The sequence below is a fragment of the Staurois parvus genome, unplaced genomic scaffold (genome assembly GCF_062004578.1).
Source record: "Staurois parvus isolate SC_StPar_1 unplaced genomic scaffold, SC_StPar_1.0 ptg000196l, whole genome shotgun sequence".
Classification (NCBI taxonomy): Eukaryota; Metazoa; Chordata; class Amphibia; order Anura; family Ranidae; genus Staurois; species Staurois parvus.
In genome coordinates, this window is record NW_028317992.1 from 235,507 (window position 1) to 307,595 (window position 72,089).

General features: G+C 43.1%; 1 non-coding gene across 1 annotated transcript; it reads right to left on the reverse strand.

Annotated features, from left to right (window-relative positions):
- Positions 1-39,907: 39,907 nt before the first annotated feature.
- On the reverse strand, positions 39,908-39,979 carry TRNAP-AGG (transfer RNA proline (anticodon AGG)). Its single transcript has one exon. It is a non-coding gene; the product is annotated as a tRNA-Pro (tRNA).
- Between the last annotated feature and the right edge of the window lie 32,110 nt (positions 39,980-72,089).

Genomic DNA, 72,089 nt, shown 5'->3' on the forward strand with positions numbered 1-72,089 from the left:
TCAATCTCCTTCCTTTGTGAGTAGCTATAGGCTATTATTTTGCTTCACTCTATGGGAAGCTGCCACCACTAGTGCCTCCAATATGGACTTAATGGACTTTATGGACTTCATGTGATAATTTCACAATCTTACATTTGTACAGTCGTATATGGTTTATAGTTGCCGAATTGTCGCTATAATTGCTTATCCAGTTTATTTTATCACTACAGTTTCCTCTCAGCACCAATCATCCTACTGGTTTCATTAGTACCTGAGAATGAGATATGTAGAGAAATGGTAGTATTGTGGAATATATGCTTGTGCTCAGCTCTGCTTACTGTCCTGGTGATGAGGGAGATTATAGGGGTTGATTTACTAAAACTGGAGAGTGCAAAATCTCACAAAATATGTATCAAACTTGCACCAAGGAAATAAGTGAAATATTAAATGAAAAATTAAATGCTGCTGTTCAAGGATTGACTAAACATCAAAATATAATAATAAAAATAATACAGCGCAAATAATACAAATAATCAAAACTGTGACAAAGTATATGTGAAAGTAAAAAAAAAAGTCCCAAATTAAAGTCCAATGTCCCAAAAAATGTGAAAAAATTATTATTTACTCAGACTTTATACATTTTCCAGCTTGCTCACATCTTCTGTGAAAAGCATTTTATAGATCCACACTCACCAAATGCTGTGAATTCCCAAACTGGTATGGCTTTAAGATGCAAAAAAGACAAGCCTGCAGGTGGGGTGTGGTGTCCTCAGAGATGATATAACTCTTTATGCGATCTCACACTGACTCTCCTTCCCAGAGTGCAAAATCTGGTGATGCTCTGCATAGAAACCAATCAGCTTCCAGGGTTCAATGTCAACACTTAATTGTACAAGCTGATTGCCATGCACAGCTGCACCAGATTCTGAGTGCTCCGGTTTTAGTAAATCTCCCCCTTTGTGTTTGTGGGGAAGTCATTGGTAGGGGTAAGGCGTGGGGAGGGTGCTAGGGAGTGAATCCTTGCCAGCCAGCAATACCATGGGGTCAAGTCATGGGAATGGTACACTTCAAAGGGCCAGAAGGGACCAATAAATGTCTTTAAGTAGGTAACATTCTACCCATTGGGTCCATATTCACCCAAATTTACATATTGTATTTGTAAAAATTGCTGTCATTTTTCCATGGATCAAGAGCCATGTTTTTTTATGCTTTACATAGGTACATAGTTATGATGGCTGAAAAAAGACAAAAGTCCATTCAGTTCAACCATTAAAAAAAAAAGGTATAGTCCTATACCCACAGTTGATCCAGAGGAAGGCAAAAAACCCAGCAAAACAGGGAAAAAATTCCTTCCTGATCCCCCGAGAGGCAATCAGATATTCCCTGGATCAACTTTACCTATAAATGTTATATCCAGTTATATTCTGTGTATCCAAGAAAGAATCCAGGACTTTTTTAAAGCAATCCACTGAACTGGCCAGAACCAGCTCTTGAGGGAGTCTATTCCACATTTTCACAGCTCTCACTGTGAAGAAACCTTTCCGTGTTTGGAGATTAAATTTATTTTCCTCCAGACGTAAAGAGTGCCCCCTTGTCCTCTGTGATGACCTCAGGGTGAATAACTCTACACCGAGTTCACTATATGGACCACTGATGTATTCATACATGGAGATCATATCCCCCCTTATGTATTATACATTGAGATCATATCCCTCCTTATGTATTATACATGGTGATCATATCCCCCCTTATGTATTATACATGGTGATCATATCCCCCTTATGTATTATACATGGTGATCATATCCCCCCTTATGTATTATACATGGAGATCATATCCCCCCTTATGTATTATACATGGGGATCATATCCCCCCTTATGTATTGTACATGGAGATCATATCCCCTCTTATGTATTATACATGGAGATCATATCCCCCCTTATGTATTATACATGGTGATCATATCCCCCTTATGTATTATACATGGTGATCATATCCCCCCTTATGTATTATACATGGAGATCATATGACCCTTATGTATTATACATGGAGATCATATCCCCCTTATGTATTATACATGGAGATCATATCCCCCCTTATGTATTATACATGGTGATCATATCCCCCCCTTATGTATTATACATGGTGATCTTATCCCCCCTTATGTATTATACATGGAGATCATATCCCCCCTTATGTATTATACATGGAGATCATACTCCCCCTTATGTATTATACATAGAGATCATATCCCCCTTATGTATTATACATGGAGATCATATCCCCCCTTATGTATTATACATGGTGATCATATCCCCCTTATGTATTATACATGGTGATCATATCCCCCCTTATGTATTATACATGGAGATCATATCCCCCTTATGTATTATACATGGAGATCATATCCCCCCTTATGTATTATACATGGTGATCATATCCCTCCTTAGGTATTATACATGGTGATCATATCCCCCCTTATGTATTATACATGGAGATCATATCCCCCCTTATGTATTTATACATGGTGATCAAATCCCCCCTTATGTATTATACATGGAGATCATATCCCCCTTATGTATTATACATGGAGATCATATCCTCCATTATGTATTATACATGGAGATCATATCCCCTGTAATGTATTTATACATGGTGATCATATCCCCCCCTTATGTATTATACATGGAGATCATATCCCCCCTTATGTATTTATACATGGTGATCATATCCCCCCTTATGTATTATACATGGAGATTATATCCCCCTTATGTATTATACATGGAAATCATATCCCCCCTTATGTATTTATACATGGAGATCATATCCCTCCTTATGTATTATACATGGTGATCATATCCCCCCTTAGGATTATAAATGGTGATCATATCCCCCCTTATGTATTAAACATGAGATCATATCCCCCCTTATGTATTATACATGGAGATCATATCCCCCCTTATGTATTATACATGGTGATCATATCCCCCCTTATGTATTATACATGGAGATCATATCTCCCCCTTATGTATTATACATGGAGATCATATCCCCCCTTATGTATTATACATGGAGATCATATCCCCCTTATGTATTATACATGGTGATCGTATCCCCCCTTATGTATTATACATGGAGATCATATCCCCCCTTATGTATTATACATGGAGATCATATCCCCCTTATGTATTATACATGGAGATCATATCCCCCTTATGTATTATACATGGTGATCATATCCCCCCTTATGTATTATACATGGAGATCATATCCCCCCTTATGTATTATACATGGAGATCATATCCCCCTTATGTATTATACATGGAGATCATATCCCCCCTTAATCTCCTCTTCTCAAGAGAGAATAAATTCAAACCTTTCAAGTTTACCTGAGTCCTAGGGATGGAACACCACTATGACTTTTTCTTTTGCAGAAGTGAACAGAAACATCAGAAGGGGAAATTGGGAGTTTATGCATTCTGATTGCTCCAGGTTCAAAAATGCTTTTCGTAAACCCTTGCCCAGCTGATGTCACTTTTAAAGGGATACATCATGCTGTTCCACAACTTCACATGCAGGTTTAGAGCATTCCCAATGCATGTTACTTAAAGGCTTTGCGCATGTTTAATGATTCCCTTTCAGCCGCATTAAAAGACCCTCTCCAGAGTGTCCAGCTTTCTGTGCCATTTTTTTAACCCCTTCTGTTTGCTGTGGCCCTTTAACTGGTTCTGAAAAGGGGGTTGGTGTCAGGAGCATCTAGCGCTCCTGCTCCATCACAGCTGCTGGTCTCATTCCAGCATCCTGGTTTTGGGTGTGATACATTCTTATTGTCTATCTGTCCACCTCCAAGGTAATTGATGTGGCCAGTCTCTGGGTGGAGACCAAAACTGATTTAAGCCAGCCAAGCCTGCAGTCCCATGCTTGAGATAGTGCTGGATACACGTGCTCGAGCTCCCTGTTTGCCTGTCCTGTTCTGACAACCTCTGATTGAATATCAACTATTCTCTGAACTCTGCCTGCTTTTTGACTGTGGATTGAACCCTGACTGTTCTGTACCTTGTCTGCCTTGTACCTGGACTGTCACTGAACTATTCTGCCTGTCAGCCACCACAAGTACCTGCTTGCTGTGGTCAGTTATCGCCTGCCCCATCATCTTCTTGGAACTCACACCGGCTTCAGCATCGGCGATTTAAGTGGGAATAGGCTGTGTGTATTGGTGCTGAAAAACTGGGCACCACCCAATGAGAGTTTATATTGTTTTTAAGCATTTTTTATATAATAAATACTGCACAATGATAGCATTATTCTTCTGGTGCATATTGTATATATTCTGAGAGAGAGCTGAAAGCTGCACTGGGGAAGAATTGCCCAGAGAGAGGGAGATCTATCTGCCAACCAAAAATTTCATCCAAGTCTTTGAAAAAAACACTTATGAGCCTCCTTTTAGTTAAGGGGTCATAAACTTGCGGTGAGTGCATTGGAGTGTAACATGTGGTGCAGCACTGCTGTGATAGAAAGAAGAGGAAAGATAATTAATATAGAGCACCTTTTTTCTGCACAGTATGGTGTGGGACTTTACTGTAATAGGACATTTGGTTAATATGTTATGTTATTAGTTTGGATTTGAGCACCTTTTTTAATTTATAGAGTGTAAGCGCTGGACCTTTTTTGAATATTTGTTTGCTTAATAAATTCATTATTACATTAACTAAATTAATGAATACATTAATGTTGATCTTAATAAATTCATTAATAGTTTAAATAAATTAAATTAACTAAATGATTTAATGCATTAATGTTGATTTTAGTATATTTACTATTATTAAATTAAAATAAGTAAATAAACAAATTAGATTAAATGAATGACATCAATTAAATTAATTAATACATTAATGTTGATCCTAATAACTTCATTATTATTTAAATTAATACATACATTAGATTAAATAAATGCCAATAACTAAATTAATTATTACATCAACATTGATCTCAATAAATTATTTATTAATTTACATAACTAAAGCAGGATAACTCAAGCAGCAGGAAGATACAACAACAACAAGAAACTCTACTGCACGCTGGACAGACTGCAAGCAAACACCCCGGGAAACATCTCTTACAAGTCTGAGTCCCACTCCGTGTACCTTTGTAATATGTCCCCTCTACTCCTCCTTTTCATGTTACTTTCCTGCATTCCAAAAATCTCACTTCTTTACCCCTCTGCTCCACCCCAAAACTTGCACATCTCACCCTCACTGCTACCATCTCCCTACTACTGCTCTCATCACCTCCTGCTGATACTTCACTCCCCTGCTGACCCTAGCACCAGGACTGGAAGGCATGTGCACTCGAGTACATCCCACTCCCATGTTACTTTCCTCACCCTTCTTCTTCTCCTAACCTCTGGGGATATCTCCCCAAACCCTGGTCCTCCAGTATCTCACCCCCACACCAGGCATCCTCTTTCTTCCGGGAATAGCCGCAATCCCCTCAATTTAACATAGGTCCCCGTGCTCCCAAAAACCACCCGCCCTTTTTCATGTGCGCTCTGGAATGCCCGCTCTGTCTGTAATAAGCTCTCCTCTGTCCATGACCTTTTTGTCTCCCGCTCCCCCCTAGCCTACTAGCAATTAAAGAAACTTGGCTCCAAGCAGCAGATTCTGCTTCTCCTGCAGCACTTTCCTATGGAGGCCTCATCTGGACCCACTCGCCTAGACCCCAGTGGTCGGAAAGGTGGTGGGGTTGGTTTGCTTCTATCCCCACTGAGCACCTTTCAAGTCCTCCATAACCCTCCCTCTCTATCCTTCTTTTCTTTCGAGACTCACTGCATCTGACTGTTTTCTCCCATTTCTCTGAGGATTGCAGCGATCTATCAGCCTCCTGGACCGGTGTCCCGATTTCTTGATGATTTCTCCGCCTGGCTACCCTACTCTCTCCTCTGAACTACCCCTTCTCTTCTCCATCTACACCTCCTCCCTTGATCACTTGATAAACTCCCATGGCTTTAAGTACCATCTCTATGCTGATGATACACAAATCTATCTTTCTACCTCTCACCTCACCCCTTCAGTCTCCTCCTCACCTCACCCCTTCAGTCTCCTCCTCACCTCACCCCTTCAGTCTCCACTCGCATTACTAACCTACTAAGCGACATATCGGCATGGATGTCACTCCACTTCCTCAAACTCAATCTTTTCAAAACAGCTCTTAGTATTCCCCCCAGCCCGTGCCCCCTCCCCTGACTTCTCCATCAAGATCAATTACACAATCATCATTTCCTCCCCTCATGCCAGGGTACTAAGTGTAATCCTAGACTCCCATCTGTCCTTTCACCCCCAGATCCAATCACTGTCCAAATCTTGTAGACTTCACCTCCGCAACATCTCCAAGATACGCCCGTTCCTAACCTCAGAAACTACTAAGCAACTTATTCACTCACTTGTTATCTCTCGCCTCGACTATTGTAACTCCCTCCTCATTGGCCAACCTCATCGCAGGCTATCCCCTCTTCAGTCTATCATGAATGCTGCTGCCAGACTCATTCACCTTACTAACCGTTCTGTATCTGCTACCCCTCTCTGCCAATCCCTCCACTGGCTTCTCATTGCCCAACGGATAAAATTCAAAACATTAACAATGATGTATAAAGCCATTTATAACTCTGCCCCAAATTACATCAACAATCTTGTCTCTAAATATCACCCAAACCGTCCTCTGCGCTCCTCGCAAGACCTCCTGCTCTCTAGCTCCCTTGTCTCCTCCCATGCTCGTCTCCAGGACTTCTCCAGAGCTTCCCCCATCCTCTGGAACTCTGTACCCCAATTTATCAGACTATCGCCTACTCTGCTCACGTTTAGGCGATCTCTGAAAACCTATCTCTTCAGGGAAGCCTATCCTGCCTTCAGCTAATAATGGAATCTTCTACTCTTCCAACCAGTCCACCCCCCACAGTTACTACCTTTTGTACCACTAGCCCCTCCCTCCTAGATTGTAAGCTCCAAGGAGCAGGGCCCTCCTAACCCTCTTGTATTGAACTGTATTGCTGCTGTATTGTCTCTCGTTATATTGTAAAGCGCTGAGCAAACTGTTAGCGCTATATAAATCCTGTATAATAATAATATAATAATAATAACATAAAAAAAACAGATTTAATAAATTACATTAACTACATTAAAATATTAATGTTGACCTTAATAAATTCATTTTTATTTAAATAAAAAAAATTAATGTTGATCCTAATATTATTTATTATTATTTAAATTAAATAAATAAATACATAAATTAGATTATCATAATTCATTAATACATTATTATTGTTTTTAATATACTAATTAAAAAACTAACATTAATTACCCACAGGACACCAGAGGGTAAATATAAGGAAAACCTCTATGCAGCAGCTGTGCAGACATATGATTCATGGGTGGGCTTTATGACTGCACCAGTAGGGGTGACCTACAATGCATGGGAAAATGGCTCTGTAAGATGCCTATCTTTACAAAGACCACTTAAATAAAAGTCATCAGCCCTAAATAGAAGGAAAATTTGCTCAATAAATCACAGTAAAGAATTCGATCCAATATGCTATTGCGTCGCGGCTTTTTGCAACTCTTTCCCCTCGTGTTGAGTAACAATAAGCCTCGCTTCGCTTTTAATAGTTCTCCTGGAAACAAGTTTGGAATTTAAAGGCATTATCTGGTGTCCTGGTGACAGATGCAGTCCAGTCCACACAGCCTTCTGCTTTCCTCAACATGTGCCTGCAAAACAAGCCGCGAGAATCCTAAAGGACTTGTTTGGTCGTGCATCGGAGACATTTTTTTTCTTTTTGGAAGAGGGCGGGGTGGCGCAAGGACTGAAATGTACTTTTTTTTTTTTTTTTACGCCGAACATCAGGTTGAAATAAAACACTTTGATAGACTTCATCTTTCTGGCTGCGCGTTCCACGGGGTCGGTTATTGGTAACCGCAAATTCCATCGGGAAAGCAAGCCAGGCATGATTAATAAATTGACTGTGTGTTCCAGACAATTAATCAGCCCTTATATAAAGAGCCCCTTTATTATCTGGATTGGAAAGACCTCAAAAATGTTTGGGAAACTTTTTTTTTTTTAATAGAGTCATAAGATGTAATATGCATAGCTAAAGAAGATAGGGAACAATTACATTTTAATGTCTTAAAGGCTTCCTGACGCAAGCACGTATAGACTTACAAAGCAGTCTATGGTGACATTCCTCCGGGGGGATGAGTTTGGAGGAAGCTCATGAATATAGGAATGCAGCAAAACCAGATCACTGAATTAAGGGGTTTTCTACATTAACCATCCATGGATCTAATCCTCTTATAAAATTCTCCATGGTTGGAAGTATAGATAGTATAACTTCAGGGAAAACTGTTATTTTACTTTTGGGTAGAGTAAGGAATTCACACAAGTGCATTGTGGCAACGAGTGCCAAATTGCATGTGTTAATGTACGTTACCAAAATGCATGGCAATGCATCTGCTCTATATGTGGTCTGTTGTAGTGTACTCTAGGATTATGATTTTCATATGATCTGTTCTTCTTTTCAGTACAAGTTTCAGTAGAAGTTCAATTCTAATGGTGATAGAGTGTTGATAAAGGCATAGATGGTCCTGATGAAGCTGCAAGCCTGACGAAACGCGTAGACCATTTATTTAGCTGCAACCGCCTTATGTTATATCTGTTTACTTGCTTTTAATGACATTATTTGATATATTTTAGAACTTTTTTTGTAATAAAAATTGGTGGATTTTAGCTATATCGTACTGTTTTTCATATATTCAATCTTCATTAATCTACCCCGTTTTCTGCCTACAGTACTATGGGATGATACCTGCAGGAATGAACATCTGATTACTTGACGTAGCACATTTGACTCATTGGCCCTCAATACGGTGTGTTATAGCGCCATTCTTTGTGACTGGAAACCCAATGCAGCATTCAGTAGATCCTAAAGCAACACAGCAAGAACCTGCATTCTGTGCAGAAAATACACATATACCCGTGTTAATGAGTCTTTAACGACTTGCTGCCTGGCCTATGGTCAAATGTCAGCCGGGTGAACACTTTGTCCCTTCGGGAGAGCGCCATATGGCATCCTTCACAGATTGCGCTTTGTGAGTGCCCGCAGGGCTGCGCTGTGGCGAGATCTGTCACCTGCCGTGTACCTTGGACACGGCCAATGACAGATCTGTGTACCGGCCCTGTTGCCAGTACCATGTGACCTGCTGTGACCAATCACAGCAGGTTACATGACAGTTGTATAAATTGGATGGTTTCCTTTCATGCCATCCATTGTATACAAGCAGGGGCAGACTGGCAACTCATGGGGCCCCTGGGCAGTAGTTGATCATGGGGCCCCTGTGTCCTTGCCCAAACTCAAAAAAGCCTATGAAAAAGATACCAGGGGCATCTCATGGGGCCCCCTACTGACCCCAGGCCCTCAGGCAGTACCCAAGTCTCCAAATGGTCAGTCCACCCCTGTATACAAGTGTGTCTAGCTGTGCATGGTCACAGCGATCACATGCACAGGCTGGGCTAATCACAGCCCATCTGTGTCATGTGATTAGCCGTGACCAATCACAGCTACTCACAATAAAAAAAACCTGAATGAATCGATTTCATTCAGTTCAATGCTTGCTTATAGCAAAAAAAATTCTTTGCTATCATTAATCAAATAGTTTAAAAAAAATACTGATCACTTCCCCAAAGTAGTACAATGTTAATATGGTAACATTATACTACTTTGGTCATAGTGCAATCTATATAAAAAAAAATCTTAAAAAAAGAGAAAAAAATTAATAATAAATAAAAAATAAATACTAAAACACATTTTTTAAAAAAAATTATCATTTTTTTGTCATACTGTCACCAGTCAGTGTCCCTGATCACCGCCACACCAGTTATATGATGACGCTGTACTGCACTGGTAACAGTATGTAAATAAAAATTGTGAAAATAATTGTTTTAATTTCTTAATCTTCTGAACAATTATGACAAAAAATTATTACTTCTAAAAACTCGCCATGCCTCTTATGAAGTACGTCGGACTGTCTACTTTGCAAAAAGGGGTCATTTGGGGGATATCTGTACTATTCTGACATTTTTGGGCCTCAAGAAATCAGATTGGCTGTCAGTACTTCAGGATTGATCCATTTTCAGATCTATACCATAGTTTGTGAACTCTATAACTATAACAGACTAAATAATAAATACTAATTTGGGTTATTTTCACCAAAGACATGTAGCAGAATACATCTCGGCCTAAATTTATGAAGAACAATTTTTTATTTGTAAACTTTTATAACAGAAACAAAGAAAAACTTTTTTTTTCTCAAATTTTTGGTCTCTTTTTGTTAATTTAGCAAAAAATAAAAACCCCAGCGGTGATTAAATGCCACCAAAAGAAAGCTCTAGTTGTGTGAACAAAATTATAACATTTTAGTTTGGGTACAGTGTTGCATGACTGCGCAATTGTCATGCAAAGTGTGAGAGCGCTGAAACTTGAAAATGGCCTGGGAGGGAAGGGGGTAAAAGTGCCCGGTATTGAAGTGGTTAAGGCCCCATTCACACATAAGCGTAGAAGGAGCAAACATTCCCATTTGTGGGAGGGGTTTTGCATATTTTGTGTGCATAAATGCGCGTCACACCTAGGGCAGCCCATTCACTTTAATGGTCTGCCCTAAGTGCATAAACGCCCAAAGTACCTCCAAAAACCTTTTTGGCCATTGAGCATTGTGCAGTTTATCAGTGTGTGTTTTATTGCATTTGTAGCGTGTGTTGTCACATGACAAATATGCGTCAAAACACATGTCTGCTAAATGCGTTTGGGGTGTCACAAAGGCCCCATTCACACCTGAGCATTTTGTAGCATGAAGCTCCAAAACACTCAGGGGAAGAAATCAGCCTTATGCAGGCCATAGATGGGTCGCAAATCGGCCGATTTTTCGGCCGAAAATAAAATCGGCCGATTTTCGGATCGTTAGTGGGCTATTTGTTTGGCCGTTTTTCGGTATTTTGGCAGATTTTTTTTATCGGTAAAGTTGGAAAAAAAATCGGCTGATTTTGCCGATCACCCGATTTTCGCGGCAATGGTGGGTAAATTGGCCAATTTTTTACCGATAAAAAATCTGCGCATGAGCAGTGACCTGCAAGAGGAAGACAAAAAGAAGAAAAGAAGAAGAGGAAGAAGAAGATGATAAAGATGAAGAAGAAGAAGAAGAAGAGGATGATGAAGAAGAAGAAGAAGAAGAGGATGATGATGATGAAAAAGAAGAAGAAGAGGATGATGATGATGATGATGAAGAAGAAGAAGATGAAGATGATGATGAAGAAGAAGAAGAACAGGATGATGATGAAGAAGAAGAAGAAGAAGAAGAAGAAGAAGAAGAGGATGATGATGAAGAAGAAGAAGAAGAAGAAGAAGAAGAAGAGGATGATGATGAAGTAGAAGAAGAGGATGATGATGAAGAAGAAGAGGATGATGATGATGATGATGAAGAAGAAGAAGATGAGGATGATGAAGATGAAGAAGAAGAAGAGGATGATGATGATGATGAAGAAGAAGAAGAAGAAGAAGAGGATGATGATGATGCTGAAGAAGAAGAAGACGAAGACGAGGATGATGATGAAGAAGAAGAAGATGAGGACGATGATGAAGAAGAAGAAAAAGAAGAAGAAGAGGATGATGATGAAGAAGAAGAAAAAGAAGAAGAAGAGGATGATGAAGAAGAAGAAGAAGAAGAAGAAGAGGATGATGATGAAGAAGAAGAAGAGGATGATGATGATGAAGAAGAAGAAGAAGAAGAAGAGGATGATGATGATGAAGAAGAAGAAGATGAGGATGATGATGAAGAAGAAGAATAAGAAGAAGAGGATGATGATGAAGAAGAAGAGGATGATGATGATGATGATGATGAAGAAGAGGATGATGATGATGATGAAGAAGAAGAGGATGATGATGAAGAAGAAGAAGGATGAAAAATAAAAGGAATTCCAGTACGGCAAAAGGTGTCCCTGCAGAGAGCTCCGCTAATTCTTTGACAGTTCCTTGACATTTACAGCGGCTGCAACATTGTATCTATTTGTTTCCGAATAAAAACATTATATCCTAAATGGATACAAATAGATACATTGTTGCAGCCGCTATAAATGTCAAAGAAATAACAGAGCTCTCTGCAGGGACACTTTTTGCCGGCTGTAGACAGGATGAAAATCGGCCGATTTTTTTTACCATTGCTGGTAACGTCGGCCGCTTGAACGACCGATTTTTCGTTTTTTAAAAGAAAAATCAGCCGTTTTTCTCCCGTCTATGGCCTGCATTACTCTATGGAGACGATTCACATCTCCACCCCATGTTGCCTGAAGCAGAACGCCTGAAGCTCAAAAAAGTTGTAGAGCTCATACTGGGCATGTTTTTGGCGTGTTTTTATTCTCATGAAAAAGAATAGAAAAGCGCTATTGCCGCATTTTTGCATGCTTTTGCGTGCTTTGATGTGCGTTTGCGTGATTTTCTGCTCAAATGAAAATATGTTTTAAAAAAATAGCAATAATATAAGAATAAAGAAATGTAAAATAAATAAACATATAAATAAACATATAAATAAAAAATCATGGTAAATAAATAATAAATAAATAAATAAATAATAATTAACCCACGCACTTATTAATAATAAGGGGGGATAGGATCTCCATGTATAATACATAAGGGGGGGATATGATATCCATGTATAAGAAATAAGGGGGGATATGATCTCCATGTATAATACATAAGGGGGGATATGATCTCCATGTATAATACATAAGGGGGGATATGATCTCCATGTATAATACATAAGGGGGATATGATCTCCATGTATAATACATAAGGGGGGGTATGATCTCCATGTATAATACATAAGGGGGGATATGATCTCCATGTATAATACATAAGGGGGGATATGATCACCATGTATAATACATAAGGGGGGATATGATCACCATGTCTAATACATAAGGGGGATATGATCTCCATGTATAATACATAGGGGGGGGTATGATCTCCATGTATAATACATAAGGGGGGATATGATCTCCATGTATAATACATAAGGGGGGATATGATCACCATGTATAATACATAAGGGGGGATATGATCTCCATGTATAAAATACATAAGGGGGGATATGATCAACATGTGTAATACATAAGGGGGGATATGAACTCCATGTATAATACATAAGGGGGATATGATCACCATGTATAATACATAAGGGGGGATATGATCTCCATGTATAATACATAAGGGGGGATATGATCTCCATGTATAATACATAAGGGGGATATGATCTCCATGTATAATACATAAGGGGGGATATGATCACCATGTATAATACATAAGGGGAGATATGATCTTCATGTATAATACATAAGGGGGACATGATCACCATGTATAATACATAAGGGGGGAAATGATCAACATGTATAATACATAAGGGGGGATATGATCTCCATGTATAATACATAAGGAGGGATATGATCTCCATGTATAATACATAAGGGGGGATATGATCAACATGTAGAATACATAAGGGGGGATATGATCTCCATGTATAATACATAAGGGGGGATATGATCTTCATGTATAATACATAAGGGGGATATGATCGCCATGTATAATACATAAGGGGGGATATGATCACTATGTATAATGCATAAGGGGGGATATGATCATCATGTATAATACATAAGGGGGATATGATCTCCATGTATAATACATAAGGGGGGATATGATCACCATGTATAATACATAAGGGGGGATATGATCACCATGTATAATACATAAGGGGGGATATGATCACTATGTATAATACATAAGGGGGGATATGATCATCATGTATAATACATAAGGGGGATATGATCTCCATGTGTAATACATAAGGGGGATATGATTTCCATGTATAATACATAAGGGGGGATATGATCACTATGTATAATACATAAGGGGGGGTATGATCTCCATGTATAATACATAAGGGGGGATATGATCTCCATGTATAATACATAAGGGGGGATATGATCATCATGTATAATACATAAGGGGGGATATGATCTCCATGTATAATACATAAGGGGGATATGATCTCCATGTATAATACATAAGGGGGGGATATGATCTCCATGTATAATACATAAGGGGGGATATGATCATCATGTATAATACATAAGGGGGGATATGATCTCCCTGTATAATACATAAGGGGGATATGATCTCCATGTATAATACATAAGGGGGGGATATGATCTCCATGTATAATACATAAGGGGGATATGATCTCCATGTATAATACATAAGGGGGGATATGATCTCCATGTATAATACATAAGGGGGGATATGATCTCCATGTATAATACATAAGGGGGGATATGATCTCCATGTATAATACATAAGGGGGATATGATCTCCATGTATAATACATAAGGGGGGATATGATCTCCATGTATAATACATAAGGGGGATATGATCTCCATGTATAATACATAAGCGGGGATATGATCTCAATGTATAATACATAAAAGGGGATATGATCTCCATGTATAATACATAAGGGGGGATATGATCTCCATGTATAATACATAAGGGGGGATATGATCTCCATCTATAATACATAAGGGGGGGATATGATCTCCATGTGTAATACATAAGGGGGGATGTGATCATCATGTATAATACATAAGGGGGATATGATCTCCATGTATAATACATAAGGGGGATATGATCACCATGTATAATACATAAAGGGGGATATGATCACCATGTATAATACATAAGGGGGGATATGATCACTATGTATAATACATAAGGGGGGATATGATCATCATGTATAATACATAAGGGGGGATATGATCTCCTTGTATAATACATAAGGGGGATATGATCTCCATGTATAATACATAAGGGGGGATATGATCACTATGTATAATACATAAGGGGGGATATGATCAACATGTATAATACATAAGGGGGGATATGATCTCCATGTATAATACATAAGGGGGGATATGATCAACATGTATAATACATAAGGGGGGATATGATCTCCATGTATAATACATAAGGGGGGATATGATCAACATGTATAATACATAAGGGGGGGGATATGATCTCCATGTATCAATACATAAGGGGGATATGATCTCCATGTATCAATACATAAGGGGGGATATGATCTCCATGTATAATACATAAGGGGGGGATATGATCTCCATGTATAATACATAAGGGGGGATATGATCAACATGTATAATACATAAGGGGGGATATGATCTCCATGTATAATACATAAGGGGGATATGATCTCCATGTATAATACATAAGGGGGGATATGATCTCCATGTATAATACATAAGGGGGGATATGATCTCCATGTATAATACATAAGGGGGGATATGATCATCATGTATAATACATAAGGGGGATATGATCTCCATGTATAATACATAAGGGGGATATGATCACCATGTATAATACATAAGGGGGGATATGATCACCATGTATAATACATAAGGGGGGATATGATCACTATGTATAATACATAAGGGGGGATATGATCATCATGTATAATACATAAGGGGGGATATGATCTCCTTGTATAATACATAAGGGGGATATGATCTCCATGTATAATACATAAGGGGGGATATGATCACTATGTATAATACATAAGGGGGGATATGATCTCCATGTATAATACATAAGGGGGGATATGATCTCCATGTATAATACATAAGGGGGGATATGATCAACATGTATAATACATAAGGGGGATATGATCTCCATGTATAATACATAAGGGGGGGATATGATCTCCATGTATAATACATAAGGGGGGATATGATCATCATGCATAATACATAAGGGGGGATATGATCTCCATGTATAATACATAAGGGGGGGATATGATCTCCATGTATAATACATAAGGGGGGGATATGATCTCCATGTATAATACATAAGGGGGATATGATCTCCATGTATAATACATAAGGGGGGATATGATCTCCATGTATAATACATAAGGGGGGATATGATCTCCATGTATAATACATAAGGGGGGATATGATCTCCATGTATAATACATAAGGGGGGATATGATCTCCATGTATAATACATAAGCGGGGATATGATCTCAATGTATAATACATAAAAGGGGATATGATCTCCATGTATAATACATAAGGGGGGATATGATCTCCATGTATAATACATAAGGGGGGATATGATCTCCATCTATAATACATAAGGGGGGGATATAATCTCCATGTATAATACATAAGGGGGGATATGATCATCATGTTTTATACATAAGGGGGATATGATCTCCATGTATAATACATAAGGGGGATATGATCACCATGTATAATACATAAGGGGGGATATGATCACCATGTATAATACATAAGGGGGGATATGATCACTATGTATAATACATAAGGGGGGATATGATCATCATGTATAATACATAAGGGGGGATATGATCTCCTTGTATAATACATAAGGGGGATATGATCTCCATGTATAATACATAAGGGGGGATATGATCACTATGTATAATACATAAGGGGGGATATGATCACTATGTATAATACATAAGGGGGGATATGATCTCCATGTATAATACATAAGGGGGGATATGATCTCCATGTATAATACTTAAGGGGGGATATGATCAACATGTATAATACATAAGGGGGGATATGATCTCCATGTATAATACATAAGGGGGGATATGATCAACATGTATAATACATAAGGGGGGGGATATTATCTCCATGTATCAATACATAAGGGGGATATGATCTCCATGTATCAATACATAAGGGGGGATATGATCTCCATGTATAATACATAAGGGGGGATATGATCTCCATGTATAATACATAAGGGGGGATATGATCAACATGTATAATACATAAGGGGGGATATGATCTCCATGTATAATACATAAGGGGGATATGATCTCCATGTATAATACATAAGGGGGGATATGATCTCCATGTATAATACATAAGGGGGGATATGATCTCCATGTATAATACATAAGGGGGGATATGATCATCATGTATAATACATAAGGGGGATATGATCTCCATGTATAATACATAAGGGGGATATGATCACCATGTATAATACATAAGGGGGGATATGATCACCATGTATAATACATAAGGGGGGATATGATCACTATGTATAATACATAAGGGGGGATATGATCATCATGTATAATACATAAGGGGGGATATGATCTCCTTGTATAATACATAAGGGGGATATGATCTCCATGTATAATACATAAGGGGGGATATGATCACTATGTATAATACATAAGGGGGGATATGATCTCCATGTATAATACATAAGGGGGGATATGATCTCCATGTATAATACATAAGGGGGGATATGATCAACATGTATAATACATAAGGGGGGATATGATCTCCATGTATAATACATAAGGGGGGATATGATCAACATGTATAATACATAAGGGGGGGATATGATCTCCATGTATCAATACATAAGGGGGATATGATCTCCATGTATCAATACATAAGGGGGGATATGATCTCCATGTATAATACATAAGGGGGGATATGATCTCCATGTATAATACTTAAGGGGGGATATGATCAACATGTATAATACATAAGGGGGGATATGATCTCCATGTATAATACATAAGGGGGGATATGATCAACATGTATAATACATAAGGGGGGGGATATTATCTCCATGTATCAATACATAAGGGGGATATGATCTCCATGTATCAATACATAAGGGGGGATATGATCTCCATGTATAATACATAAGGGGGGATATGATCTCCATGTATAATACATAAGGGGGGATATGATCAACATGTATAATACATAAGGGGGGATATGATCTCCATGTATAATACATAAGGGGGATATGATCTCCATGTATAATACATAAGGGGGGATATGATCTCCATGTATAATACATAAGGGGGGATATGATCTCCATGTATAATACATAAGGGGGGATATGATCATCATGTATAATACATAAGGGGGATATGATCTCCATGTATAATACATAAGGGGGATATGATCACCATGTATAATACATAAGGGGGGATATGATCACCATGTATAATACATAAGGGGGGATATGATCACTATGTATAATACATAAGGGGGGATATGATCATCATGTATAATACATAAGGGGGGATATGATCTCCTTGTATAATACATAAGGGGGATATGATCTCCATGTATAATACATAAGGGGGGATATGATCACTATGTATAATACATAAGGGGGGATATGATCTCCATGTATAATACATAAGGGGGGATATGATCTCCATGTATAATACATAAGGGGGGATATGATCAACATGTATAATACATAAGGGGGGATATGATCTCCATGTATAATACATAAGGGGGGATATGATCAACATGTATAATACATAAGGGGGGGATATGATCTCCATGTATCAATACATAAGGGGGATATGATCTCCATGTATCAATACATAAGGGGGGATATGATCTCCATGTATAATACATAAGGGGGGATATGATCTCCATGTATAATACATAAGGGGGGATATGATCAACATGTATAATACATAAGGGGGGATATGATCTCCATGTATAATACATAAGGGGGATATGATCTCCATGTATAATACATAAGGGGGGATATGATCTCCATGTATAATACATAAGGGGGGATATGATCACCATGTATAATACATAAGGGGGGGATATGATCTCCATGTATAATACATAAGGGGGATATGATCTCCATGTATAATACATAAGGGGGATATGATCTCCATGTATCAATACATAAGGGGGGATATGATCTCCATGTATAATACATAAGGGGGGATATGATCTCCATGTATAATACATAAGGGGGGATATGATCAACATGTATAATACATAAGGGGGGATATGATCTCCATGTAGAATACATAAGGGGGATATGATCTCCATGTATAATACATAAGGGGGGATATGATCTCCATGTATAATACATAAGGGGGGATATGATCTCCATGTATAATACATAAGGGGGGATATGATCATCATGTATAATACATAAGGGGGATATGATCTCCATGTATAATACATAAGGGGGATATGATCACCATGTATAATACATAAGGGGGGATATGATCACCATGTATAATACATAAGGGGGGATATGATCACTATGTATAATACATAAGGGGGGATATGATCATCATGTATAATACATAAGGGGGGATATGATCTCCTTGTATAATACATAAGGGGGATATGATCTCCATGTATAATACATAAGGGGGGATATGATCACTATGTATAATACATAAGGGGGGATATGATCTCCATGTATAATACATAAGGGGGGATATGATCTCCATGTATAATACATAAGGGGGGATATGATCAACATGTATAATACATAAGGGGGGATATGATCTCCATGTATAATACATAAGGGGGGATATGATCAACATGTATAATACATAAGGGGGGGATATGATCTCCATGTATCAATACATAAGGGGGATATGATCTCCATGTATCAATACATAAGGGGGGATATGATCTCCATGTATAATACATAAGGGGGGATATGATCTCCATGTATAATACATAAGGGGGGATATGATCAACATGTATAATACATAAGGGGGGATATGATCTCCATGTATAATACATAAGGGGGATATGATCTCCATGTATAATACATAAGGGGGGATATGATCTCCATGTATAATACATAAGGGGGGATATGATCACCATGTATAATACATAAGGGGAGGATATGATCTCCATGTATAATACATAAGGGGGATATGATCTCCATGTATAATACATAAGGGGGATATGATCTCCATGTATAATACATAAGGGGGGATATGATCTCCATGTATAATACATAAGGGGGGATATGATCTCCATGTATAAATACATCAGTGGTTCATATAGTGAACTCGGTGTAGAGTTATTCACCCTGAGGTCATCACAGAGGACAAGGGGGCACTCTTTACATCTGTAGGAAAAGAAATTTAATCTCCAAACACAGAAAAGTTTCTTCACAGTGAGAGCTGTGATAATGTGGAATAGACTCCCTCAAGAGTTGGTTCTGGCCAGCTCAGTGGATTGCTTTACAAAAGTCTTGGAATCTTTCTTAGATACACAGAATATAACTGGATACTAACATTTATAGGTAAAGGTGATCCAGGGAATATCCGATTGCCTCTCGGGGAATCAGGAAGGAATTTTTTTCCCAGCAGGAGCAAATTGGATCATGCTTTGTTGGGTTTTTTTTTGCCTTTCTCTGGATCAACTGTGGGTATAGGATTATAACTTTTTTTTTTTTTAATGGTTGAGCTGGATGGACTTTTGTCTTTATTCAGCCAGACTAACTATGTAACCCCTAACCTTTAAGTTGCCTTTAAAAATCGCTTGAAGCACAATATTTAGCGCTGCGTTATTTTAACTGGCAATTGCTCGGTCATGCAACGCTGTACCCAAATTAAATTGATATAATTTTTTTCAGACAAATAGAGCTTTCTTTTGGTGGTATTTCACCACTGGGTTTTTATTTTTTATTATATAATTTTTTACTTTCTGCTATAAAACATATCCAATAAAAAAGTTTAAAAAAATCTAATTTCTTCATAAATTTAGGCCAAAATGTATTCTGCTTGGTTTGTGTGAACGTTATAGCGTCTACAAACTATGGTATAGATACTGGAATTTTTATTTATACAACTAATGGCAGTGATCAGTGATTTACAGTGAAGCAAATAAGTATTTGATCCCCTGCTGATTATGAATGTTTGCCCACTCACAAAGAAATGATCAGTCTAAAAATCGAATGTTCGGTGTATTGTAACACTGAGAGACAGAATAGTAACTAAAAATTCAAAAGAAATGCATGTCTAACAAATTATGCACTGTATCTGATTAGGCGGGCCCTTGCACTACATAGTTGATGGTAAATCCAAAGGAAATTGGGGCAGAAATTGCACAGAAAATTATATAATGTACATACACTATACAAATTTTTGGCAGATTTCCTTTGGATTTACCATCAACTATGTAGTGCAAGGGCCCCCTAATTAGATACAATTGAAAATGTTGTTTAGGTTTGACCTCATATTATATGGTTTTTGGTAAATCTAAAGCAAAATTCTCAATTAAATTGTATAGTGCAGGACTTGAAAAAGCCGCTCGCCCCGCTCGCCAAATGCGAGGAGAAATTCCTCTGTGGCGAGCGGTGACCAGCGAGCACAGATGAAGCATGGAGCGACTGCACCTGCGCTCCAAGCCTCACTGTGAAGCCGAGTTCCGGTTTACAACTTCCGGTTTCCGGCTTCTTCGGCTCTGCTGAGAGGAGACACCCTCTCCACCGCTGCATGGGACTCGGAGGGACTAGGAGTAAGTACTGTATACAACATGTCATATCACTATAATGGAGTACAGGGGAGGGGGGATATACATTACTGTATACACGTCATATCACTGTAATGGAGTACAGGGGAGGGAGGATATACATTACTGTATACACGTCATATCACTATAATGGAGTACAGGGGAGGGGGGGATATACATTACTGTATACATGTCATATCACTATAATAGAGTACAGGGGAGGGGGATATACATTACTGTATACACGTCATATCACTATAATGGAGTACAGGGGAGGGGGATATGCATTACTGTATACACGTCATATCACTATAATGGAGTACAGGGGAGGGGGGATATACATTACTGTGTACACGTCATATCACTATAATGGAGTACAGGGGAGGAGGGATATACATTACTGTGTACACGTCATATCACTATAATGGAGTACAGGGGAGGGGGGATATACATTACTGTGTACACGTCATGTCACTATAATGGAGTACAGGGGAGGGGGATATACATTACTGTATACACGTCATGTCACTATAATGGAGTGCAGGGGAGGGGGATATACATTACTGTATACACGTCCTATCACTATACTGGAGTACAGGGGAGCTGGGATATACATTACTGTATACACGTCATATCGCTATAATGGAGTACAGGGGAGGGGGATATACATTACTGTGTACACGTCATATCACTATAATGGAGTACAGGGGAGGGGGGATATACATTACTGTATACACGTCCTATCACTATACTGGAGTACAGGGGAGCTGGGATATACATTACTGTGTACACGTCATATCACTATAATGGAGTACAGGGGAGGGGGGATATACATTACTGTATACATGTCATATCACTATAATGGAGTACAGGGGACGGGGAATATACATTACTGTGTACACGTCATATCACTATAATGGAGTACAGGGGAGGGGGGATATACATTACTGTATACATGTCATCTCACTATAATGGAGTACAGGGGAGCTGGGATATACATACTGTATACATGTCATATCACTGTAATGGAGTACAGGGGAGGGGGGATATATATTACTGTGTGCATGTCATATCACTATAATGGAGTACAGGGGAGGGGGGATATACATTACTGTATACACGTCATATCACTATAATGGAGTACAGGGGAGGGGGGATATACATTACTGTGTACACGTCATATCACTATAATGGAGTACAGGGGAGGGGGGATATACATTACTGTATACACGTCATATCACTATAATGGAGTACAGGGGAGGGGGGATATACATTACTGTATACACGTCATATCACTATAATGGAGTACAGGGGAGGGGGGATATACATTACTGTGTATAGTTTTATATTTTGGACTCTTTATTCTAAAGAAAAATTAAATTTCATAAGCTTTAAGGGGGTGTGGTTGGGGGTGGCCCGTGGGTGGGGTTTGGGGTGGGGGCGGGTGGGGTTGGGGGCGGACCTGGGTATGGTTGGGTGGGGCAACTGGTGTAGAGTATGTTTTGTGACCGGCTAGTAGGTCTGGATTCTAAATTTTAACCCCTGGTATAGTGTATGGTCAGCCTAAGTGTGCCCAACAATGTGTATTGTGTGTATTGTGTGTATTTACAATACATTTACTAACAGATCTCTTTGTTTCTTATTCTTCCTTTTCAGGAATCAACACAGGGCTCTGTGCTCTGATTGGACACAGCTGATCAGCAGGTCCCAACCATGAATCATTGGCTGGAACCTGCTGACAAACTCTGACTGAGCACAGTCACAGCGGGATTCGGCGGGCGGGGGCGGGTGCGTGCCCTGTACACAGAAGCGGCCAGCCTGTGCCTATGCAGGCCGCCCCGTCTGCAGTAAATTGCGGGTGGGTTGTCTTCAAGTAGATATGTGAACAGGGCCCTAATAGCAACGCAACATGCATGGGTTGGGTGTTAGTTTGTGGTTGGGAGCACAATTATTTGAATTATTTTCCTTTTGTATTAGTGAGGATGGAAGTTTTTAATTTTTTAGACACCAGGAAAATCAATGTGGAAGAGGTATTTTCCACTACTAGAGTAGCTAAAGATGAAAATGTCGAATTCTTAGTTAAAAGAGTTCAGTATGCGATGGAGAAGAAAATTCAGCTGTGGTGGGATATTTTAACATTTGAAAAATATTTGATGGAGGGGATTACCCCCAGGAGACTGAGGTGGGATCTAGGACCCAATGATGGGCTAGAGGATCCCGAATCTATGTTAGAATGGAAAAATTTCATCCACAACTGTGAAAGACAATTGATGAATTTGCTCTTGGAGAGGAAAAGGAGAAAGTTGGGGATAGTTGAATCCAAATTAACAGAATTTTAGACGGGGCATGTGACATAGTGACGCATTGACGTTTCCAGAAGTGCCTTGGCGGCCATATTGGATTCTGGAACACATGGTTGTCCATATCCCTGGGACTTCCAGTTACCACCTGGCCAGGGGCATACTGACAACTCATGGGGCCCCTGTGTCCTTGACAAACTCAAAAAAGCCTATGAAAAAGGTACCAGGGGCATCTCATGGGGCCCCCTACTGACCCCGGGCCCTCGGGCAGTGCCCTAGTTTCCAAATGGTCAGTCCGCCCCTGCACCTGGCTCCCCTCTAGAGCTGAATGGCCATCTCTTTGGAGCTACCGCTGAGTATCGTTGCTGTATATACAGCTCTATGACTTGGAAGCTGATTTTATCGGTTTTTAATGTTTATGAAGAGTATCTGGGATTCATCATCGATCTTCATTAGGATCCGAATCAGTGTGTATCTACCTACCAAGATTGTGGACTTAATATACTTTTCTTTTTGTGGACTTTATATTGGACTTTGGGTTAAATTATTATTGATTTATTTATTTTTAAGTCTGTTTTTTATGTTTTATGCATGTGCAACGTGTTTGCAGCGCATTCCTAAAACTCACGGCAAATTGTGCATTTTTGTGTGTTTTGACGTGTTTAGGAAAAGATTGACTTAATTGCAATAGGAGATTGCATGTATAATGAATGGTGTATAGGACTCACTTTATTTACAGATTTTTTTATTTTTTATGAATTTTTTGTCTACCACTATTGACTGTGGAATGAATATATTTAATATCACGGTGACATATGGATTGATTATGTTAATCATTTACATGATTCAGTGCTCATACTTTGCACATTTTTTGTATTGAGGTTTGATCCACTCATTGATTTGTCACGTCTTAACAGATTTATATACAATATATTTATACTTTTATCTAGATAATGTTTATAATTTATTGATTTGGGGTCTTTGCACTGATAGCGCTTCACTGTTTGTAATGTTTTTTTTCAGTTATAGTGTGAAAAGTGCACATTTTGTAGTGATAGCTGCGTTCTGATTATTTATCTTTATTTTTTTAATTTTGAATAGGGTATGGGGTTTTTATTACATATTTGTGTTTAGGAAACACACAGGTGTAAATACATAGCTCCACAGCCATCGCCGGCACCTCCAGCACTGAATGTATGTAATGGCAAGGGGTGTGGGGTGTACTGGAGGGTCTACTGATTCTGGCTGCTGGGGAATCTATTGTCGCTGGAGGGGATCTATTTTTGAGTGGGGTCTATTGTTGCTGGGGGGGGGTAATCTATTGTTGTTGGTGGGAAACCTATTGTTGCTGGGGGAAGTCTATTGTTGCTGGTGGGGAATCTATTGTTACTGGGGGTTCAATTGTTGTTGCTGTGAGGGATCTGCTGTTGAGAGAGAGGTGTATTGATGATGGTTGCTGGGGCATCTATTGTCGCTGGAGGGGATCTATTTTTGATTGGGGTCTATTGTTGCTGTGGGGTCTATTGTTGCTGGGGATTAGTCTTTTGTTGCTGGTGGGGATTCTATTGTTGCTAGGTTTCAATTGTTGTTGCTGTGAGGGATCTACTGTTGAGAGAGAGGTGTATTAATGATGGTTGCTGGGGCATCTATTGTCGCTGGAGGGGATCTATTTTTGATTGGGGTATATTGTTGCTGGGGGGTCTATTGTTGCTGGGGATTAGTCTGTTGTTGCTGGTGGGGATTCTATTGTTGCTGGGGGTTCATTTGTTGCTGGGAGTGATCTAATGTTGAAAGAGAGGTCTATTGATGATGGTTGCTGGGGCATCTATTGTTGCTGGGGGGATCTATTTTTGATTGGGGTCTATTGTTGCTGGGGAGGATCTTATGTTGCTGGGGGTTCAGTTGTTGCTGTGAGGGATCTACTGTTGAGAGAGAGGTGTATTGATGATGGTTGCTGGGGCATCTATTGTCGCTGGAGGGGATCTATTTTTGATTGGGGTCTATTGTTGCTGGGGGGTTGGTCTATTGTTGCTGGGGTTAGTCTGTTGTTGTTGGTGGGGATTCTATTGTTGCTGGGGGTTCATTTGTTGCTGGGAGAGATCTAATGTTGAAAGAGAGGTCTATTGATGATGGTTGCTGGGGCATCTATTGCCGTTGGGGGGATCTATTTTTGATTGGTGTCTATCTGCCTTGCACTAAATGGGTCATGGGTTCAATTACCGACCATGGCGCCTCCTGCATGGAGTTTGCATGTTCTCCCTGTGCTTGCGTGGGTTTCCTCCAGGTGCTCCGGTTTCCTCCAAAGAAATGCTGTTAGGTTAATTGGATCCTTTCTAAATTGTCCCTAGTATGTGTATGTATGAATGTGAGTTAGGGACCTTAGATTGTACACCCCTTGAGGGTCAGGGACTGATGTGAATGTTCAATATATAAATGTGTAAAGCGCTACGTAAATTGACGGCGCTATATAAGTACCTGAAATAATAATTGTTTCTGGGGAGGATCTTATGTTGCTGGGGGTTCAGTTATTGCTGTAAGGGATCTACTGTTGAAAGAGAGATGTATTGATGATGGTTGCTGGGGCATCTATTGTTGCAGGAGGGGATCTATTTTTGATTGGGGTCTATTGTTGCTGGGGGTTAGTCTGTTGTTGCTGGTAGAGATTCTATTGTTGCGGGGGGTTCATTTGTTGCTGGAAGGGATCTAATGTTGAAAGAGAGGTCTATTGATGATGGTTGCTGGGGCATCTATTGTCGCTGGGGGATCTATTTTTGATTGGGGTCTATTGTTGCTGGGGGGCCTTATGTTGCTGGGGGTTCAGTTGCTGCTGTGAGGAATCTACTGTTGAGAGAGAGGTGTATTGATGATGGTTGCTGGGGCATCTATTGTTGCAGGAGGGGATCTATTTTTGATTGGGGTCTATTGTTGCTGGGGGGTTGGTCTTTTGTTGCTGGGGGTTAGTCTGTTGTTGCTGGTGGGGATTCTATTGTTGCTGGGGGTTCATTTGTTGCTGAGAGGGATCTAATGTTGAAAGAGAGGTCTATTGATGGTTGCTGGGACATCTATTGTTGCTGGTGGGTTGGTCTTTTGTTGCTGGGGGTTAGTCTGTTGTTGCTGGTGGGGATTCTATTGTTGCTGGGGGTTCATTTGTTGCTGGGAGGGATCTAATGTTGAAAGAGAGGTCTATTGATGGTTGCTGGGGCATCTATTATTGCTGGAGGGTAGTCTATTGTTGTTGTTGGGGAATCTTTTGTTGCTGGGAAGGGGTCTTATGTTGCTGGGGGTTCAGTTGTTGTTGGGAGGGATCTATTATTGAGAGAGAGGTCTATTGATGATGGTTGCTGGAACATCTATTGTTGCTGGAAGGGGTCAATTTTTGAGAGGGTGCTATTGTTGCTGGGGGGTAGTCTATTGTTGTTGGTGGGGAATCTAATGTTGCTGGGGGTTCAGTTGTTGCTGGAAGGGATCTACTGTTGAGAGAGAGGTCTATTGATGATGGTTGCTGAGGCATCTATTGTCGCTGAAGGGGATTTATTTTTGAGTGGGGTCTATTGTTGCTGAGGGGGCTATTGTTGCTGATAGGGAATCTATTGTTGCTGGGGGATCTTATGATGCTGGGGGTTAATTTGTTGCTGGGAGGGATTTACTGTTGAGAGAGAGAGGTCTCTTGATGATGTTTGCTGGGGCATCTATTGTCGCTGAAGGGCATCTATTTTTCAGAGGGAGCTATTGTTGCTGGAGGGGGTGTGGGCTATTGTTGCTGGTAGGAAATCTATTGTTGCTGAGGTATTTTGTTGTGGGGGGTCTGTTGTTGTAGAGGAGATCTATTGTTGCTGTGAGGGGTCTATTGGTGCTAATTGAAGGGGATCTATTTTACTACTTTTCTTGTTATCATTATCAAATGTCATACAAAGTACTTAGCACCACAAAGTAATGCTTGGTTCTGTATTCTCTAAAAAGGGGTGGTACTGGGAGGTGGCTAGGGGGGGAACCAAGAAACGTTGCTCGGAGGTGGGTAGGGGATGGAGCCAAGGAACGTTGCTCGGAGGTGGGTAGGGGATGGAGCCAAGGAACGTTGCTCGGAGGTGGGTAGGGGATGGAGCCAAGGAACGTTGCTCGGAGGTGGGTAGGGGATGGAGCCAAGGAACGTTGCTCGGAGGTGGGTAGGGGATAGAGCCAAGGAACGTTGCTCAGAGATGAGTAGGGGATGGAACCAAGGAACATTGCTCGGAGGTGGGTAGGGGATGGAATCAAGGAACGTTGCTCAGAGGTGGGTAGGGGGTGGAACCAAGGAACGTTGCTCGGAGGTGGGTAGGGGATGGAATCAAGGAACGTTGCTCGGAGGTGGGTAGGGGGTGGAACCAAGGAACGTTGCTCGGAGGTGGGTAGGGGATGGAACCAAGGAACGTTGCTCAGAGGTGAGTAGGGGATGGAACCAAGGAACATTGCTCGGAGGTGGGTAGGGGATGGAACCAAGGAACATTGCTCAGAGGTGGGCAGGAGATGGAACCAAGGAACGTTGCTCTGAGGTGGGCGGGGGATGGAACCAAGGAACCTTGCTCGGAGGTGGGTAGGGGATGGAATCAAGGAACGTTGCTTGGAGGTGGGTAGGGGATGGAACCAAGGAGCGTTGCTCGGAGGTGGGTAGGGGATGGAACCAAGGAACATTGTTCAGAGGTGGGTAGGGGATGGAACCAAGGAACGTTGCTCGGAGGTGGGAGGGGATGGAATCAAGGAACGTTGCTCGGAGGTGGGTAGGGGATGAAACCAAGGAACGTTGCTAGGAGGTTGGTAGGGGATGGAACCAAGGAACGTTGCTCAGAGGTGGGTAGGGGATGGAACCAAGGAACGTTGCTCGGAGGTGGGAGGGGATGAAACCAAGGAACATTGCTCAGAGGTGGGTAGGGGATGGAACCAAGGAACGTTGCTCGGAGGTGGGTAGGGGATGAAACCAAGGAACGTTGCTCGGAGGTGGGAGGGGATGTAATCAAGGAACATTGCTCGGAGGTGGGTAGGGCATGGAATCAAGGAACGTTGCTCGGAGGTGGGTAGGCGATGGAACCAAGGAACGTTGCTCGGAGGTTGGTAGGCGATGGAACCAAGGAACGTTGCTCGGAGATGGGTAGGGGATGAAACCAAGGAACGTTGCTAGGAGGTGGGAGGGGATGTAATCAAGGAACATTGCTCGGAGGTGGGTAGGGCATGGAATCAAGGAACGTTGCTCGGAGGTGGGAGGGGATGTAATCAAGGAACATTGCTCGGAGGTGGGTAGGGCATGGAATCAAGGAATGTTGCTCGGAGGTGGGTAGGTGATGGAACCAAGGAACGTTGCTCGGAGGTTGGTAAGCGATGGAACCAAAGAACTTTGCTCAGAGGTGGGTAGGGGTTGGGAACAAGGTGTTATTCAGAAAGGGGGAATTCTTTCACCTACTCTCTAAGAAAAACAGCCCTGCTCTCACTGCAAGCCGGATTTCAACTCACAGGTAGCAAATACCTAATACCTAAAGTGCATGTTTGGATACTGGCAGGCAGATCCTCTTGAAACAAACCCTCTTCTGAGGTTGTTTGCTGACTTCCCTTTCAGTTAACACTTTATTTAAATGCCCCCCCTTTTTTTACGGCCTTTATTTGGTTTTCCATTTTAATAAACTTCGTCTAGACGGTCCTCCTCTCCCATGGAAGGGCTTATCCATCCCTGAATTGCTCACTATTACTCTGCAATTTGGCAGAGGTTGGCTGCGGTTTCCGCAAACAACATGATACGTTTACAGCCGTCCAAGAACGCGTACCATGCTTGTCGACCTTCGCCAGCGCTGCATATACACTGTACATTGCTGAGATGAAATCAGATCTCCCGATGAACCCAAATGAGCCAAAAAAAGATATTAATTCCAATTAGAGGTTAAGGAACGGCAAGGAGGAAAAACAAACACTTCTTGTGACTGCTGGCACAGAGTAAACACTGAGAGTACTCAGGGGAGGGCGACGGCTGTGAAAGACATTGGGAGTTGTTTGGTTGTATTTGTTTCACGATCATCTATCACTCCGACTTTATAGGGACTCGCTCAGTCCCAGTTACTTACTGAGTTTATAGAAGACCGAAATCCAATCATTAAAATCCCATAAATGCTTTCAATTAGTCTTTAGTCTTTTTAAAGCTGAACTCTGGGATAATCAAATATTGATTAACCTCCTCGGCGGTCTGATTATTTCAGATTTTTGGTGCTCAAAGCGGTACATATTTTTGCATAGAAATATGTATTTTTTTTTATTGTAGGCTGTAATTTGTAGGAATAACTCACTGAAATCTGTCTGAACAAGAGTCTAGTAAACATTCCGGATATGATAAAACTTGAAACACGAAATCATAAATTATAATTGAATAAATACTCATAAAAAATAATAATATAATAATAATAAATTTAATTCAATAATATAATCAGTCCCCTCCGAAGGCCGCCCGCCACTCCTCCCACGCCGGGCCACCACCGCTGCAGGCCCGGAGCCTGCAGGGCCAGCCGCATGGTCCCGATTAGAAGGTGAGTTGGCTGGCGGACCCCTGGCGGGTGGTAGTGGATGTGCTCCCGCCAGGGGTCCGCCAGCGATAAGGATTCCTCCCAGCCCTTCTACCAGGAGAAGCAGGCCGACGCTTCACTGGCGGAGCTGGAGGGTCCCCTAAGGGGCTCCCAGAATGGCGCTGAACCCAAGCTGTCACTTGTGGGCTAAAGCGCACCGAAGGCACAGACCGCCGAGCACGTGTGCGCCTAGGAGAAGGGCCTGGTGACGCGGGCCTAGGGCCTTGCAGCATGTCTGACAGCCTCTCCCTCAACCACCCTGAGCCATTGGCTTCCGCCGCTGCCCGCAATTGGGATAGCATCCCCTCTAAATCACTCATGGCCCAGCTTTTTTCTATGCAGGTACCAGCAAAGGAAGGAAAAACCACCTCCATGATGGCACAAGCTCCGACTGACTCCGACAAGACCCAACCCCCCTTTTCAAATCCTGCAAGACCACCCCACACTGATGCGTACTCCAATCAAGTAAGTAACCACCCCCACCCACCTAATCTTTTGCTTAGACTCCCACCCAAATTACACTCTCCGCCTCGTCTGCACGCCTCAGTCATGCTGGCCCTCCCTTATTGCTTCACTCAGTACAGGCCTTGACTGAAATTTGAAATATAGCGCCAAGTTCGCACATCACTGAGCAAAGTCGCAAAATCATTTTCAGTGTCTGATGATGAATTTCCCCACGAATCATTATCACTCAATTCTGCAAGTGGTTCTGATTTACTATCACTGTTCTCTAGCCGGTCTAAAACCGCTTTTGACCTAAAGCGACACTTTTTGGACGCCGTGGACTTTTTTAAGTTTCCAGGCAGAAAGAACAGTTAAAATGCAGGCAGGGCGCAGGACAAAGCACTCGGGACAAAATGTATGTGAAATGCTTTGATACAGGAATGTTTTGCTATGAAATAATCGTTTTTAAAAAAATCTAATTTTTTTTAATTTTCAAATTTGCCGCCGGTTCTGGCGCCCGTACGTCCCGACGTCACAGGGACCGGAACATGGAAACCAGATGCCGGCATCGGCCGGAGGATATGGCCGGGGACGCTGCAGGGGACACATCGTGGGAGCGAAGGACAAGGTAAGCGCTGTAGGGAATCCCTATGCAGCGCCGCATGGTAAGCCCAAGTGTAGCTCGGGGTTACCGCTTTTGGTACTGAAACTTTACCCCGAGCTACACTCGGGAATACCGCCAGGGGGGTTAAATAGATAATAATATATAATATAATTATTATACAGGATTTATATAGCGCCAACAGTACAAATAAAATACAAATGATTGCAGGAGGATTCAGAGGGCCCTGCTCCTTAGAGCTTACAATCTAAGAGGGAGGGTCGAGAGATACAAAAGGTAATACTGTGGGGGATGGGCTAATGGACAACATAAATGTACAGTTGATAGGTGGGGGCAGGGTCGGTGCTAGACTATTTTGCGCCCTAGGCAAGACCAGCTACTTGCGCACCACCTCAAAAAAAAAAAGAAAGACATTTTCTTAAAAACAGTAGAAAATATTAAATCAGCAAAACATAAAACTGCTATATTTCTTTTAATTGGCAAAAATAAGTGCCATAAGATGCCACCAGCACCAATATTAACCACTTGCCTTCCACAGGATTTACCCTCCCCCCTTCCTGAACAGGCCATTTTTTGCAATACTGTGCTGCGTTACTTTAACTGACAATTGCGCGGTCATGCAATGCTGCACCCAAATGAAATTTATGTTCTTTTTTCCCCACAAATGGAGCTTTATTTCAGTAGCATTTGATCACCTCTGTTTTTTGTTTTTTTTGTGCTATAAACAGGGGCAGACTGACAACTCATGGGGCCCCGGGCAATAGGGGATCATGGGGCCCCTGTGTCCAAACTCAAAAAAGCCTATGAAAAAGGTACCAGGGGCATCTCATGGGGCTCCCTACTGACCCCGGGCCCTCGGGCAGTGCCCAAGTTTCCAAATGGTCAGTCCGCCCCTGGCTATAAACAAAAAAGACTGACAATTTTGAGAAAAAAACAATATTTTTGACTTTTTGCTATAAAATATATCCAGTAAAAAAATTAATGTAAAAAATCAAATTTCGTCATACATTCAGGCCAAACTGCGTTCTGCTCCATGTCTTTATTAAAAAAAAATCCCAATATATGCAAATTAACTGGTTTACATGACAGTTATATCGTCTAGATATGGCGGTATATATACTGGAACTTTTTTTTTTAATACTAGTAATGGTGGCGATAGCGGGACTGCGGAGGGTATTCTGACTGGGGGGAACTGACTAACTGCCACTGACATCCTCAGGGACACCAATACAGTGATCAGTGCTAATAAAAAGCATTGACACTGTACTAATGGCACTGGACAGGAAGGGGTTAACATCTGGGGTGATCAAAGCATTAACTGTGTGCTGTTTTATGCAGAACAATGCAAAGCAGCATGCTGGTGCTAAAAAGGGAGAGATCTGTATTGTTTACATACAGACCTCTCCCCCCGTCAGTGTTACTCGACGATCACCAGGTGCCGGCGGGGAATCACCATCTGGAACACGGTGATTGACAGCTGAAGCCGTGCGCCCCCTACCCAGAAATTAAAAATCACGTATATACATGATTTTGCGCAGCTGTGCCCCCCTGTAACAGCATTTCTGCTATAGGGCTGCATGCAAGTAGTTAAAGACAAAAAATATATTAACAAAACATAAATTAACTGTATTAACCGATCAGACATTAAAAAAAAAGAAAAGAAAAAAGGAGACAGCATTTCAAGACTCCACAGTGACCAGCAGCTGCCAGACGACTTGCAGTAAGGGACTGAGTCTGAGAGGAACACTGAAAGGAGCTGCTTCCCAGACACCCAGCATCTTTCTGTCTAAATGGTCATATGTGTGGATAAACTGGGAGACAATAGTGCAGAGTAAAGATACCATCTATCCCTCATCATTCTATGTGTATGAGGAGGGGGGACTCTGCAGAGAAATGAAAAATTCATACAAGAGGTCAATAGGCCACACAGAGAGAGTGTCAGTCTGTGCTGCACCCAGGCACTCCTAGGTGGCAGTGTGCCTTATGAGGCTCCCTAGTTTGCCTAATGGAGGCATCGGCCCTGGGTGGGGGCAGGATAGGCCTCTCTCATGAGAGGTGTTTTCAGGGATTGTCTAAAAGTGGACAGAGATGGAGATAGTCGGACACTTTGAGGAAATGTGTTCCAGAGGATGGGAGCTGCTCTGGAGAAGTCCTGGAGGTGAGCACAGGAGGAGGTGACAAGGGAGCTAGAGAGCAGGAGGTCTTGGGAGGAACAAAGAGAACAATTTGGTTGGTATTTTGAGACCAGGCTAGTGATGTAACTAGGGGCTGAGTTGTGGATGGCTTTATAAGTTGTTGTAAGTATATGGAATTTTATTCGTAATAATAATAATTATAATAATATGATAAGAGGCATGTAATCCTACTTGACTCTTGGGGGTTGTAGTTATAAAAAGTCCAGTAAAAGTGCATGTACATTAATGCACCCAAATGTTCTTAAGCTGTTTCCTATGCTGGTCGAATGTCTTTCATTGATTTAAAGCAGATAACAGCACATTTGGTCACTAGATGGTGCTGAGTATGATAAAAATTTGCCTAAACAAATGAAAAAACATTCAACCAGTACAGCAAATAGCCTAATACCATTTGTTTTGTTGCCCCATTAGCACAGAACGAGTGTACATGCACATTCACAGGGCAAATTGCTATGCAATTTTGAAAAAAATACATTCCTAGGCGTCCTTTGTGTATTTCTTTCAGATCTGTGCCATAATAAAATGTGAAACTTTTCCTCTGTGCAGGAGCTTCCTGTGAAAAAGACCGCTCACTGCTGATTTCTCTGCTTGTGCAGGGTGACTGGTCTTGTCTCCACCCCCTCCTGTAGCTTTTTGTAGGCAGGCTGTAGTGGGTGGAGCCTGCTGGGTCCCTCCCACAGCCCTGCTGTCAGGCACAGGCTATGTACAACACAGTGACGATATCACCAGGGACGGACTGACCATTTGGGAACTCGGGCAGTGCCCGAGGGCCCTGGGTCAGTAGGGGGCCCCATGAGATGCCCCTGGTACCTTTTTCATAGGCTTTTTTGAGTTTGGGCAAGGACACAGGGGCCCCATAATCCCTTATTGCCCGGGGGCCCCATGAGTTGTCAGTCCGCCCCTGAACTCAACACATCTTAATTACACAGGTTCTGAGACCAATTTACAGCAGATAAAGAACGAGGTGGGTTTAATTGCCACCTTACTCAGCCACAGAACCAATGTAATTTTTATGTGTTCAGTTTTAAAGGGATGAGGTGGCAACCCTATACCAAGCTCATCACACAACTTTCAGAACCAACCTTCTGAACCCTTGTATGGATGCCACTAGGTGTAATCCACTCGGTCACCACCTCTTTGCCTCCACTCACTAGCTTCTAAAATCTTTGGGAAGCTTCTAGAACCAGGGGGAGGTACTAGAGGCCAGACCTGTTGAGCCCTCCAGCCTGGCCTAAAGTAAACCCAAAACAATTCCACAGACTCACCACACTACTGTGAGCCATTAAATTTTCCTAACTCTGCACACTAGAGGGTGCTACACACGTGTCTTAAAGTGGAACAAATGTCTGAAATACTTCAAAGGTCCAGTGCCCATTAGGCCCCTCGGTGCTGGCTTCTTCCAGGTGTTGGCCTTTGCCTATCTGGATTGGCCAATGTGGAACTGAGCTGCACATTACATGTCTCTTCTGCAGTTAATAGCCTGCATGTTCACATTTCTTTTATTTTAGACTTTAGACCTGAGTTTAACTCATGCATCAAAATGCGTTGTTGATGCTTTTTGATTGATTTGAATGAAAAATGCTTTAAGTAGAAAAATTAAAGGTGTAAATCCAGCCTGAATGTACATAAAACCCACGTGTTGCTTTTCATATTTTCTTTCTGAATTGTCCCTGCATCACCTGCAGAAAAAACTATGCATTGCTTCATGGATGATTTACCCATATGAGGACGGGCCCTCAGCATGCCTCATTTTGTTATGTAGGTTTAGGGTTAAAACAGTCCAGGAATGCTAGATTTCTTTTCTTCAGTGTGCTGATCACTGCAGTGTGTGTGACCTTAGTTACTCTGATGTATTTATTATTATTCGGTGATTCGTGACAATGATTAATGAGGCCCTTCTTATTATTAACATTTCATATTATTAACTCATTGCAAGTTGCAATCCGCACATCTGAGAGCTGACCCCATAATCCGGCCACACTCTCCCTCAGTGCAGAACTCATGCAGGTGCTTGGTGGAACAAAAGCCCCGTAACTCCATTCATTGGAAGGCGCAATTGAACTAAATGATGTCACCGTATTGACAGGCACAGTGCTTATAAAGAAGGCCGTATTTAAAAAAGCAGAACAAAATTAGGAAAAACATTTTTTTTCTGCACTGAAGTCACTAAATTTAAACTCAAGGGCCACGCGGGAAAAATCCAGGGTCTTTGCTACCCCTACAGCCATGGTCGTGTTCTAGTGTCTTGTGAACATGGCATGTGTACCCTCTCAAAGCTGGAATCTACCATCTTTCCTTTGTTGTTCTTTACTGTACATATATAGCCAAAAGGTTGCGGACACCTTACCATCCATCACACCTATATGAGCTTGTGGACATCTAATTTCAAAACCATTAACATTATTATAGAGCTGGCCCCTCTTTTAAAGTTATAATAGCCTCTTCTCTTCTGGGAAAGCTTTCCAAAAGATTTTGGAGTGTGTCCGTGTGAATTTGTGTCCATTCAGTCAAAAGAGTATTTGTGAGGTCAGCTACTGATGTTGGATGAGAAGACTTGGCTCATAAACGCTCAAGCTCCTCCACACCATGCTCATCAAACCATTTCTTTATGGAGGTATCTTTGTGCACAGGGGCATGCTGGAACAGAAAAGGGCCTTCACCAAACTTGGCACAATGTTAGAAGTGCATAGTTGTCTAAAATGTCGTATGATGTAGCAATAACAAAACTTTTCATTGGAAACACCTAAACTTAATAAATGGATGGGGGCTCGATATACCTTTGGCCATACTGTATAGTGTACTTCCCTTATATAGAGTAGAGCACCTACGCACATAACATGGAGACAATTGTGTCATTACATTACTAATTACATGGGGGTTTGATTTCTGCATGGCTAACATAGGCCATGTCCTATAGCAGCAATTATATCAGAGACCTTATAACCACCCACATGCCATGTTCCTACCTGTTGGTAACACATTCCTCTGTGTAGATGACAGGATCCAGACTATTGCCTGCCTGCCAGTGCCATCCAGATAGGTAATAATCGTTCCTGTCCCTGACCAGTTTGTTGGTGGAATAGAGTACTGTTTACTGACAGTTAGACTTGTTCTGGGTTTTGTGGGCCTACAACTGAATTGTTGGCAAAGCAGGGTGGCACTTTGTTCTTCCGGTGGTTGGTTCTACATGTACTGAGAGTAGGGTGGCACTTTGTCCTATTTTTCTAGTGCTTGGTTCCATGGGCTTTGCTAGGATTGTAAAAGACCTGGGGAACTTTTGGGCACTCCATGTAAAACAGTAATACGGTGGAGACACAGCATGGCATGGGAGATTTCCTTCCTCCCAGGCTCCTCCTGTGTTTCACGTGACAGAGCTGAGGAGGTGCCTAAGAGAAGCTTTCTTTGGCTGTGATAGGCAGCTGAAGCCGGCAAACAACGATGCTGGCTACAGCAGTGGCAAGATGGTAATGTGGTTTCAGGGACCATGGGGACCCTGCAGGAGATGTGGGGCATGTGCCCTTGCTGACCAGTGCTAGTAACCCCCTCTGGTTGGTTCTATGTGTACTGACAGTAGGGTGGCAGTTTATACTGTTGTTCTTGCAGTTGGTTATACATGTACTGACAGCAAGGTGGCACTTTGACCTGTACTTCTAGTGCTTGGTTTTGTGTGTACTGACAGTCGGGTGATCCTTTGTTCTGTTCTTGTAGTGGTTGGTTCTAGGTCTACTGACATCAGGGTGGCAGTTTGTCCTATTCTTCCAGTGGTTGGTTCAAGATGTACTGACATTGGCGTGGCAATTTTACCTATTCTTCCAGTGGTTGGTTCTACTTGTACTGACAATAAGGGGTGGTTGGTTCTACATATACTGACAGTAGTGGCACTTTCCTTTTCTTCTAGTTGTTGGTTCTACAGGTACAGACAGTGGGTTGGCAATTCTACCTATTCTTCCAGTGGTTGGTTCTACATGTACTGAAAGTAGGGTGGCATTTTTACCTATTCTTCTAGTGGTGAGCTCTATGTGTACTGACAGTAGGGTGGCAGTTTGACCTGTTCTTCATGTAGTCAGTTCTACACACACTGACAGTAAAGTGGCACATTGTCCAGTTCTCCTTGTGGTTGCCTCTACATGTACTGACAGCAGTGTAGAAGTTTGTCCTGTCCTTCTAGTGGTTGGTTTTATGTGTACTGACATTATGGTGGCAGTTTTTTCATTTTTCCTGCTCTTCTAGTGGTCAAGTCTAGGTGTACAGACTTGGTGTAGGCAAACTGTGTATTTTGGCCTCTCAGCCCCCAGCTACGATGTGCCTTGGTAAGACATCTGAGCTTTTAGGAGGAAGTTAGTCCAGGAAAGTTGTCCTAGGTGAGCTAGGAAGTTAAAATCCGGTTCAGGCATGTAGGCAGGTTGCCTATTTCATCCTATTTAGGTGCTGCCCCAGCCAGGAGGGATAGAATTAATTATGTTTTCTGGAGTTTCTGGGGCTTCTTTGGTCCAACTCATTGGCTCTGTGGTCCGGGTCTGGGGGGGGGGTCATTGTCATTGCTGTCTATGTCTTTCTCTATACTGATGCTGGTACCAGAGTTTAGTGTGCCTACTAATGAACATATGGCTTCCAGAGCCTTCTACAGCATAGGGGGATTGCTGGGACCTGCAGTCCACATTGAAGACGCCAACCCTGGATACTGCCACTTTGGACTTTTCCAATAATTGACTCTGTCCTATGCAGGTATGCTGGGGTAGCCACAAGCCTGAGTTAGGGAGTTTAGGGAAAGACTGTTGCCTTTGTTTTACTGCCATGCCGAGTCCATTAAGTAGAGCTTTTAAAACTCTGTCCTTGCCTGGTCTGAAGTTACTAAAGGGGTGCAATCAGGGGCGGACTGACCATTTGGAAACTCGGGCACTGCCCGAGGGCCCAGGGTCAGTAGGGGGCCCCATGAGATGCCCCTGGTACCTTTTTCATAGGCTTTTTTGAGTTTGGGCAAGGATACAGGGGCCCCATGATCCCCTATGGCCCGGGGGCCCCATGAGTTGTCTGTCTGCCCCTAGGTGCAATACAAGTAACCAGCACACACAGTCTACAACTCGGGTCAGTTAAGACACATTGGGTATGATGACACAGCTGGTTACCAAGGGTAGCGAAGGTTTCTCACGTAGCTTGTCATAAGTGTGCATCTGTGGCAGGTGGGTTAGCCTCTTGCAGGAGGAGATGTTGTCAGCACTCTCTCTGTGAGTGGTCCATCTACCACAGCAACAGGAGTAGATCAGCACCGCAGAGGGCCTTTGCCTGTGCATAGGTAGGGAAGACGAAGAGTTCAGTGAGTACCAGGGGCGGACTGACCATTTGGAAACTCGGGCACTACCCGAGGGCCCGAGGTCAGTAGGGGACCCAATGAGATACCTCTTACATGGGATGTTTACATTCCTTTTAATAGGAATAAAAGTGATTAAAAAGTAATTAAAGGGTCAATGTAAATAAATAAGAAAAATAAATAAATTAAAGTGCTTCCATCCCTCCGTGCTTTTTGCTTTTAAAGGTAGAGGAGAGATTTGAGGTCTTCTAGACCCCAGATCTCTCCATAAAGAGGTCCTGCAATCCCTTTTTTCTCTTACAAGGGATGTTTACATTCCTTGTAATAGGAATAAAAGTGATTAAAAAAAATTAAAGGGGCAATGTAAACAAATAAAAAAAAAATAAAAATTAAAGTGCTCCCATCCCTCCGTGCTCGTGCTCAGAAGCAAATGCATATGTAAGTCACGCACGCAAATGCAAACGGTGTTCGCGCCTCACGTGTGAAGTATTACCATGAACATTAGAGCGAGAGCAATAAATCTAGCGCTAGACCTCCTCTGTAACCTGTAAAAATTAATAAAGACATCACCTATGGAGATTTTTAAGTCGTCGTTCTATGAGCATGCGCAGTTTTAAAGCATGCTAGGTATCTATTTACTCGGCGTCACATCATCTTTCATATTTTACAAAATAATTAGGTTATATATTATGTTTTTTCTTTTCATTGTAGTAATTTTTCCAAAAAATTGTGTTTGGAAAACCGCTGCGCAAATACCATGTGACATAAAAATTTGCAATGATCGCCATTTTATTCTCTAGGGCCTCTGCCTAAAAAAATTGATGTTTCGGGATTCCGAGTCTAGGAAAAAAATTATAATTTTTACTTGTAAACAAAAAGTGCCAGAAAAAGCTTGGGCTGTGAGTGGTTAATTTAATATGTACTATTCTTCATAATAATGTCATTGACAATATACTTCCTTGTGAATCAATGTTTTTCTGTCATATTTCCTATTTTTAGGAAAAATAAAAACAGGGCTCGTCCGGGATTTGAACCCGGGACCTCTCGCACCCTAAGCGAGAATCATACCCCTAGACCAACGAGCCAGCTGACTTCATTATTCATTCCCAGTCTGATGAGGTTGTATTTTATATTCTCTACCCTCACGCTGGATACTTTGTGTCTTTATCTCCATAAGTAGAAATCCGATCTCCCGCACTGAGGACCCAGCAATGTGCGGATGTGCGGGGAGAGGAGGTAAGGCGCGGGGCCGTCACATCCCAACTACAAACACACAGCCAGTTTGATTGACAGCTGAATGAAAGGGGGAAGAGTGATGAAGGCAAAGAGGCGGGGCTCAGAACTCAACGTTTCTTTACAGAATGAATTGTTTCTTCAGAGGAGAACCTGGAGAGGAGAGAAGTACCTAGAGAGGATTACCTATTGAGGAGATGAGTGCCTATTGAGGATTGTCTATAGAGGAGAGGAGTGTTTATAGAGGATTGTAATATAGAGGAGAGGAGTGCCTATAGAGGATTGCAATATAGAGGAGAGGATTGCAATATAGAGGAGTGCCAGGAGAGGATTGCCTATTCAGGAGATGAGTGCCTATAGAGGATTGTCTATAGAGGAGAGGAGTGCTTATAGAGGACTGCAATATAGAGGAGATGAGTGCTTACAGAGGATTGCCTATTGAGGAGATGAGTGCCTATAGAGGATTGTCTATAGAGGAGAGGGGTGCTTATAGAGGACTGCAATATAGAGGAGTGCTTATAGAGGATTGCAATATAGAGGAGAGGAGTGCCTATAGAGGATTGCAATATGGAGGAGAGGAGTGCCAGGAGAGGATTGCCTATTGAGGAGAAGAGAATCCATAGAGGAGAGGAGTGCCTGCGGAGGAGAGGATTGCCTATAGAGGAGAACCTATAGAGGAGATGTGTACCTATAGTATAGAGATGTACCTACAGTGGAGAGGTGTACCTATATTAGAGAGATGTACCTATAGAGGAGCGGAGTGCCTATAGTAGAGAGATGTACCTATGGTGGAGAGGATTACCTATAGAGGAGAGGTGTACCTATACAAGAGTACATGTGGAGGGGAGGATTGCATATAGAGGAGAGGTGTCCCTATAGAGGAGAAGAGTAACTATAGAGGGGTGGAATATCTGGAGAGGAGATTAGTACCTATAGAGGAAAGAAGTACATGTAGTAGCAAGATCTACCTATAGAGGAGAAGTGTGCCTATAGAGGAGAGAAGTACCTATACAGGAGAGCAGTATCTATAAAGAAGAGGTGTGCCTATAGAGGAGATCAGTACCTGAGGAGGAATGCCTATAGAGCAGATGTGTGCCTATAGAGGAGAGGATTACATATGGAGAAAAGGTTTATCTACAGAGGAGAGGTTTATCTACAGAGGAGAGGTGTACCTATAAAGGAAAGGATCAACTAAAGAAAAGAGTAGTATAGAGGTGAGGTGTGCCTATAGTGGAGAGGAGTACTTATAGAAAAGAGGTGTACCTGGAGAGGACTACCTATAGAGGAGAAGAGTACCTATAAAGGAGAGGGGTACCTGAGTAGAAGAGAACTGCCTATAAAGGAGAGGTATGCCTATAGTAGAGAGGATAACCTACAGAGAAGTGGAATACCTGGAGAGGAGAGGACTACCTATAGTGGAGAGGATTACCTATAAAGGAGAGAATTACCTGGAGAGGAAAGAATTACCTATAGAGGGGAGGTGTACCTATCTAGGAGAGGTGTGCCTATAGTAGAGAATTGTACCTATAAAGGAGGTATGTACCTATAGAGGAGAAAAGTACCTATAGAGGATAGATGTACCTATAGAGAAGAGGTGAACCTATAGAGGAGTAGAGAAATGTACCTATAAGTAAGAGATGTACTCACAGAGGAAAGAATTGCCTATAGAGGAGAGGTGTACCTATAGAGGAGTACCAATGGAGGAGATCTGTACCTATCTAGGAGAGGTGTGCCTATAGTAGAGAACTGTACCTATAAAGGAGGTCTGTACCTATAGAGGAGAAAAGTACCTATAGAGGATAAATGTACCTATAGAGAAGAGGTGCACCTATAGAGGAGTAGAGAAATGTACCTATAGGTAAGAGATGTACTCACAGAGGAGAAATGTACCTATAGAGGAGATAAGTACCCATAGTAGAGAGATGTACCTATAGAGGAGAGATGCAACTATATAGTAGAGGTGTACCTATAGAGAAGAGGAGTACATATAGAGGAAAGATGCACCTATAGAGAAGAGGAGTACCTACAGAGAAGATGAGTACCTATAGAGGAGAGATGTACCTACAGAGAAGAGTATCTATAGAGGTGATATGTACCTATAGTAGATAGATGTACCTATGGAGAAGAGGAGTACCTGTAGAGATGAGGTGTACCCATAGAGGAGAGGTGTACCTATAGAAAAGATAAGTACCTATAGAGTTGAGGTGTACTCATAGAGGAGATGTGTACCTATAGGAGGAGAGATGTACCTATAGAGGAAGGGACTATCTCTATAGCAGAGATGTACCCATAGAGGAGAGGTGTACCTATAGAGGAGAGATGTACCCATAGAGGAGAGGTGTACCTATAGAGATGAGGTGTACTCATAGAGGAGATGTGTACCTATAGAGGAGAAGTGAACCTATAGAAGAGATATGTACCTGTAAAGGAGAGCTGTAGCTATAGAGAAGAGGTATACCTATAGAGGAGATATGTACCTATTGAGGAGTACCTATAGAGGAGATATGTACCTATAGAGAAGAGGTGTACCTATGAGGAGAGGAGTAACTATAGAGAACAGGAGTATCTATAGAGGTGATATGTACCTATAGTAGAGAGATGTATCTATAGAGAAGAGGAGTACCTATAGAGATGAGGTGTACCCAGGGGCGGACTGACCATTGGGGAAGTCGGGCACTGCCCGAGGGCCCGGGGTCAGTAGGGGGCCCCATGAGATGTCCCTGGTACCTTTCATAGGCTTTTTTGGGTGTGATTTGAGTGTGGGCGAGGACACAGGGGCCCCATGATCCCCTATTGCCCGGAGGCCCCATGAATTGTCAGTCCACCCCTGGGTGTACCCATAGGGGAGAGGTGTACCTACAGAGAGGAGAAGAACCTATAGAGATGATGTGTACCTATGGAGGAGAGATGTACAGTACCTATAGAGGAGAGATGTACCTATAGAGAAGGGGACTATCTCTATAGAACAGATGTACCCATAGAAAAGAGGTGTACCTATAGAGGATATATGTACCCATAGAGGAGAGATGTACCTATAGAGTAGATATACACCTATAGAGTAGAGGAGTACCTATAGAGGAGAGATGTACCTATAGAGGAGAGCTGTACCTATAGAGAAGAGGAGTACCTATAGAGAAGAGGTGTAACTATAGAGGATAGATGGACCTATAGAGATAAGGTGTACCGATAGAGAAGATGTGTACCTATAGAGAGGAGAGATGCACAGCACCTATAGAGGAGAGATGTACCCATAGAGAAGAGATGTACCCTTAGAGGAGAGATGTACCTATAGAAGAGATGTGTACCTATAGAGGAGAGATGTACCTATGGAGAAGAGGAGTACCCATAGAGGAGAGATGTACCTATAGTGAAGAAGTGAACCTATAGAAGATAGATGTACTTATAGTAGAGAGGTGTACCTATATAGAAGAGGTGCACATATAGAGATGAGGTGTACCTATAGAGGAGATATGTACCTATAGAGGAGAGGAGTACCTATATAGGAGAGCTGTACCTATAGAGGAGAGGAGTACCAATAAGAAGATGTGTGCCCATAGAGGAGAGATGCACCTATAGAGGAGAGATATACCTATAGAGAAGAGATACACCTATAGTAGAGAAATGTACCTATATAGATGAGGTGTGTCCATAGATGAGAGTTGTATCTATAGAGAAGAGGAGTACCTATAGAGATTAGGTGTACCCATAGAGAAGAGGGGTACCTATAGAGAGGAGAGATCTACAGTACGTATAGAGGAGAGATGTACCTATAGAGGAGAGGAGTACCTATAGAGATGTGTACCTATAGAGGAGAGATGTACCTATAGAGAAGAGATGTACCAATAGAGGAGAGATATACCTATAGAGGAGAGGAGTACCCTTAGAGGAGATGTGTACCTATAGAGGAGAGGAGTACCTACAGAGGAGATATGTAACTATAGATGAGAGGAGTACCTATAGAGGAGAGGAGTACCGATAGAGGAGAGATGTACCCATAGAGGAGAGATATACCTATAGAGGAGAGATGTACCCATAGAGGAGAGATATACCTATAGAGGAGAGATGTACCCATAGAGGAGAGATATACCTATAGAAGAGAAGAGTACCTATAGAGGAGAGATGTACCTATCGAGGAGCAATATACCTATAGAGGAGAGGTGCACCTATTGAAAAGAGATGTACCAATAGAGGAGAGAGATACCTATAGAGGAGAAGAGTAGTTATAGAGTGATGCTCATCGGTCGGTCTGTGTCAATGCATTTTATCCTCCTCCCAGAATTAATAGTACTTGTTATAAATATTATGAACTTCTGTCCTGAAAACTACTGGCAGTGAGCGATGAGCTGGATGTGAACCACGTTGTCTTCCTGAGAATATTGCTTCATCTCTCCTTCCTCCATATCACCATAAGACACCCTGTCATCAGACTGAAATGAAAAAGAACAAAACACATCATTATATACTGTACATGCAGTGTTTTATCTTATCTTAGTGCTCGTTCATACAGGTGACCAGGGAGCAGTAAAATCAGGGAGTTGCAATGCATTTTTACCACCTCCTAACCACTTACTTACAGAAGAGCATGCAGGGCTCAGGGCTGTAGACATTTTGTGGTCAGGATGCTTTGCCATGGCACCTCGCATTCGGCGGGTGGTACTGCTGCTGGACAATACCTGTTTAACTGTATGGGCCATGCTGCAAACCCCCAGAGTCAGCTGCATCTAGGCTTGGACATCCGTCCAGGGGCGGACTGACAACTCATGGGGCCCCCGGGCAATAGGGGATAATGGGGCCCCTGTGTCCTCGCCCACACTCAAACCACACCCAAAAAAGCCTATGAAAGGCACCAGGGACATCTCATGGGGCCCCCTACTGACCCCGGGCCCTCAGGCAGTGCCTGAGTTCCCCAATGGTCAGTCCGCCCCTGCATCCATCCCTAACTGCATTCGTTTTTATAGGCTGAGCAGATGCCGCTATTCACATGCGCCTGTCATTCCAGCTGTAAGAATCTACTGATGCTTGCTGCTCTATTCCAGTGAATGAGGATAAATGGATGCATGAAAGAGCTGTCAGAGTGGGAGAGGGAGGGGCAGCCCCGGGAGCCAATCAGGGAAGCTGCTATGCAGTCTGGCAGAGCTGTAAAAATCTCAGGTGGGTCATAGGTTTGGGTGCCATTTTTTTAAAGGGAAGATCAGAGTTCTTGTGATGGTGTAATTTTAGATTTGACATTTACATTCGGTAAATTTTTTTGTTTGCATGCATCCAGCGCTATTTTCTTAGCCGTGTCATTCTTTGCTCCGTGCGTTGTTATAACCGCCGTTCAAGTCTCATGAAAAGAAATCAAGAAATGTAATTGCATTTCCCCTTTTAATATCTTCTGCAGATGTCAAAAACATGAGCGTAGCTGGCATGCTTTGGTCTGAGAAATATTTTCCTGGACGAGGTTGTGCGTCGTGCTCTGTCATGGTGAAGTATGCGGAGCATTCTGTGTACTCCCCGGACGATTGTGTGCAAGATAGAAGAACGCAGCTATGGTGACCTTCGCCTCTGTTTTGTGACAACAGCCATCTTCGCTGTTAATCCGCGTTCTTCCATCCTGCAAGTTTAAAATCTGTAATGGCCGGGTTATGGAAGTCAGGGATCTGAGCTAGGGTTAACTGTTTTGCTGCCAGACACATTCTTGCACATATGTTTAACCACTTCAATATTGGGCACTTTTCACCCCCTCAGAGGCACGCCTGCCTTTACACGCACATGAACTATAATGGCCCCCCAGTCATAGTCCGTAGGGTTTAATATTGAGTTGGCCCCGCCCTTTGCAGCTATAACAGCTTCAACTCTTCTGGGAAGGCCGTCCACAAGGTTTAGGAGGGTGTCTATGGGAAGGTTTGACCATTCTTCTAGAAACGCATTTATGAGGTCAGGCACTGATTTCAGATGAGAAGGCCTGGCTTGCAGTCTCTGCTCTAATTCATCCCAAAGGTGTTCTATGGGGTTGAGGTCAGGACTCTGTGCAGGCCAGTCAAGTTCCTCCACCCCAAACTCGCTCATCCATGTCTTTATGCACAATGCTTTGTGCACTGGTTCGCAGTCATGTTGGAACAGGAAGGGGCCATCCCCAAACTGTTACCACAAAGTTGGGAGCATGAAATTGTCCAAAATGTCTTGGTATGCTGACACCTTAACAGGGGCAGACTGACAACTCATGGGGCCCACGGGCAATAGGGGATCATGGAGCCCCTGTGTCCTTGCCCAAACTCAAAAAAGCCTAGGAAAAAGGTACCAGGGGCATCTCATGGGGCCCCCTACTGACCCCCAGGCCCACGGGCAGTGTCCGAGTTTCCAAATGGTGAGTCCGCCCCTGCACCTTAAGAGTTCCCATCACTGGAACTAAGGGGCCAAGCCAAACACCTGAGAAACAACCCCACACCATAATCCTCCCTCCACCAAACTTTACACTTGGCACAATGCAGTCAGGCAAGTACCGTTCTCCTGGCAACTGCCAATCCTAGACATGTCCATCGGATTGCCAGACAGAGAAGTGTGATTACTCACTCCAGACAACACGTCTCCACTGCTCTAGAGTCCAGTGGCAGTGTGCTTTACACCACTGCATCCAACGCTTTGCATTGGACTTGGTGATGTAAGGCTTGGATGCAGCTGCTCGGCCATGGAAACCCATTCCATGAAGCTCTCTACACACTGTTGTTGTGCTAATCTGAAGGCCACACAAAGTTTGGAGGTCTTTAGCTATTGATTCTGCAGACAGTTGGCGACTTCTGCGCACTTCAGCATGTGCTGACCCCACTCTGTCATTTTACGTGGCCTACCACTTGGTGGCTGAGTTGCTGTTGTTCCCAGTTGCTTCCACTTTGTTATAATCCCACTAACAGGTGACCGTGGAATATTTAGTAGCCAGGAAATGTCACGGATGGACTTGTTGCACAGGTGACAACCTATCACGGGACCACGCTTGAAGTCACTGAGCTCCTGAGAGCGACCCATTCTTTCACAAATGTTTGTAGAAGCAGTCTGCATGCCTAGGGGCTTGATTTTATACAGATGTGGCCATGGAGGTGATTGGAACACCTGAACAACATGATTTGGAGGGCTGGACCAATACTTTTGGCAATATAGTGTATGTATATATATATTGTGGGAACTCGCTTCAAATGGTAGAGCTTTTTTAAAGCACACAGCAACTCGCTTTCTTTTCTAAGGCCTTTTTAGCCCACTTTTATTTAAAGAAAAGTTCCATAAAGCTTCCCACGCAGGGGTTTTCCACCAACAAACAAATATTTAGCCTCCTGGCTTGTACACACAATTTTCCTCTGGCCTTCCACTTCAGGCTTACGTCCGTCTCCTGCAGACTCTTTCTAAATGGCTTTTCCGCACACAGCGAGCCTCTAGCACACAGCTACTCTGGCTTCCACCTCTCCTTGGTGAAGTCCTCCTGACTCCAAGGCGGAGACCTCCTGTCTGCCAGGGTGGAGCCTAGAACCCTGGTCCTGACTCTAGAAGAGAGCCATGCACACCTGAGCAATCAGTATCCTGACCATTCCCAAAACCTGGTCCTAGGATTGGAGATTTCATCCCTCCCAAATCGCTTTGAAATCTCCAGGCTCCAGGTCCCAAAATGGACCTTACAAACAAATGAGGAAAGTGAAAAGCCACTTTCCTCTATATCGAACACTTACCCTGGAGCCCCTCAAACTGCCTTGTTGAGAATCCCGGGTGAAATAACCTTTTAACATCATGCTAGATCGCCACACTGTCACAATATATATATATATACAGTAAGGAACAGAAGTATTTGAACACCCTGCGATTTTGCAAGTTTTCCCACTTAGAAATCATGGAGGGGTCTGAAATTCACATTGTAGGTGCATTCCCACTCTGAGAGACAGAATTTAAAAACAAATTCAGGAAATCACATTGTATGATTTTTAAAGAATGTATTTGTCTTGCACTGCTGAACATAAGTATTTGAACACCTAAGAAACAGCAAGAATTCTGGCTCTCAAAGACCTGTTACTGTGCCTTTAAAAAGTCCACCTCTACTCCACTCATTAATCTAATTTAGTAGCACCTGTCTGAGCTCTTTAAAGACACCTGTCCACCCCACAGTCAGTCAGGCACCAACTACTACCATGGGCAAGATCAAAGAGCTGTCTAAAGACACCAGACACAAAATTGTGGACCTCCACAAGGCTGGACAGGGCTACGGGGCAATTGCCAAGCAGCTTGGTGAAAATAGATCAACTGTTGGAGCAATTGTTAGAAAATGGAAGAGGCTAAAGACGACTGTCAGTCTCCCTCGGACTGGAGCTCCATGCAAGATCTCACCTCGTGGGGTATCACTGTTGATAAGAAAGGTGAGGAATCAGCCCAGAACTACAAGGGAGGAGCTGGTCAATGACATGAAGAGAGCTGGGACCACAGTTTCAAAGGTCACTGTCGGTAGAACACCACGCCGTCATGGTTTCAAATCATGCATTGCACGGAAGGTTCCCCTGCTCAAGTCATCACATGTCCAGGCCCGTCTGAAGTTTGCCAATGACCATCTGGATGATCCAGAGGAGGCATGGGAGAAAGTCATGTGGTCAGATGAGACTAAAGTAGAACTTTTTGGTCTAAACTTCACTCGTCATGTTTGGAGGAAAAAGAAGGATGAGTTGCATCCCAAGAACACCATCCCTACTGTGAAGCATGGGGGTGGTAACATCATGCTTTGGGGGTGCTTTTCTGCGAAGGGGACAGGACGACTGCACTGTATTAAGGAGAGGATGAATGGGGCCATTTATTGTGAGATTTTGAGCAACAACCTCCTTCCCTCAGTCAGAGCATTGAAGATGGGTCGTGGCTGGGTCTTCCAACATGACAACGACCTGAAGCACACATATGCTCCGTAAGAAGCATATCAAGGTTCTGGAGTGGTTCTGGAGTGGCCTAGCCAGTCTCCAGACCTAAATCCAATAGAACATCTTTGGAGGGAGCTTAAAATCCGTGTTACTCAGAGACAGCCCTGAAACCGGACAGATCTAGAGGAGATCTGTGTGGAGGAGTGGGCCAAAATCCCTGTTTCAGTGTGTGCAAACCTGGTCAGGAACTAAACAACAAAGACTTCTGTACCAAATATTAACACTGATCTTCTCAGGTGTTCAAATACTTATGTTCAGCAGTGCAAAACAAATACATTCTTTACAAATCATACAATGTGATTTCCTGAATTTTTGTTTTTAAATTCTGTCTCTCAGAGTGGGAATGCACCTACAATGTGAATTTCAGACCCCTCCATGATTTCTAAGTGGGAGAACTTGCAAAATCGCAGGGTGTTCAAATACTTCTGTTCCTCACTGTATATACACAGTCACCCCAAAGCACATCCTTTTCCACCCAGATATAGTACTGACAGACTAGCATATTGCAGTGAACACACAGAGTACGTTGTAGAAGGAGGAAAGGATCATTTTCGGCTCCAAATTGTGCCTATAATTTCCGCCCGGGGCAGGGAATGTCACATCTGGCACTTGTTTAATGCCGTACACCGACACTTAAAATCACCGTATAATCCCACCGTTTCTGTCATCATTCTAATGACAGCCTGGTTGCAGTAATGATTTATTTACCAGAATCGGCCGAAGCGATTTATCAAAGCGTCCTGTCAGCAGATCCAACCCAGTGACAGAGCATTGTGCTGCCTAGAAAAATAAAGAGGTCCTGATTGGTAGAAAATCCTCCCAGCCACGTGTGCCGGTTTGATGAGGAAGATAAATAAACCAGAAGAGGATCATGTGTTGTGAAGAGTTACTTTGGGTTTATAGTAAACCTAAAGGAAGAGTTTCTTAAAGCGAACGTACGGTGATAATTTCCGGAGTTTTATTTATAATGATTTATTCTAAAAAAATAATATTTAGTAAGTAAGTATGAAATATTACATATGAATGTTTTATATCTACCACTTGCAGCCAGCAGGTGGTGAGATCCAAATAAGAGCACCAACTTTTTGTTTCTCAGACAAAAGCCATGCTGTGAAATAGACCTGAAGAAAAGGAAGGCTCAGATTACACACAGAGCTGAATGGCATAAAGGAGGGACATATGCAGGGCCATGGATAAGGGGGTACCATCAGTCCTCCTGTACGGGGCCCAGGCAAGCAGGGGGAGCCCAGGCAGCTGGGTGAAATGGATGAGGGCAGGGAGGGTCATCAACATGGGGGGGGGATTACTGCAAAATGGGGGGGGGGATTACTGGAACCAATTCCCTGTATGGCTCTCTGCAGCATCTGAAAGTTGACTTCTTCTCCTTTCCTTCCCGCTGGCTTTCAGCTACTGCACAGAGAGTCATACAGGGGATTGGTTCCAGTAATTGCCCCCCTACGTTTTCCCCTGCTGTCCATACCCCCCTGTGTGCCCCCACAGTCAGTAGTGTATTTAGGTTTTGTGCTGCCCTATGCAACACAAAAATCGTCTGCCCCCACAGACACCGACCAACACCCCCCCCCTTTTCCCCTCCAGCAGAGAGAGCCTGACATTGCTGACATTGACCAAAAACACCCCTGCCTCCCACCTGCGAGAGCCTTCTAACCCCCCTTCCCTGGTGAGAGAAAAAGACACTCATCTTCACAACTGCGGACATCCCCGGGAACAGGAGTTAGGCTCTACATACTCCATCAAGCAGCTCACAGCCTCTCTTGGATCCCACCTGGTTCCCATGGCATGCATGTCCCTTTTTCAACCCTTCTTCTGGAGGAAGGTGCTGCCCCCCTGAAAAATGCTGCCCTAGGCAGGTGCCTTGTTTGCCTTGTGGTAAATACGCCCCTGCCCACAGTGCTACCAGCTTCCCCTTCTTCCCACTACCAGCTACCAGCACACAATAGAATGCTTCTGGATGGAGAGTAGGGGAAGGGTCCAGTGAACATGTCACATTTACCAGCCCCTTTTTTCCTGAATGAACAGAATGAGTGATTGGTACTAATCACTTGCTGTGTATATTCATAATTGAAGCATAGTAAACTATGTTGTTTGGGGGGAATGGGGGCCCTGTCAGGTTGGCTGTAGGGGGCCCCGTGGTTTCTAACAGCAGCTCTGGACATATGGCTTTTCTTGCTTTGGAGAAATGTCCGTTTATTCAACCATATATAAGTTGCTGTAAAGCAATCTTTAGAAAATCCAGTATTTGCAAACTGAGTGTATTGGTAGCATCTTCTGTTATTATTATTATTATTTTTATACAATTGCTAAAAAGTGACGTAAACCATCAATATATAAATGTGTATAAAAAATGAATGTGGATGCTGAAGTTGGACTTTAAAGAAGGGTTGAATGTTCCATGAAATGTTCAAATTCCTGCTTGCCTGCCAACCAATCCATTCAGCTCATTGTACTCTATTAAAGCCAGCAGGGCAGTCTTAATAGAATCATGGGCCCCTGGGCAAAGAAATGCAGTGGGGCCCCTACCAACCTGGCCAAATTTACATACCTACTCCCAAGAACTAAAGTAGAAATAGTTGGTAGAATTAAATATATATTTATTAGTACTTTCAATAAAATTGATCTTAAACAATAAGAAAACATGACATAAATCAAGGACTAATCAAAACAGAGGGTCAAGTCCGAAGGAGGGGGTTGGGCAGAAGGGCACAGTATGGGGGAGAATGGTCAGGAGGGCACAGTACAGGTTTTGGGACACTGCCATCCCAGGACAGCTTAGTAAAAAGCGTGACTGTCCCGGCAAATCCAGGACAGTTGGCAAGTATAATGTAATGCAAAATTATCAAGGGGCCCCCATGCACCTGGGACCCCTGGGCAGTGCCCATGCATTAAGACAGCCCTGAAATCAAGTACTTTGGATCTTAATTGGGTGGGGGCATCTAAACTGCTTACCCAATTTAATACCTTCTGAACAGGGGCAACTTTTAAAAATAATTTCAAAATTAAATGTAAACCATAGGTGAATGACATTTAGTTTGACAATAAACAATTGCAATTTAAAAAAAAACCTTTTCACCTTTATTTCATCCTTCCTTACATTTCTGTGCTGCTGATCTTCTGCTGCCTCTTTGCAGCCACTCCTCATGCACTCCAGCGACAGCAGCATGGCATTTCTCAGGGTGGGGGTGAGATTTCAGCAATTGGGTTTACATCTTCTTTAAAGCTGAACCCCAGAAATGAGACAAATGCTACCCTTGCTGTGGTGCCCCCCAACACTGCAAGAGTTAAATGCTTGTTTGCGGTGCAGGGGTGAATAGTTTGACCCCAATCCTGGCTGCGGCAAGCTTCCTTCAATGAGATTTTCCAGTGCTGCCACCTTCCTAAGGTACTATGGGATGCAGTTGTATGCTGGCTCCTCATGCACAATGTAGGCTTAATAGCCCTGCATTGAGCATGATGACACAGAGGGACCACCCTCAGCCCTACCACAGAGGGCAGCACCTGCTGGACCAAGGGATAGGGTAAGTAATCCACCTTACCCCTGCAACTCTAGACTGAACAAGTGTAGATTGTGTCCAGGGGCGGACTGACCATTTGGAAACTCGGGCACTGCCTGAGGGCCCGGGGTCAGTAGTGGGCCCCATGAGATGCCCCTGGTACCTTTTTCATAGGCTTTTTTGAGTTTGGGCAAGGACACAGGGGTCCCATGATCAGCTATTGCCCGGGGGCCCCATGAGTTGTCAGTCCGCCCCTGATTGTGTCTTATTCCTGGAGTTCAGCTTTAGCCCCCATTCACACAAATGTAGCAGGACATCAGCCATCACACATATGCGCATTTTCCATATGTTGTCATACCTTGTGCATAGGGCAGCCTGTTCATTTCAATGGGCTCCCCTAGATGCTTCTGTAGAGCACCCCCTAAAGTGCAGTTGGTGAATTTAGGCCTATTTTCTCCTTTGGGGCACACACAGCCAGGCACAGAGGATTTTCAGCCTTCTTCCTCTGGCTCAATAAGCAGTCTAGGGGTTTCTTTTTTTGTTTTTTATTATTAGTATTATTATACAGGATTTATATAGTGCCAACATTTTATGCAGTGCTTTACAAAATGAAGGCAGACATTTCAGTTACAATATTTATTTTTATTACAGGTACTTATATAGCGCCGTCAATTTACGCAGCGCTTTACATACACATTGTACATTCACATCAGTCCCTAACCCTCAAGGGGTGTACAATCTAAGGTCCCTAACTCACAATCATACATACAGTCAGGTCCATAAATATTGGGACATCGACACAATTCTAACATTTTTGGCTCTATACACCACCACAATGGATTTGAAATGAAATGAACAAGATGTGCTTTAACTACAGACTGTCAGCTTTAATTTGAGGGTATTTACATCCAAATCAGTTGAACGGTGTAGGAATTACAACAGTTTGCATATATGCCTCCCACTTTTTAAGGGACCAAAAGTAATGGGACAATTGGCTTCTCAGCTGTTCCATAGCCAGGTGTGTGTTATTCCCTCATTATCCCAATTACAACGAGCAGATAAAAGGCCCAGAGTTCATTTCAAGTGTGCTATTTGCATTTGGAATCTGTTGCTGTCAACTCTCGAGATAAGATCCAAAGAGCTGTCACTATCAGTGAAGCAAGCCATCATTAGGCTGAAAAAACAAAAAAACCCATCAGAGAGATAGCAAAAACATTAGGCGTGGCCAAAACAACTGTTTGGAACATTCTTAAAAAGAAGGAACGCACCGGTGAGCTCAGCAGCACCAAAAGACCTGGAAGACCACGGAAAACAACTGTGGTGGATGACCGAAGAATTCTTTCCTTGGTGAAGAAAACACCCTTCACTACAGTTGGCCAGATCAAGAACACCCTCCAGGAGGTAGGTGTATGTGTGTCAAAGTCAACAATCAAGAGAAGATTTCACCAGAGTGAATACAGAGGGTTCACCACAAGATGTAAACCATTGGTGAGCCTCAAAAACAGGAAGGCCAGATTAGAGTTTGCCAAACGACATCTAAAAAAGCCTTCACAGTTCTGGAACAACATCCTATGGACAGATGAGACCGAGATCAACTTGTACCAGAGTGATGGGAAGAGAAGAGTATGGAGAAGGAAAGGAACTGCTCATGATCCTAAGCATACCACCTCATCAGTGAAGCATGGTGGTGGTAGTGTCATGGCGTGGGCATGTATGGCTGCCAATGGAACTGCTTCTCTTCTATTTATTGATGATGTGACTGCTGACAATAGCAGGAGGATGAATTGTGAAGTGTTTCGGGCAATATTATCTGCTCATATTCAGCCAAATGCTTCACAACTCATTGGACGCTGCTTCACAGTGCAGATGGACAATGACCCAAAGCATACTGCAAAAGCAACCAAAGAGTTTTTTAAGGGAAAGAAGTGGAATGTTATGCAATGGCCAAGTCAATCACCTGACCTGAATCCGATTGAACATGCATTTCACTTGCTGAAGACAAAACTGAAGGGAAAATGCCCCAAGAACAAGCAGGAACTGAAGACAGTTGCAGTAGAGGCCTGGCAGAGCATCACCAGGGATGAAACCCAGCGTCTGGTGATGTCTATGCGTTCCAGACTTCAGGCTGTAATTGACTGCAAAGGATTTGCAACCAAGTATTAAAAAGTGAAAGTTTGATTTATGGTTATTATTCTGTCCCATTACTTTTGGTCCCTTAATAAGTGGGATGCACATATGCAAACTGTTGTCATTCCTACACCGTTCACCTGATTTGGATGTAAATACCCTCAAATTAAAGCTGACAGTCTGCAGTTCAAGCACATCTTGTTCGTTTCATTTCAAATCCATTGGGGTGGTGTATAGAGCCAAAAATGTTAGAATTGTGTCGATGTCCCAATATTTATGGACCTGACTGTACATAGGGCCAATTTAGACGGGATCCAATGGCAGCATGTCTTTGGAGTGTAGGAGGAAACCGCAGTACCTGGAGGAAACCCATGCAGGCACAGGGAGAACATGCAAACTTCAGAGAGGTGGTGCGGATACGAACCAATGCCCCTAGTACTGCCAGGCGGAAGTGCTAACTATTTAGCCACTGTGCAATTTGGTACAAGAGGAAACAGAGGGCCCAGCTCGTCAGAGCTTACAATCTAGGAGGAAGGGTTGAGTGATACAAAAGGTAATAGCTGTGGGGGGATGAGCTGATGGAGGAAATAAAAGGCAGTTTACCAGTTAGAAACAGGATATGCTTCTTTAAAGAGAGAGGTTTTCAGGGATCGTCTAAAGGTGGATAGATTAGGAGATAGCCGGACAGATTTGGGTTGGGAGTTCCATAGGATGGGAGAAGCTCGACAGAAGTCCTGGAGGCAAACATGGGAAGAGATGACAAACTAGAGAGCAGAAGGTCTTGGAGAGAGTGGTTTGGTTGATATTTTGAGACTAGGTTTATGCTGTAGCTTTGGGCAGAGTTGTGGATGGCTTTGTAAGTTGTTAATATTTTGAATTTTATTTCTTGGGGTTTTATTGGGGAACAATGAACCCCGCCGGAACTGTACAACTTGAACAACTTGAGGACTGCTAAACTTTTGGCTGCTATGCACAATTCTTGAAAACCTGGCACAACTTTGGCTGCGCTGTACAACTCCTGACTGGATAGCACAACTATTTTGGTTGAACTGCACAACTTGTGGCTGAACTTCTCCCAGCAAAGTCCCATAGAATCTCCAGCTGCCTGTGACCTGTACCTTACTCAGAATCCCAAAGTACCTCACTGTCACCCTTGCAGCACTGTGGTGCTCACTCAGCCACCAGGATCATTGGTTGCCTCCTACCGATATCCTCCAGGCTCTCTGCGGTGATGGAGATGCAGACTCACACCGTCTCTTGGACAACTTTGGTTCTCTGCCTCAGCTTCCTCCCAGCTCAATTCCATGAGCTCTCTCCTGACCCTCTAGATTCCTGGATTGCTTTGTGAATAGGCCCTCCAGCTAAGCCGAGCTGGGACCTCCGTGTCTTCAGGCTGGCATCCTTCCCCAGGCTTCTGACAAGGAGGGCAAGGCCCCTCAACAAGGGTCTCCTCCAGCAGGCTGGACTCTGGAACACTTCCCTACACCCACATATTGCAATCTGCCTCTGCTGTTCAGGCTTCACACTATTTATGGGCTCTTCCCCACCTTCTGGGCACACTTCCCCAGGGATTGGCTGACATTCCAAAAATATTTAGATTGCAGACTCTGCACTTCCTCCCACTCTCTAAAACCCTCTGGAAGACAAGGGGAAGCAGCAGAGCAGCAGCCTATGAAACCCTGAGCAGCCCAATTATTCACCCTCTGCTTCTCTGACTACAGCAGAGCTAAATATTTGGCCTAGCAGTCTACTCTAGGAGGGTGCTACACTACAAATGTGACAAAGAAGCTCATGCTCACCTCCTCTCATCCAGTGCGGGGTTCCTAGCTAGTGTGCATGATGAAGCTGTGGAATGACCCAGAGCCCATCCACAGACCAGTACTTTAGGAGAGAGCTGGATCAGGTTGGACTGAAGAATGAGGTAAGTACCCCTTACCTTACCCCTGCATCCCTAGACTAAACAAGCATTTAACCCTTGCAGTGTGGGAGGGGGGCAGTTCCCAAAGTTCAGCCCCCATTCACAATACTGTAGCACAAAACCAAGTCCATACATACTGCATCCTCTTGAAGACCCGCTAATGTACATCTACAGTACGTTATAGGTTTCAAGTGGTATGCCAGAATGATGCCTGCAGTTGCAGGTATCATCCCGGTATAATTTTTTTTTTTTACGTCCAGTGCAGGGTTGGACTGACAACTCATGGGGCCCCCGGGCAATAGGGGATCATGAGACCCCTGTGTCCTTGCCCAAACTCAAAAAAGCCTAAGAAAAAGGTACCAGGGGCATCTCATGGGGCCCCCTACTGACCCCGGGCCCTCGGGCAGTGCCCGAGTTTGCAAATGGTCAGTCCGCCCCTGGTCCAGTGGTCTTTTTTTGTAAAAGCCATCCAAGTGATTAATTAGCCACTGGATTACTTTTACAGGTGGCGGGAAGGGTCCCCTCCCTCCCACTACCAGCCAGTGCCTCTCCAGGATCTCCCTTCCACCGGAGACCTGGGAACTGAAGCCGCCGGTTCCGCCAGCTTACCATAGACTCATCTGAGGACCGGAAGGTCTCAGATGACCTATATGATATGTACTATGGTCACTTCTGGTTTTCATGGAAGTAAAGAGCGCCATTTTGAAAACTGGCAAGTATCTGCTCACACTGATCTTGGTGTGATCAGATGCTTTTAGAGCAGAGTAGAGGTCTGGGGTCTAACAGACCCCCAGTCTCTCCATAAAGAGTACCTATCACTGCTGATTGTTGTCACAAGTAATTTTAAAAAAAGTGAACGAAAACGTGTAAAAAAAAGTAAATAAATAAAATTAACCAATTTTGCTATTGACAGGGCGGGACTTTTGTCAATCTGGGTGGGCGTCATATGACCCAGCCACAGGGAGGCCAAATATTTGCGTATGTTCAGTGCCAAGAGGTTAAGGGTGCCAAGTCGGTGCCAAGAGGTTAAGTGCATGTGCTGTACGTGTTTCTTGCATGTTGTTGCGCTTTGTGTGTAGGGCAGCCTATTCATTTCAAAGAGCTGTCCTGCATGCTACAGATGTGGCAAAGAAGCTTCTGCCCATTTTTTGAGCTTTGAGTGTTTTTTTAACAAAATATTCTCCACCTTTGGTGTGCTTGAGTTGCCATTAACAAAATTGGCACTGCAACAGGTGTTTTTTGTGCATTTCGTGAACTTGCACAAAAATGCACAATTTTGTTCACATGCTAGTGTGCTTGCGGGCTCAAAGTATATGTGAACCCTCACCTTGTAAAACAACCCATTCAGTCTTAAAAATAGAAAAGGCAAAACATTTGTGTATAGATATAAAAAATATTATGAATACCTTTTTCCCCCTTTTTTTTTTATAAGTGATCACATAATCTCTGTTCTCAGTTGCATAAGGAGATCAGAGAGCTGGGGGAAGGGAAACAGCAGTACACTGGTTTTCCCAGAAAATGGCGATGTGGGGGGCGTGTCAGGACAAGTCTGATCATTGAAGGAGAGCAGGCTGAGTTCCCAGAACAGCTAGATAACTGACCAAGCTGCGCTCTCCTGCCTAGTATGGTCAGTTTTTAACCACTTGAGCTCCAGAGGATTTACCCCCCTTAATGACCAGGCCTCTTTTTGCTACTCGGCGCTGCACTAATTCAACTGATAATTGCGCGGTCATGCAATGCTGCACCTGAACTAAATTTACGGCCCTTTTTTCACACAAATAGAGCTTTCTTTCGGTGTAATTTGATCACCTGTGCGCTTTTTATTTTTCACGCTATAAACAAAAAAATGCCAAACATTTTGAAGAAAAACAATATTTTTTACTTTCAGCTATAAAACATATATAGTAAACTAAAAGTTGGTTATAAATTTAGGCCAAAATGTATTCTGCTACATGATTTTGGTAAAAAAAATCCCAATAAGTGTATATTGATTGCTTTGTGTGGAAGTTATAGCGTCTACAAACTATGGTATAGATACTGCAATTTACACCATTTTTTTTGCTATACAGCGCTAGTTTAACGGACAATTGCGCGGTCATGCAATACGGTACATAAATGAAATTTGCATCCTTTTTTTCCCCACAAATTGAGCTTTCTTTCAGTTGATTGCCTGTGCGGTTTTTATTTTTGCGCTATAAAAAAAAAAGGCTGACAATTTTGAGGAAAAAAAAACAATATTTTGGACTTTTTGCTATAAAACATGTCCAGTAAAAAAAAAATGCAAAAATCAAATATAGTCATAAATTTCTGCCAAAATGCATTCTGCGACATGTCTTTGCTAAGAAAAAAACCAATACCTGTAAATTAATTGGTTTACGTGGAAGTTATAGCGTTTACAAATGGCGGGAAAGATACTGGGATTTTTAGGGCTTTTTTTATACTAATAATGGCGGCGATCAGCGAATTATGGCGGCCTATCAGCGACTTATGGCAGCGACCAGCGACTTATGGCAGGACTGCAGGACTGCGGCGGACATTCTGACATTGGGGGGTATTGACTTGGGGTCACTGACATCCCCAAAAACACTAATACAGTGATCAGTGCAAAGAAAAAAAAAACTGACACTGTACTAATGGCAATGGGGAGGAAGGGGTTAACTTTTTCAGGGAAGGGTTAAGGAGTGAGGGGGAGTGTTTTACTAGGGGGCGGGGGTGTGTGCTGCAGGGGACAAGGCTGATCGAGAAAGAGAAACTGTTCTTTCTCGATCAGCTCATCCTCGAGCTGACAAGGAAGTGACAGACAGCACAGCTACTGCAGCTGTGCTCTCTGTCACTGTTTGCCGCCGATCGCTGGGACATAGTCGCTAAGGAGCGGCTGTGACCCGGTGACTGACATCTGCGGCGGTGATCCGCGGGACAAATAGGGTGGCGGCGCGCCTTGTGCGCGCCCCCTATTTGTTTACAAAACACACGTTTTAAAACGTGGTTTTGCCTGTGAGTGCCGCCCTGCCGCCGTATATATGTACAGTGGCTGGGCGGCATGCGGTTAATAGGGAGAAATCCACCACCAAAGGAGATTAAATGAACTCACCAGAGCTAATGGCTGGTCAGATTATAAACCAGCAACAGCGCTTGTGCTCTGGGAGCAATGAACCCGATGTCCAAATAGATATGGTGATGTTTCAGATACTTCCAGATAATAATCACAGCCAAACAACTTTGCAGCCCAAGCTCTTATAATGAACTTCTCCACTCTGTCTCATACCTCCATGAGAGCATGCAGTACACTCAGGGACAAAAAAGAGAACATAATGGTGCAATACGTTTTTTTCATTTATCTCTTTAATAAAAAAAGGTATAAGGAAACTCACAAACAAGGTGTCCAACAGACACCAGCTTCAATCGCAGAAAAGGGTTGAGATACAGTTAACGCTCACCGCGGATCTCTCCCATACAGCACAGACCAGCAAGGCTCTCTAACATCCACATCAAATAGGCTACGCCCAACCGGTTTCGTCACACCGACGTCATCAAGTCACTGAAGATATATATATTTTTTTGGACACTAATTTATGTTTGGACACTCTAATTAATTTAAAACACTAATGTTTTTTGGATGATGACATACACTTTTGTATAAGTTTGTTATTAGCGCATACCTTTTAACCTCCCTGGCGGTATTCCCGAGTGTAGCTCGGGGTAACATTTCTGTACCAAAAGCGGTAACCCCGAGCTACACTCGGGCTTACCATGCGGCGCTGCTCCGGCATGTGTTCTTCACTTACCATACCCTGCGCTCCCACGATGTGTCCCCTGCAGCGTCCCCGGCCATCTCCTCCGGCCGATGCCGGCATCCGGCTTCTGTGTCCTGTCCCTGTGACGTCGGGACGTACGGGCGCTGCCGCCGGCGGCGGGAAATTTAAAAATTTTAAAAAATGTCATTTTTTTTTTTTTTACATTTTACATAGTAAAACATTGCTGTCTCAACCAATTTCACATACATATTGTCCCTAGTGCTTTGTCCTGTGCCCTGCCTGCATTTTGTCTGTTCTTTCTGCCTGGAAACTGAGAAACGTCCATGGCGTCCAAAAAGTGTCCCTTTAGGTCAAAAGCGGTTTAGATCAGCTAGAGAACAGCGATAGTAAATCAGAACCACTTGCAGAATTGAGTGATAATGATTTGTGGGGGAAATTCGTCATCAGACACTGAAAACGATTTTGCGACTGAGCTCAGCAATGTGCGAACTTGGCGCTATATTTCAAATTTCAGTGTTTTTGGTTTGATTACATTATTGAATTAAATTTTTTATTATTTTTATATTATTTTTATGATTATTTATTAAATTATAATTTATGATTTTGTGTTTCAAATTTTATCATACCCGGGATGTTTACTAGACTCTTGTTCGGACAGATTTCAGTGAGTTTTTCCTAAAAATTACAGCCTACAATAAAAAAAATACATATTTCCATGCAAAAAAATGGTACCGCTTTCAGCACCAAAAATCTGAAATAATCATACCGCCAGGGAGGTTAATTTGGATTATTGTTGCCAAAATTTATTTTGGGTGGGATATGCTGCTGACACTTTGGTGTTTTTTGTAAGTGGTGCTTTTTTCTTCTTTTTTAATTTGGTATGCGGTTAATAGGGACTGGCAAGAATGCCAGGGGTTTTACACAAAGGAAGCAATACAAAGAGAACAGGAGACTTATTCATACAAGTACATGGTATGGCAGACACATATCAGGAATATGAAATATTGGAGTAACATATTCTTTAATGTCCTCCTTGTTCCTCTTTGCATACAGTCTCTATGTATATGTTTTATATGCTGCCTAGTAAAATCTGCCATACACCATCACTTTGTGTTTCTCGTCTTTATCAATAAAGATCTTCTCGGACTTCTCCTGTCCTTTATCGGGGGATTCACTATATACAGTAGTTTCTCTTTAATGTCTTGCCCACCCAAACATTTAGGCACTTATCATGGTGTTTACAGTATAGGGAAGTATCGGGAATGTGCGTAGGATTCCAGCCGGGCCACCCACCATTGTACTGTATATATGGGGAACCAGCTGGCTGCCATTATTTATTATTTGCTGATTTATACAAGTTCCTTTGAAATTCCGATTCATTTTGGCCTTGTGCGAACGCCTGACCAACGCGGACCCCGAGCGTGAAAAACCGGAGCTTCATAAGATTTGCAGAATAGAAGGTGAAATCATATGATCAGGCTGCTGAAAAATATTTGGCCGTTTGCGGAATGCGACTTATACCATTATGAGGGTTTGGTGTATTGTGAGTGGCTGCGTTCCAGAAACACATAAAAGTGATTGCCAACATGAGATGGAGGAGAGACAACAACTTCAGAGGATCAGGAAATCCAAAAATGAAACGGAGGAAAGTACAAGGTCACTGAGAGGGAAATGTGTCAGGGGAGGTTCACTTCTCTATTGTCCAGGGAATTGGTTAAAGCAGAACTCCGGGCAAACAACTAACTACACAGATGAAATACATATAGGCAAGATGTTCACCTACCACTGGGTTTGTATTCCAGTCCATCCAGTCCTGAGATTTACACTGCTCTGCCACAAAGCACAACCCTTTTGGCAAGGCTGGAGACCTGATTGTTCTCTCTGTTGCACAAGTAACATTTACAGGTCTTGTCCCTTGCCCAGCCTGTGACTGGATGGTAAAAAGAGAAACAGCAGACTGATTAAAGTGATACTAAACCCACATCCAGGGGCAGACTGACCATTCGAGCACTCGGGCACTACCGGAGGGCCCAGAGTTAGTAGGGGGCCCCATGAAATGCCACTGGTACCTTTTTTATAGGCTTTTTTGGGTGTGCTTTGAGTGTGGGCAAGGACACAGAGGCCCCATGATCCCCTATTGCCCGGGGGCCCCATAAGTTGTCAGTCCGCCCCTGCCCACAACAATAAAATCAGTCTGTATATGCAGTGGTGTATTTTGGTTTTGTGCTGCCCTAGGCAAGACTAAAATCAGGTGCCCCTCCATCTACATTTCTCCCACCCCTTTCTGTGTAAGGCCCACCACTTCATCTGTAAATTCCACCCCTTCCTTTTTAGGCTCCACCTCTTCATATTAGAGCTCCACCTCTTCAGAGGAGGTAGGTGAGAGAGAGGGGAGTAAGAGAGAGAAAGGGGGGTGAGAGAAAAAGAGGGGGCAAGAGTTAGAGAGAGAGAGGGGAGGTGAAGAGAGAGGGGGTGAGAAAGAGAGACTTCATATGCCTCCACTCCTAGATAACACCAGACTCTCTGCATCTCCCCACTCCTAGATAACAACACACCCCTCTAAACCCCCTGTACTCCATATAACACCAGACCCCCAAATATCCTCACCAGACTCCCTGTACTCCTATACCCCCTGTACTCTTAGATAACACCAGACCCCCCGATACCCCCTGTGCTCATAGATAACACTAGACCCCCCTATACCCCCACTCCTATATAAACCAGACCCCCCCTATACTCCCCCATCCTAGATAACACCAGACCCCCAGATATCCCCACCAGACTCCCTGTACTCTTAGATAACACCAGACCCCCCCCCCCATACACCCTGTACTCCTATATAACACTAGACCCCTCATATCCCCCACTCCTAGATATCACCAGACTCCCTATATTCCTAGATAACACCAGACCCCCCTACACTCCCCAATCCTAGATAACACCAGACCCCCCCCCCATACCCCCTGTACTCCTAGATAACACTAGACCCCTCATATCCCCCACTCCTAGATATCACCAGACTCCCTATATTCCTAGATAACACCAGACCCCCCTACACTCCCCAATCCTAGATAACACCAGACCCCCCACCCCCCCATACCCCCTGTACTCCTAGATAACACTAGACCCCTCATATCCCCCACTCCTAGATATCACCAGACTCCCTATATTCCTAGATGATACCAGACCCCTCTACACTCCTCAATCCTAGATAACACCAGACCTCCCCCCTCATACCCCCTGTACTCCTAGATAACACTAGACCCCTCATATCCCCCACTCCTAGATATCACCAGACTCCCTATATTCCTAGATAACACCAGACCCCCCTACACTCCCCAATCCTAGATAACACCAGACCCCCCCCCCCATACCCCCTGTACTCCTAGATAACACTAGACCCCTCATATCCCCCACTCCTAGATATCACCAGACTCCCTATATTCCTAGATAACACCAGACCCCCCTACACTCCCCAATCCTAGATAACACCAGACCCCCCACCCCCCCCATACCCCCTGTACTCCTAGATAACACTAGACCCCTCATATCCCCCACTCCTAGATATCACCAGACTCCCTATATTCCTAGATAACACCAGACCCCCCCTCATACCCCCTGTACTCCTAGATAACACTAGACCCCTCATATCCCCCACTCCTAGATATCACCAGACTCCCTATATTCCTAGATAACACCAGACCCCCCTACATTCCCCAATCCTGGATAGCACCAGACCCCCCCGACACTCCCCACTCCTAGATAACACCAAACCCCCCTACACTCCCCACTCCTAGATAACACTTGACCCCTCATACCACCCCACTCCTAGATAACACTTGACCCCTCATACCACCCCACTCCTAGATAACACCAGACCTCCCCCCTCATACCCCCTGTACTCCTAGATAACACTAGACCCCTCATATCCCCCACTCCTAGATATCACCAGACTCCCTATATTCCTAGATAACACCAGACCCCCCTACACTCCCCAATCCTAGATAACACCAGACCCCCCCCCCCCATACCCCCTGTACTCCTAGATAACACTAGACCCCTCATATCCCCCACTCCTAGATATCACCAGACTCCCTATATTCCTAGATAACACCAGACCCCCCTACACTCCCCAATCCTAGATAACACCAGACCCCCCACCCCCCCATACCCCCTGTACTCCTAGATAACACTAGACCCCTCATATCCCCCACTCCTAGATATCACCAGACTCCCTATATTCCTAGATAACACCAGACCCCCCCTCATACCCCCTGTACTCCTAGATAACACTAGACCCCTCATATCCCCCACTCCTAGATATCACCAGACTCCCTATATTCCTAGATAACACCAGACCCCCCTACATTCCCCAATCCTGGATAGCACCAGACCCCCCCGACACTCCCCACTCCTAGATAACACCAAACCCCCCTACACTCCCCACTCCTAGATAACACTTGACCCCTCATACCACCCCACTCCTAGATAACACTTGACCCCTCATACCACCCCACTCCTAGATAACACTTGACCCCTCATACCACCCCACTCCTAGATAACACCAGACTCCCTGTACTCCTATACCCCCTGTACTCTTAGATAACACTAGACCCCCCCCCCCGTACTCCTAGACAACACTAGACCCCTCACATCCCCCACTCCTAGATAACACCAGACCCCCTATATTCCTTGATAACATCAGACCCTCCTACACTCCCCACTTCTAGATAACACCAGACCCCCTATACTCCCCCCCATCCTAGATAACACCAGACCCCCAAATACTCCCACCAGACTCCCTGTACCCCTAGCTAGTACCCAGCTTTTTGTACTCCTGAAGGTAGTAGGAGTTCATATTCTGTCCCAGTCACCTCCAGCCCAGCACAGAGCCCCCTTGTCTGTGTCCTTACCCCCCATTTCCAGAGTCAGAAGCCCCAATTATCAGAATCAGATCCCCTTAGGGTTGAAGTCAGAGCCCCATTATTAGCAGAGTCAGTGCCCCAAGTCTCATTTGCTCTCTGTGAGTGAGTTGGTGAAGACAGTGAGTGGAGTGGTGACAGCTGAGCTAGTCTCATCAGTTCCAGAGTCCAGGAGAGTGGCTCGAAGGAGGACACCTCCAGCACTCTGCCTCAGCTGTAAAGATACTAGTTCCTGAGAGGGCCCTTTGTGGCTGTTTCAGGGGGTCCTCCAGATCCTCCTTCACTGGGATCCAGGGGGGCACGCATGGGGGGACTGACTCTGGTCTTTTCCCCGGTGCCCGGTTCTGCTGTGTTCCTCTCCTCTGCACCTTTCCCGGTGGCAAATTGTGTCTCTCCTTCCTGCTGTGATTCATGATCTCCCTCCAAGCTTAGTTTGCCTCTGCCAGTTGTCCGGGCCCCCTACTGGCCCCGGGGCCTCAGGCAGTGCCCGAGTGCCGGAATGGTCAGTCTGCCCCTGGCTGTGACAGTCCACCTGCCCAAGGGAGTCGGTGGAACTGCAGGAAAAAACACTTGGGAACCACTGAGTTGCCCTGAAGACCGCTCACAACCATGTGTGTCCCATCTGCCTGGGGGCGGTGCCTCACGGTAGATATGCCCCTGTGTATATGCAGTAAAGCATGCTTGCTATACTGACTGTGGAATCTAAGGGGTTAATTCCCTGCATTGTGTAAAAAGGCTGTTTGATTCTGTCTTTTCTGATCCTCCCCTTCTTCTACTCTCCCCAATCCATCTGCCATAGTACAGAGCAGCAGGGGCAAGTCTGCACATGCTCTGTTTGGAATGTATTGCTAGAAAGTGTTTTCTTTTTGGGGGGGGGGTGCACATGTGATCAGCACAGGGCCAATCAGCACTGTCCAGACGGGGTCACGGGTTATGCAGCCTCATTGGACAATCAGAGGAGAATGAAAACTCCTCCTACAAGCTTTAACCAGTGTTCTGCTGAACACTGATAGCAGTCACAAGACTGCTCTAACTGCTGATGAGAAAAGGTATTTAGCAGTTTATATTTACTAAAATAATTGAATTTCCGTGTTCTGTGTACTGTGGGAGACCAGATATAGTGAATGCAGGGTTCGGGGAGACCAGATATAGTGAATGCAGGGTCCTGGGAGACCAGATATAGTGAATGCAGGGTAATGGGAGACCAGATATAGTGAATTCAGGGTCCGGGGAGACCAGATATAGTGAATGCAGGGTCCTGGGAGACCAGATATAGTGAATGCAGGGTCCGGGGAGACCAGATATAGTAAATGCGGGGTCCTGGGAGACCAGATATAGTGAATGCAGGATCCTGGGAGACCAGATATAGTGAATGCAGGGTCCGGGGAGACCAGATATAGTGAATACGGGGTCCTGGGAGACCAGATATAGTGAATGCAGGGTCCTGGGAGACCAGATATAGTGAATGCAGGGTTCGGGGAGACCAGATATAGTGAATGCAGGGTCCTGGGAGATCAGATATAGTGAATGCAGGGTCCTGGGAGACCAGATATAGTGAATGCAGGGTCCTGGGAGATCAGATATAGTGAATGCAGGGTCCGGGGAGGCCAGATATAGTGAATGCAGGGTCCGAGGAGACCAGATATAGTGAATGCAGGGTCCTGGGAGATCAGATATAGTGAATGCAGGGTCCGGGGAGACCAGATATAGTGAATGCAGGGTCCGGGGAGACCAGATATAGTGAATGCAGGGTCTGGGTTTAGTAACACTTTATCTCCGTCACTCTGCCCTCTTCTCCTAGCACAGCTGATTGGCTCCTTCTGTTGCTTTTCCCTCTCCCAGTCTGAGCTCCACTATACAGGGGAAAACAAGAAGGCAGGTCAAATTCAATTATTCACTCTGCATGCATTTAAAAGACACCTTGACTGGCTCCCCATTATGTGACCACTGTGACAGCCAATTACAGTGGTCACATGATGAGACGATTCTTCTTGCATCCCCCCCCTCCACTCCTTGAACTTTTTAAAGGGATGCAGGGATGCCAGGGTAGAAAGGAAGGGGTTAAAGATCAACTCCGTGCATATGTAAAAAACACATGCCATTTCTTAGCAAGGGTTTCCTGATGGTGACAACAGAACCCTGGTGTACACAGAATCTGTTGCAGCTGTGCAATATGCATAGTAACCAATCAGCCTCCAGGTTTTATTGCCAAATCTGAAGTTAGAAGCTGTTGGTTTGTGTTTATTTTTTATTATTATTATTATTATTACCCTAACCCTAACAAAATAATAAATAAATATTAATAAAATAATAAATAAAATACTAGCCCCAACCCAAACCCTAACCCCTAATCCTAACCCTAACCTAACTTTAACTCTAAGCCCTTACCCTAACAAAAATGAAATAATAATAAATTATTATTATTATTAATAATAATAAAAAAGAAATAAAAACTGATGTTAAAGCTGAAGCTGAAAAATTTTGCGACATATATTTTATTCTATTGGTTAATAAAAAAAATGCCAAAGCTCAAAAATGGCTAAAAACGCTGTCTGAAAACATGCAAAGGTAAAATATGCACGAGAAATGCTGAAAAACGATGTGAATGGAGTCTAATGATTCAGAATCACATGATAAATTCCTATAAATAGTGGAAGTCTGCAGTGAGAGCTCCAGCATATGTTTGGAGGGATCTCTATGAACATTCCGGACGTTGGAGTTTTTCCTCCTCATATCTCATCCCATTGTAGTTCTCAATTCTGTAAAGTAGGACAAGCCCCAACAAGACGAATGTTATCTCTTATTTGTAAGATGCCAACATTCCTCGTCCACAATAAAACCCGGGCAAAGACAGAGCCATGTATGATATAAGTGCCATGGCACGTAGTCTAATCCCTGGGGTCAGAGGAGTCGGAACATTCGTCTTTAGAACAATCAGCTGATATAAATATTATTATTGCAGAAAGTTCAACAACCTATCCGGTAACTCTTCAATACAGGCATTGATGATTATTTACATTACAGGGATTGTACAGTCTTTTAAATGTTTCTTTACATCACAACGAGGGCCAAATAACTAAAAACACACAATAGATACATACAGTATATGGCAGCTGTTTTACAGGCCAAAGGATTTGTATTTCCATCCATCCTGTCCTCAGATTTACACAACTCTGCCACACAGCACAACTTGTTTGGGAAGAGAAGGGACCTAATATTTCTCTACTGCCATTTACAGCAGTATTTCACTTAGAAAAGGGAGTGTTTAACGCGGTATTAAACCCCAAACCAAAAATGTCATATATTGCAGTTTGCCAATCCTTAGATGTGTGGCTACATTTGTTTTTTTTTCTAGGCTTTTTCCCTCTGTTTTCACCTGGTGATCCAGTGCGTAACACACCTTCTGCATTAGGCTCCATTCTCATCTCAGCATAGTATTTTTCAGTATTTCTCGCGGGTGTTTTTGCGCATTTTCATACAGCGTTTTTAACCGTTTATGAGCTTTGGAGTTTTTTTATTAGCCAATAGTGGAAAAATATCATCTGTTGCATCATTTGTTGCTAGGTTTTTCTGTTTTTTTTTTTTTAGTTTTTCCATCAGCTTTTAGTTTTTATTATGATTATTATTAATTTTTTATTATTTCGATTTATGTTAGGGTAAGGGGTTAGAGTTAAGATTCGGCTAGAGTTAGGATTAGGGTTTGGGTTGGGGTTAGGGTTTTATTTATTATTTTCTTCTTATTTATTTATAGTATTTTATTTATTATTTTCTCATTATTTATTTATTTTTTGTTAGGGTAATAATAATAATAATAAGAGAGAGAGGTGCAGGGGAGGGTGATGCTATTGTTGTCAGGACGCCGGCGGCTAGAAGGTCGTAATGGTGCACAATGAAAACCTATGGCTTTGTGTAATAAAATTTGTATACAAATTTTGGGAAATTTTTATACATTTTGCCAAGGCACCCCTGAAGGAACCTCAAGGCAGCCTAGGGTGCCTACAGTAGGTACCCTGGTTGAAAAAGGCTGTCTTAAACAAATATAATTAAAAAAAATAAATACAATATTAAAAATGTTATGTATAATATTATATCCATTATACTATTATTATGTTTATAATTGTACACCCCTCACATTTTTGTAAATATTTGATTCTATCTTTTTATGTGACAACACTGAAGAAATGACACTTTGCTACAATGTGACGTAGTCAGTGTACAGCTTGTATAACATGTAAATTTGCTGTCCCCTCAAAATAACTCAACACACAGCCATTAATGTCTAAATCGCTGGCAAAAAACGTGAGTACACCCCTAAGTGAAAATGTCCAAATTGGGCCCAAAGTGTCAATATTTTGTGTGGCCACCATTATTTTCCAGGACCCTCTTGGGCATGGAGTTCACTGGACCTTCACAGGTTGCCACTGGAGTCCTCTTCCACTCCTCCATGACGACATCACGGAGCTGGTGGATGTTAGAGACCTTGTGCTCCTCCACCTTCCATTTGAGGATGCCCCACAGATGCTCAATAGGGTTTAGGTCTGGAGACATGCTTGGCCAGTCCATCACCTTTACCCTCAGCTTCTTTAGCAAGGCAGTGGTGGTCTTGAAGGTGTGTTTGGGGTCATTATCATGTTGGAATAGTGCCTTGCGGCCCAGTCTCCGAAGGGAGGGGATCATGCTCTGCTTCAGTATGTCACAGTACATGTTGGCATTCATGGTTCCCTCAATGAACTGTAGCTCCCCAGTGCCGGCAGCACTCATGCAGCCCCAGACCATGACACTCCCACCACCATGCTTGACTGCAAGCAAGACACACTTGTCTTTGTACTCCTCACCTGGTTGCTGCCACACACACTTGACACCATCTGAACCAAATAAGTTGATCTTGGTGTCATCAGACCACAGGACATGGTTCCAGTAATCCATGTCCTTAGTCTGCTTGTCTTCAGCAAACTGTTTGTGGGCTTTCTTGTGCATCATCTTTAGAAGAGGCTTCCTTCTGGGATGACAGCCATGCAGACCAATTTGATGCAGTGTGCGGCGTATGGTCTGAGCACTGACAGGCTGACCCCCCACCTCTTCACCCTCTGCAGCAATGCTGGCAGCACTCATATGTCTATTTCCCAAAGACAACCTCTGTATATGATGCTGAGCACGTGCACTCAACTTTTTTGGTCGACCATGGCGAGGCGAGGCCTGTTCTGAGTGGAACCTGTCCTGTTAAACAGCTGTATGGTCTTGGCCACCGTGACGCAGCTCAGTTTCAGGGTCTTGGCAATCTTCTTATAGCCTAGGACATCTTTAGAGCAACAATTCTTTTTTTCAGATCCTCAGAGAGTTCTTTGCCATGAGGTGCCATGTTGAACTTCCAGTGACCAGTATGAGAGAATGAGAGCATTAACACCGAATTTAACACACCTGCTCCCCATTCACACCTGAGACCTTGTAACACTAACGAGTCACATGACACCATGGAGGGAAAATGGCTAATTGGGCCCAATTTGGACCTTGTCCCTAAGAAGTGGACTCACTTTTGTTGCCAGCAGTTTAGACAATAATGGCTGTGTGTTGAGTTATTTTGAGGGGACAGCAAATTTACATGTTATACAAGCTGTACACTGACTACGTCACATTGTAGCAAAGTGTCATTTCTTCAGTGTTGTCACATGAAAAGATAGAATAGAATATTTACAAAAATGTGAGGGGTGGACTAACTTCTGTGCGCTACTGTATATAGTCATGGTCAAAAATATTGGAACCCCTGCATTTCTGTCAGATAATGCACCACTTCACCCAGAAAATTGTTGCAATTACAAATGTGTAGGCATTCTCATACAAAACTCCAAAAATGGACTGGACAAAATTATTGGCACCCTCAATTTAATCTTTGGTAGCATACCCCTTGGAAAAAATTACTGAAATCTATCGCTTCCTGTAACCATCAATGAGTTTCTTACACCTCTCTAAATTTTGGGGCATGCTTCTTTCACCAGCTTCTCCAGGTCTCTCAGACTGGAAGGGTTCCTTTTCCCAACTGCTTTTTTGGAGATTTCTACTCTCCAGCGCTTTGTCTGAAACCATTTCTGGGTGTTTTTTGATATGTGCTTTGGGTCATTGTCCTGCTGTAAGACCCATGACCTCTGACGGAGACCCACCTTTCTGACACTGGGTCCTACATTGCACCCCAAACTTCTTTGGTAGTCTTCAAATTTCATAATGCCATGCACACGGTAAAGACATCCAGTGCCTGAAGCAGCAAAGCAACCCCAAAACATCAGTGAACCTCCACCATGTTTAACTGTAGGGACTGGATTCTTTTCTTGAAAGGCCATATTTCTTTTTCTGAAAACAGTAGAATGATGGGCTTTACCAAAAAGATATTTGGAGATCGACTTGTAACCTTGAGATTGTCCATGCTTTTCCACAATTTTTGTTCTCAAATACTCAGGCAATTCTTTGCTGCTCTTTCTCTTCTCCATGTTCTATGTGGCATACAGAGACACACAACAGAAAGGTTGAGTAAATTTTTCACCATTTTAAGGGTTCTTTGTGATTTCTATATTGTCAGCACCTGTTAATTGATACAGGTGAGTTTAATTTCAAATTACAGGAGCATCACAAACTAAGGCTGGCCATACATTATACAATTATCTGCAGATTTTCTGCCCAATTTCCTTTAGATTTACCTTCAACTATGTAGTGCAAGGGCCTGCCTAATTGGATACAACTGAAAGTGTTGTTTAGGTTTGTCCTCCTATTATATGGTTTTTGGTAAATCTAAACCAAAAATCTGCAGATAATTGTATAATG